Below are 70,854 nucleotides of genomic sequence, written 5' to 3'. Positions count from 1 at the left end.
CTAAGAAACCTCCAAACAGCCCGAAGAAGGCGACCAAGAAAGCGGCCAAAACTAACAAGCTCGCTGCCAACAAAACACACAAAAAGTCCATCAAATCATTTCAAACTCGTCAAAAAGCTCTTTTAAGAGCCACCCACATGTTTCACTCAAGAGCACACTTCCAGCGGATATTCACTCCATACTCTTTCCCCAAAACCATCATCACTACAATCATCATTAGTCATTGTTAACCTGTCATCGCACTCATTCTGTCAGCGCTGGAAAACGCTGCCGCTGGCTCTGCAGGAGGGCAAAGATAAGGAAACATTTACCCCCCCGAAAAAAAGACAAACCCTTATATAATGTGTCGCTGCTGTATGTTTGAAACAATGACAACAAATTTGAAATTATCATGCTACTGGCCATTTATTAGCCAACATATGACTGTGATTCATGCTTAACTTATTCGTTTTACCTAAACAGAAAGGATCTCAGTGATTCTATCAAGTGGCGACAACACCAATTCATGGGTAAGTTCTGAAAATCGGATTCACATGCAATGATTTAAGCTCATTATTTCACAAATCATATCACTAAATGATTGTTTTATTGTCTCCTTTGTTTTCTTTCAATTTTATGTGACCTTCCACTTGAAGTTCCACGATCACCTGATTGCCGAAGCTGCGGGGTTTTTGCAGGGCTCCTGACTGAGCCAGGATCTGTTGTGTCCACTATTTTACACATACCTGCCGAGCTCACCGATCAGAAGCGGCGTGCTGCTCGTGCACAGGTCAGGCTAACGCAATCAGTATCACCTGCTCCGCCTGCTGCCTCATCAGTCAAACGGCTTCAGCTGGACCAGAAGCGGAGTTACGGCGTTGAATCCCTTATCATGCTACTGGCCATTTATTAGCCAACATATGACTGTGATTCATGCTCAGCTTATTCGTTTTACCTAAACAGAAAGGATCTCAGTGATTCGATCAAGTGGCGACAACACCAATTCATGGGTAAGTTCTGAAAATCGGATTCACATGCAATGATTTAAGCTCATTATTTCACAAATCATATCACTAAATGATTGTTTTATTATCTCCTTTGTTGTACTGCAGTCATTGATTATCTGCCTGACACATTTCAGACTGTCAGAACTACGATTCACGTCTGATTCTATTATGAATTAAAGGGACAAACGGGGGTAAACAGATGACACACACACACACACACACACTGTCGCAGGACGTAACTCAGCCGGTGGCCTCCACCAACGTGCGTGTGTTTGTAGATGCCGAAAAAACTGCTGTTGAACGAAAAAATACAGTCAAGAGTTGAATGTTTTTGCACCGTATCTCTGAACAAACCTGTCGTCTCGCTGTCAAAGTCGTTTCATTGGGCTTCTGCTGGATTTTAAAACATTTAGGAGAGAAATCACGGAGAAAAGACACCGAGCGGCGGCAGATGGGAGAGCTTTGAAAGCTTTAAAACAAAATGGAGAAAAATCTTAAGCTTGACATGGATTCCACATGAAGAGAAACTCCTACGCTATCACTTCGATTCGATTTTACGCTTTACTACTTCCACCAAACGTGTATTTTACAGATTTAATGCTACAGAGAAAACACAAGTGGCTCCTGTATTCCTGCAGCAGCAGAGCGCGGCGGGCTGGGTTGAGTCTCCAAGGGTCTCACGGTGGGTATAAATTAATGTCTTAGCAGGGAACTGTGTATCACTCTGATCCGAGTCGTTGACAGGAGCTGTTGGACAACAAGACGGCAGAGGTCGCCCCAGCTGCGCCCGCCGCCACAGCTGCACCCGCCGCTCCAACTGCATCCGCCGCCACAGCCGCCCCAGCCGCACCGGCGAAAGCACCGTAGAAGAAGGCCGCAAAGCCGAGCAACAAATCTGGACCAGACCGCTGCCGCCGCCGCTGTCAAGAAGCCAGCAGCCACCAAGAAGCCCCAAGCAGTCAAGACAACACCGAAGAAAGCTAAGAAACCTCCAAACAGCCCGAAGAAGGCGACCAAGAAAGCGGCCAAAACTAACAAGCTTGCTGCCAACAAAACACACAAAAAGTCCATCAAATCATTTCAAACTCGTCAAAAAGCTCTTTTAAGAGCCACCCACATATTTCACTCAAGAGCACACTTCCAGCGGATATTCACTCCATACTCTTTCCCCAAAACCATCATAACTACAATCATCATTAGTCATTGTTAACCTGTCATCGCACTCATTCTGTCAGCGCTGGAAAACGCAGCCGCTGGCTCTGCAGGAGGGCAAAGATAAGGAAACATTTACCCCCCGAAAAAGACAAACCCTTATATAATGTGTCGCTGCTGTATGTTTGAAACTCTGACAGGAAATTTGAAATTATCATGCTACTGGCCATTTATTAGCCAACATATGACTGTGATTCATGCTCAACTTATTCGTTTTACCTAAACAGAAAGGATCTCAGTGATTCGATCAAGTGGCGACAACACCAATTCATGGGTAAGTTCTGAAAATCGGATTCACATGCAATGATTTAAGCTCATTATTTCACAAATCATATCACTAAATGATTGTTTTATTATCTCCTTTGTTGTACTGCAGTCATTATCTGCCTGACACGTTTCAGACTGTCAGAACTACGGTTCACGTCTGATTCTATTATGAATTAAAGGGGAAAACGGAGGTAAACAGATGACACACACACACACACACACACACACACACACACACACACACACACACACACACACACACTGTCGCAGGACGTAACTCAGCCGGTGGCCTCCACCAACGTGCGTGTGTTTGTAGATGCCGAAAAAACTGCTGTTGAACGAAAAAATACAGTCAAGAGTTGAATGTTTTTGCACCGTATCTCTGAACAAACCTGTCGTCTCGCTGTCAAAGTCGTTTCATTGGGCTTCTGCTGGATTTTAAAACATTTAGGAGAGAAATCACGGAGAAAAGACACCGAGCGGCGGCAGATGGGAGAGCTTTAAACGCTTTAAAACAAAATGGAGAAAAATCTTAAGCTTTACATGGATTCCACATGAAGAGAAACTCCTACGCTATCACTTCGATTCGATTTTACGCTTTACTACTTCCAGCAAACGTGTATTTTACAGATTTAATGCTACAGAGAAAACACAAGTGGCTCCTGTATTCCTGCAGCAGCAGAGCGCGGCGGGCTGGGTTGAGTCTCCAAGGGTCTCACGGTGGGTATAAATTAATGTCTTAGCAGGGAACTGTGTATCATTCTAATCCGAGTCGTTGACAGGAGCTGTTGGACAACAAGACGGCAGAGGTCGCCCCAGCTGCGCCCGCCGCTCCAGCTGCATCCGCCGCCACAGCCGCACCGGCGAAAGCACCGTAGAAGAAGGCCGCAAAGCCGAGCAACAAATCTGGACCAGACCGCTGCCGCCGCCGCTGTCAAGAAGCCAGCAGCCACCAAGAAGCCCCAAGCAGTCAAGGCAACACCGAAGAAAGCTAAGAAACCTCCAAACAGCCCGAAGAAGGCGGCCAAAACTAACAAGCTTGCTGCCAACAAAACACACAAAAAGTCCATCAAATCATTTCAAACTCGTCAAAAAGCTCTTTTAAGAGCCACCCACATGTTTCACTCAAGAGCACACTTCCAGCGGATATTCACTCCATACTCTTTCCCCAAAACCATCATAACTACAATCATCATTAGTCATTGTTAACCTGTCATCGCACTCATTCTGTCAGCGCTGGAAAACGCTGCCGCTGGCTCTGCAGGAGGGCAAAGATAAGGAAACATTTACCCCCCCGAAAAAAAGACAAACCCTTATATAATGTGTCGCTGCTGTATGTTTGAAACAATGACAACAAATTTGAAATTTTCATGCTACTGGCCATTTATTAGCCAACATGTGATTCATGCTCCACTTATTCGTTTTTCCTAAACAGAAAGGATCTCAGTGATTCTATCAACACCAATTCAAAGGTAAGTACTGAAAATCGGATTCACATGCAATAATTTAAGCTCATTATTTCACAAATCATATCACTAAATTATTGTTTTATTGTCTCCTTTGTTTTCTTTCAATTTTATGTGACCTTCCACTTGAAGTTCCACGATCACCTGATTGCCGAAGCTGCGGGGTTTTTGCAGGGCTCCTGACTGAGCCAGGATCTGTTGTGTCCACTATTTTACACATACCTGCCGAGCTCACCGATCAGAAGCGGCGTGCTGCTCGTGCACAGGTCAGGCTAACGCAATCAGTATCACCTGCTCCGCCTGCTGCCTCATCAGTCAAACGGCTTCAGCTGGACCAGAAGCGGAGTTACGGCGTTGAATCCCTTATCATGCTACTGGCCATTTATTAGCCAACATATGACTGTGATTCATGCTCAGCTTATTCGTTTTACCTAAACAGAAAGGATCTCAGTGATTCGATCAAGTGGCGACAACACCAATTCATGGGTAAGTTCTGAAAATCGGATTCACATGCAATGATTTAAGCTCATTATTTCACAAATCATATTACTAAATGATTGTTTTATTATCTCCTTTGTTGTACTGCAGTCATTGATTATCTGCCTGACACATTTCAGACTGTCAGAACTACGGTTCACGTCTGATTCTATTATGAATTAAAGGGAAAAACGAAGGTAAACAGATGACACACACACACACACACACACTGTCGCAGGACGTAACTCAGCCGGTGGCCTCCACCAACATGCGTGTGTTTGTAGATGCCGAAAAAACTGCTGTTGAACGAAAAAATACAGTCAAGAGTTGAATGTTTTTGCACCGTATCTCTGAACAAACCTGTCGTCTCGCTGTCAAAGTCGTTTCATTGGGCTTCTGCTGGATTTTAAAACATTTAGGAGAGAAATCACGGAGAAAAGACACCGAGCGGCGGCAGATGGGAGAGCTTTAAACGCTTTAAAACAAAATGGAGAAAAATCTTAAGCTTTACATGGATTCCACATGAAGAGAAACTCCTACGCTATCACTTCGATTCGATTTTACGCTTTACTACTTCCACCAAACGTGTATTTTACAGATTTAATGCTACAGAGAAAACACAAGTGGCTCCTGTATTCCTGCAGCAGCAGAGCGCGGCGGGCTGGGTTGAGTCTCCAAGGGTCTCACGGTGGGTATAAATTAATGTCTTAGCAGGGAACTGTGTATCACTCTGATCCGAGTCGTTGACAGGAGCTGTTGGACAACAAGACGGCAGAGGTCGCCCCAGCTGCGCCCGCCGCCACAGCTGCACCCGCCGCTCCAGCTGCATCCGCCGCCACAGCCGCCCCAGCCGCACCGGCGAAAGCACCGTAGAAGAAGGCCGCAAAGCCGAGCAACAAATCTGGACCAGACCGCTGCCGCCGCCGCTGTCAGGAAGCCAGCAGCCACCAAGAAGCCCCAAGCAGTCAAGACAACACCGAAGAAAGCTAAGAAACCTCCAAACAGCCCGAAGAAGGCGACCAAGAAAGCGGCCAAAACTAACAAGCTTGCTGCCAACAAAACACACAAAAAGTCCATCAAATCATTTCAAACTCGTCAAAAAGCTCTTTTAAGAGCCACCCACATATTTCACTCAAGAGCACACTTCCAGCGGATATTCACTCCATACTCTTTCCCCAAAACCATCATAACTACAATCATCATTAGTCATTGTTAACCTGTCATCGCACTCATTCTGTCAGCGCTGGAAAACGCTGCCGCTGGCTCTGCAGGAGGGCAAAGATAAGGAAACATTTACCCCCCGAAAAAGACAAACCCTTATATAATGTGTCGCTGCTGTATGTTTGAAACTCTGACAGGAAATTTGAAATTATCATGCTACTGGCCATTTATTAGCCAACATATGACTGTGATTCATGCTCAACTTATTCGTTTTACCTAAACAGAAAGGATCTCAGTGATTCGATCAAGTGGCGACAACACCAATTCATGGGTAAGTTCTGAAAATCGGATTCACATGCAATGATTTAAGCTCATTATTTCACAAATCATATCACTAAATGATTGTTTTATTATCTCCTTTGTTGTACTGCAGTCATTGATTATCTGCCTGACACGTTTCAGACTGTCAGAACTACGGTTCACGTCTGATTCTATTATGAATTAAAGGGGAAAACGGAGGTAAACAGATGACACACACACACACACACACACACACACACACACACACACACACACACACACACACACTGTCGCAGGACGTAACTCAGCCGGTGGCCTCCACCAACGTGCGTGTGTTTGTAGATGCCGAAAAAACTGCTGTTGAACGAAAAAATACAGTCAAGAGTTGAATGTTTTTGCACCGTATCTCTGAACAAACCTGTCGTCTCGCTGTCAAAGTCGTTTCATTGGGCTTCTGCTGGATTTTAAAACATTTAGGAGAGAAATCACGGAGAAAAGACACCGAGCGGCGGCAGATGGGAGAGCTTTAAACGCTTTAAAACAAAATGGAGAAAAATCTTAAGCTTTACATGGATTCCACATGAAGAGAAACTCCTACGCTATCACTTCGATTCGATTTTACGCTTTACTACTTCCAGCAAACGTGTATTTTACAGATTTAATGCTACAGAGAAAACACAAGTGGCTCCTGTATTCCTGCAGCAGCAGAGCGCGGCGGGCTGGGTTGAGTCTCCAAGGGTCTCACGGTGGGTATAAATTAATGTCTTAGCAGGGAACTGTGTATCATTCTAATCCGAGTCGTTGACAGGAGCTGTTGGACAACAAGACGGCAGAGGTCGCCCCAGCTGCGCCCGCCGCTCCAGCTGCATCCGCCGCCACAGCCGCACCGGCGAAAGCACCGTAGAAGAAGGCCGCAAAGCCGAGCAACAAATCTGGACCAGACCGCTGCCGCCGCCGCTGTCAGGAAGCCAGCAGCCACCAAGAAGCCCCAAGCAGTCAAGACGACAGCGAAGAAAGCTAAGAAACCTCCAAACAGCCCGAAGAAGGCGACCAAGAAAGCGGCCAAAACTAACAAGCTCGCTGCCAACAAAACACACAAAAAGTCCATCAAATCATTTCAAACTCGTCAAAAAGCTCTTTTAAGAGCCACCCACATGTTTCACTCAAGAGCACACTTCCAGCGGATATTCACTCCATACTCTTTCCCCAAAACCATCATAACTACAATCATCATTAGTCATTGTTAACCTGTCATCGCACTCATTCTGTCAGCGCTGGAAAACGCTGCCGCTGGCTCTGCAGGAGGGCAAAGATAAGGAAACATTTACCCCCCCGAAAAAAAGACAAACCCTTATATAATGTGTCGCTGCTGTATGTTTGAAACAATGACAACAAATTTGAAATTTTCATGCTACTGGCCATTTATTAGCCAACATGTGATTCATGCTCCACTTATTCGTTTTTCCTAAACAGAAAGGATCTCAGTGATTCTATCAACACCAATTCAAAGGTAAGTACTGAAAATCGGATTCACATGCAATAATTTAAGCTCATTATTTCACAAATCATATCACTAAATTATTGTTTTATTGTCTCCTTTGTTTTCTTTCAATTTTATGTGACCTTCCACTTGAAGTTCCTCGATCACCTGATTGCCGAAGCTGCGGGGTTTTTGCAGGGCTCCTGACTGAGCCAGGATCTGTTGTGTCCACTATTTTACACATACCTGCCGAGCTCACCGATCAGAAGCGGCGTGCTGCTCGTGCACAGGTCAGGCTAACGCAATCAGTATCACCTGCTCCGCCTGCTGCCTCATCAGTCAAACGGCTTCAGCTGGACCAGAAGCGGAGTTACGGCGTTGAATCCCTTATCATGCTACTGGCCATTTATTAGCCAACATATGACTGTGATTCATGCTCAGCTTATTCGTTTTACCTAAACAGAAAGGATCTCAGTGATTCGATCAAGTGGCGACAACACCAATTCATGGGTAAGTTCTGAAAATCGGATTCACATGCAATGATTTAAGCTCATTATTTCACAAATCATATCACTAAATGATTGTTTTATTATCTCCTTTGTTGTACTGCAGTCATTGATTATCTGCCTGACACATTTCAGACTGTCAGAACTACGATTCACGTCTGATTCTATTATGAATTAAAGGGAAAAACGAAGGTAAACAGATGACACACACACACACACACACACACACACACACACACACACACACACACACACACACACTGTCGCAGGAAGTAGCTCAGCCGGTGGCCTCCACCAACATGCGTGTGTTTGTAGATGCCGAAAAAACTGCTGTTGAACGAAAAAATACAGTCAAGAGTTGAATGTTTTTGCACCGTATCTCTGAACAAACCTGTCGTCTCGCTGTCAAAGTCGTTTCATTGGGCTTCTGCTGGATTTTAAAACATTTAGGAGAGAAATCACGGAGAAAAGACACCGAGCGGCGGCAGATGGGAGAGCTTTAAACGCTTTAAAACAAAATGGAGAAAAATCTTAAGCTTTACATGGATTCCACATGAAGAGAAACTCCTACGCTATCACTTCGATTCGATTTTACGCTTTACTACTTCCACCAAACGTGTATTTTACAGATTTAATGCTACAGAGAAAACACAAGTGGCTCCTGTATTCCTGCAGCAGCAGAGCGCGGCGGGCTGGGTTGAGTCTCCGCGGTTCTCACGGTGGGTATAAATTAATGTCTTAGCAGGGAACTGTGTATCATTCTAATCCGAGTCGTTGACAGGAGCTGTTGGACAACAAGACGGCAGAGGTCGCCCCAGCTGCGCCCGCCGCCACAGCTGCGCCCGCCGCCACAGCCGCCCCAGCCGCACCGGCGAAAGCACCGTAGAAGAAGGCCGCAAAGCCGAGCAACAAATCTGGACCAGACCGCTGCCGCCGCCGCTGTCAAGAAGCCAGCAGCCACCAAGAAGCCCCAAGCAGTCAAGGCAACAGCGAAGAAAGCTAAGAAGCCTCCAAACAGCCCGAAGAAGGCGACCAAGAAAGCGGCCAAAACTAACAAGCTTGCTGCCAACAAAACACACAAAAAGTCCATCAAATCATTTCAAACTCGTCAAAAAGCTCTTTTAAGAGCCACCCACATATTTCACTCAAGAGCACACTTCCAGCGGATATTCACTCCATACTCTTTCCCCAAAACCATCATAACTACAATCATCATTAATCATTCTTAACCTGTCATCGCACTCATTCTGTCAGCGCTGGAAAACGCAGCCGCTGGCTCTGCAGGAGGGCAAAGATAAGGAAACATTTACCCCCCGAAAAAGACAAACCCTTATATAATGTGTCGCTGCTGTATGTTTGAAACTCTGACAACAAATTTGAAATTATCATGCTACTGGCCATTTATTAGCCAACATATGACTGTGATTCATGCTTAACTTATTCGTTTTACCTAAACAGAAAGGATCTCAGTGATTCTATCAAGTGGCGACAACACCAATTCAAAGGTAAGTACTGAAAATCGGATTCACATGCAATGATTTAAGCTCATTATTTCACAAATCATATCACTAAATTATTGTTTTATTGTCTCCTTTGTTTTCTTTCAATTTTATGTGACCTTCCACTTGAAGTTCCTCGATCACCTGATTGCCGAAGCTGCGGGGTTTTTGCAGGGCTCCTGACTGAGCCAGGATCTGTTGTGTCCACTATTTTACACATACCTGCCGAGCTCACCGATCAGAAGCGGCGTGCTGCTCGTGCACAGGTCAGGCTAACGCAATCAGTATCACCTGCTCCGCCTGCTGCCTCATCAGTCAAACGGCTTCAGCTGGACCAGAAGCGGAGTTACGGCGTTGAATCCCTTATCATGCTACTGGCCATTTATTAGCCAACATATGACTGTGATTCATGCTCAGCTTATTCGTTTTACCTAAACAGAAAGGATCTCAGTGATTCGATCAAGTGGCGACAACACCAATTCATGGGTAAGTTCTGAAAATCGGATTCACATGCAATGATTTAAGCTCATTATTTCACAAATCATATTACTAAATGATTGTTTTATTATCTCCTTTGTTGTACTGCAGTCATTGATTATCTGCCTGACACATTTCAGACTGTCAGAACTACGATTCACGTCTGATTCTATTATGAATTAAAGGGGAAAACGGAGGTAAACAGATGACACACACACACACACACACACACACACACACACACACACACACACACACACACACACACACACACACACACACACTGTCGCAGGACGTAACTCAGCCGGTGGCCTCCACCAACATGCGTGTGTTTGTAGATGCCGAAAAAACTGCTGTTGAACGAAAAAATACAGTCAAGAGTTGAATGTTTTTGCACCGTATCTCTGAACAAACCTGTCGTCTCGCTGTCAAAGTCGTTTCATTGGGCTTCTGCTGGATTTTAAAACATTTAGGAGAGAAATCACGGAGAAAAGACACCGAGCGGCGGCAGATGGGAGAGCTTTAAACGCTTTAAAACAAAATGGAGAAAAATCTTAAGCTTTACATGGATTCCACATGAAGAGAAACTCCTACGCTATCACTTCGATTCGATTTTACGCTTTACTACTTCCACCAAACGTGTATTTTACAGATTTAATGCTACAGAGAAAACACAAGTGGCTCCTGTATTCCTGCAGCAGCAGAGCGCGGCGGGCTGGGTTGAGTCTCCGCGGTTCTCACGGTGGGTATAAATTAATGTCTTAGCAGGGAACTGTGTATCATTCTAATCCGAGTCGTTGACAGGAGCTGTTGGACAACAAGACGGCAGAGGTCGCCCCAGCTGCGCCCGCCGCCACAGCTGCGCCCGCCGCTCCAGCTGCATCCGCCGCCACAGCCGCCCCAGCCGCACCGGCGAAAGCACCGTAGAAGAAGGCCGCAAAGCCGAGCAACAAATCTGGACCAGACCGCTGCCGCCGCCGCTGTCAAGAAGCCAGCAGCCACCAAGAAGCCCCAAGCAGTCAAGGCAACAGCGAAGAAAGCTAAGAAGCCTCCAAACAGCCCGAAGAAGGCGACCAAGAAAGCGGCCAAAACTAACAAGCTTGCTGCCAACAAAACACACAAAAAGTCCATCAAATCATTTCAAACTCGTCAAAAAGCTCTTTTAAGAGCCACCCACATATTTCACTCAAGAGCACACTTCCAGCGGATATTCACTCCATACTCTTTCCCCAAAACCATCATAACTACAATCATCATTAATCATTGTTAACCTGTCATCGCACTCATTCAGTCAGCGCTGGAAAACGCAGCCGCTGGCTCTGCAGGAGGGCAAAGATAAGGAAACATTTACCCCCCGAAAAAGACAAACCCTTATATAATGTGTCGCTGCTGTATGTTTGAAACTCTGACAACAAATTTGAAATTATCATGCTACTGGCCATTTATTAGCCAACATATGACTGTGATTCATGCTTAACTTATTCGTTTTACCTAAACAGAAAGGATCTCAGTGATTCTATCAAGTGGCGACAACACCAATTCATGGGTAAGTTCTGAAAATCGGATTCACATGCAATGATTTAAGCTCATTATTTCACAAATCATATCACTAAATGATTGTTTTATTGTCTCCTTTGTTTTCTTTCAATTTTATGTGACCTTCCACTTGAAGTTCCACGATCACCTGATTGCCGAAGCTGCGGGGTTTTTGCAGGGCTCCTGACTGAGCCAGGATCTGTTGTGTCCACTATTTTACACATACCTGCCGAGCTCACCGATCAGAAGCGGCGTGCTGCTCGTGCACAGGTCAGGCTAACGCAATCAGTATCACCTGCTCCGCCTGCTGCCTCATCAGTCAAACGGCTTCAGCTGGACCAGAAGCGGAGTTACGGCGTTGAATCCCTTATCATGCTACTGGCCATTTATTAGCCAACATATGACTGTGATTCATGCTCAGCTTATTCGTTTTACCTAAACAGAAAGGATCTCAGTGATTCGATCAAGTGGCGACAACACCAATTCATGGGTAAGTTCTGAAAATCGGATTCACATGCAATGATTTAAGGTCATTATTTCACAAATCATATCACTAAATGATTGTTTTATTATCTCCTTTGTTGTACTGCAGTCATTGATTATCTGCCTGACACATTTCAGACTGTCAGAACTACGATTCACGTCTGATTCTATTATGAATTAAAGGGGAAAACGGAGGTAAACAGATGACACACACACACACACACACACACACACACACACACACACACACACACACACACACACACACTGTCGCAGGACGTAACTCAGCCGGTGGCCTCCACCAACATGCGTGTGTTTGTAGATGCCGAAAAAACTGCTGTTGAACGAAAAAATACAGTCAAGAGTTGAATGTTTTTGCACCGTATCTCTGAACAAACCTGTCGTCTCGCTGTCAAAGTCGTTTCATTGGGCTTCTGCTGGATTTTAAAACATTTAGGAGAGAAATCACGGAGAAAAGACACCGAGCGGCGGCAGATGGGAGAGCTTTAAACGCTTTAAAACAAAATGGAGAAAAATCTTAAGCTTGACATGGATTCCACATGAAGAGAAACTCCTACGCTATCACTTCGATTCGATTTTACGCTTTACTACTTCCACCAAACGTGTATTTTACAGATTTAATGCTACAGAGAAAACACAAGTGGCTCCTGTATTCCTGCAGCAGCAGAGCGCGGCGGGCTGGGTTGAGTCTCCGCGGTTCTCACGGTGGGTATAAATTAATGTCTTAGCAGGGAACTGTGTATCATTCTAATCCGAGTCGTTGACAGGAGCTGTTGGACAACAAGACGGCAGAGGTCGCCCCAGCTGCGCCCGCCGCCACAGCTGCGCCCGCCGCTCCAGCTGCATCCGCCGCCACAGCCGCCCCAGCCGCACCGGCGAAAGCACCGTAGAAGAAGGCCGCAAAGCCGAGCAACAAATCTGGACCAGACCGCTGCCGCCGCCGCTGTCAAGAAGCCAGCAGCCACCAAGAAGCCCCAAGCAGTCAAGGCAACAGCGAAGAAAGCTAAGAAGCCTCCAAACAGCCCGAAGAAGGCGACCAAGAAAGCGGCCAAAACTAACAAGCTTGCTGCCAACAAAACACACAAAAAGTCCATCAAATCATTTCAAACTCGTCAAAAAGCTCTTTTAAGAGCCACCCACATATTTCACTCAAGAGCACACTTCCAGCGGATATTCACTCCATACTCTTTCCCCAAAACCATCATAACTACAATCATCATTAATCATTGTTAACCTGTCATCGCACTCATTCAGTCAGCGCTGGAAAACGCAGCCGCTGGCTCTGCAGGAGGGCAAAGATAAGGAAACATTTACCCCCCGAAAAAGACAAACCCTTATATAATGTGTCGCTGCTGTATGTTTGAAACTCTGACAACAAATTTGAAATTATCATGCTACTGGCCATTTATTAGCCAACATATGACTGTGATTCATGCTTAACTTATTCGTTTTACCTAAACAGAAAGGATCTCAGTGATTCTATCAAGTGGCGACAACACCAATTCATGGGTAAGTTCTGAAAATCGGATTCACATGCAATGATTTAAGCTCATTATTTCACAAATCATATCACTAAATGATTGTTTTATTGTCTCCTTTGTTTTCTTTCAATTTTATGTGACCTTCCACTTGAAGTTCCACGATCACCTGATTGCCGAAGCTGCGGGGTTTTTGCAGGGCTCCTGACTGAGCCAGGATCTGTTGTGTCCACTATTTTACACATACCTGCCGAGCTCACCGATCAGAAGCGGCGTGCTGCTCGTGCACAGGTCAGGCTAACGCAATCAGTATCACCTGCTCCGCCTGCTGCCTCATCAGTCAAACGGCTTCAGCTGGACCAGAAGCGGAGTTACGGCGTTGAATCCCTTATCATGCTACTGGCCATTTATTAGCCAACATATGACTGTGATTCATGCTCAGCTTATTCGTTTTACCTAAACAGAAAGGATCTCAGTGATTCGATCAAGTGGCGACAACACCAATTCATGGGTAAGTTCTGAAAATCGGATTCACATGCAATGATTTAAGGTCATTATTTCACAAATCATATCACTAAATGATTGTTTTATTATCTCCTTTGTTGTACTGCAGTCATTGATTATCTGCCTGACACATTTCAGACTGTCAGAACTACGATTCACGTCTGATTCTATTATGAATTAAAGGGGAAAACGGAGGTAAACAGATGACACACACACACACACACACACTGTCGCAGGACGTAACTCAGCCGGTGGCCTCCACCAACGTGCGTGTGTTTGTAGATGCCGAAAAAACTGCTGTTGAACGAAAAAATACAGTCAAGAGTTGAATGTTTTTGCACCGTATCTCTGAACAAACCTGTCGTCTCGCTGTCAAAGTCGTTTCATTGGGCTTCTGCTGGATTTTAAAACATTTAGGAGAGAAATCACGGAGAAAAGACACCGAGCGGCGGCAGATGGGAGAGCTTTAAACGCTTTAAAACAAAATGGAGAAAAATCTTAAGCTTGACATGGATTCCACATGAAGAGAAACTCCTACGCTATCACTTCGATTCGATTTTACGCTTTACTACTTCCACCAAACGTGTATTTTACAGATTTAATGCTACAGAGAAAACACAAGTGGCTCCTGTATTCCTGCAGCAGCAGAGCGCGGCGGGCTGGGTTGAGTCTCCAAGGGTCTCACGGTGGGTATAAATTAATGTCTTAGCAGGGAACTGTGTATCACTCTGATCCGAGTCGTTGACAGGAGCTGTTGGACAACAAGACGGCAGAGGTCGCCCCAGCTGCGCCCGCCGCCACAGCTGCACCCGCCGCTCCAGCTGCATCCGCCGCCACAGCCGCCCCAGCCGCACCGGCGAAAGCACCGTAGAAGAAGGCCGCAAAGCCGAGCAACAAATCTGGACCAGACCGCTGCCGCCGCCGCTGTCAAGAAGCCAGCAGCCACCAAGAAGCCCCAAGCAGTCAAGACAACACCGAAGAAAGCTAAGAAACCTCCAAACAGCCCGAAGAAGGCGACCAAGAAAGCGGCCAAAACTAACAAGCTTGCTGCCAACAAAACACACAAAAAGTCCATCAAATCATTTCAAACTCGTCAAAAAGCTCTTTTAAGAGCCACCCACATATTTCACTCAAGAGCACACTTCCAGCGGATATTCACTCCATACTCTTTCCCCAAAACCATCATCACTACAATCATCATTAGTCATTGTTAACCTGTCATCGCACTCATTCTGTCAGCGCTGGAAAACGCAGCCGCTGGCTCTGCAGGAGGGCAAAGATAAGGAAACATTTACCCCCCGAAAAAGACAAACCCTTATATAATGTGTCGCTGCTGTATGTTTGAAACTCTGACAGGAAATTTGAAATTATCATGCTACTGGCCATTTATTAGCCAACATATGACTGTGATTCATGCTCAACTTATTCGTTTTACCTAAACAGAAAGGATCTCAGTGATTCGATCAAGTGGCGACAACACCAATTCATGGGTAAGTTCTGAAAATCGGATTCACATGCAATGATTTAAGCTCATTATTTCACAAATCATATCACTAAATGATTGTTTTATTATCTCCTTTGTTGTACTGCAGTCATTATCTGCCTGACACGTTTCAGACTGTCAGAACTACGGTTCACGTCTGATTCTATTATGAATTAAAGGGGAAAACGGAGGTAAACAGATGACACACACACACACACACACACACACACACACACACACACTGTCGCAGGACGTAACTCAGCCGGTGGCCTCCACCAACGTGCGTGTGTTTGTAGATGCCGAAAAAACTGCTGTTGAACGAAAAAATACAGTCAAGAGTTGAATGTTTTTGCACCGTATCTCTGAACAAACCTGTCGTCTCGCTGTCAAAGTCGTTTCATTGGGCTTCTGCTGGATTTTAAAACATTTAGGAGAGAAATCACGGAGAAAAGACACCGAGCGGCGGCAGATGGGAGAGCTTTAAACGCTTTAAAACAAAATGGAGAAAAATCTTAAGCTTTACATGGATTCCACATGAAGAGAAACTCCTACGCTATCACTTCGATTCGATTTTACGCTTTACTACTTCCAGCAAACGTGTATTTTACAGATTTAATGCTACAGAGAAAACACAAGTGGCTCCTGTATTCCTGCAGCAGCAGAGCGCGGCGGGCTGGGTTGAGTCTCCAAGGGTCTCACGGTGGGTATAAATTAATGTCTTAGCAGGGAACTGTGTATCATTCTAATCCGAGTCGTTGACAGGAGCTGTTGGACAACAAGACGGCAGAGGTCGCCCCAGCTGCGCCCGCCGCTCCAGCTGCATCCGCCGCCACAGCCGCACCGGCGAAAGCACCGTAGAAGAAGGCCGCAAAGCCGAGCAACAAATCTGGACCAGACCGCTGCCGCCGCCGCTGTCAGGAAGCCAGCAGCCACCAAGAAGCCCCAAGCAGTCAAGGCAACACCGAAGAAAGCTAAGAAACCTCCAAACAGCCCGAAGAAGGCGACCAAGAAAGCGGCCAAAACTAACAAGCTCGCTGCCAACAAAACACACAAAAAGTCCATCAAATCATTTCAAACTCGTCAAAAAGCTCTTTTAAGAGCCACCCACATGTTTCACTCAAGAGCACACTTCCAGCGGATATTCACTCCATACTCTTTCCCCAAAACCATCATAACTACAATCATCATTAGTCATTGTTAACCTGTCATCGCACTCATTCTGTCAGCGCTGGAAAACGCTGCCGCTGGCTCTGCAGGAGGGCAAAGATAAGGAAACATTTACCCCCCCGAAAAAAAGACAAACCCTTATATAATGTGTCGCTGCTGTATGTTTGAAACTCTGACAACAAATTTGAAATTTTCATGCTACTGGCCATTTATTAGCCAACATGTGATTCATGCTCCACTTATTCGTTTTTCCTAAACAGAAAGGATCTCAGTGATTCTATCAACACCAATTCAAAGGTAAGTACTGAAAATCGGATTCACATGCAATGATTTAAGCTCATTATTTCACAAATCATATCACTAAATTATTGTTTTATTGTCTCCTTTGTTTTCTTTCAATTTTATGTGACCTTCCACTTGAAGTTCCTCGATCACCTGATTGCCGAAGCTGCGGGGTTTTTGCAGGGCTCCTGACTGAGCCAGGATCTGTTGTGTCCACTATTTTACACATACCTGCCGAGCTCACCGATCAGAAGCGGCGTGCTGCTCGTGCACAGGTCAGGCTAACGCAATCAGTATCACCTGCTCCGCCTGCTGCCTCATCAGTCAAACGGCTTCAGCTGGACCAGAAGCGGAGTTACGGCGTTGAATCCCTTATCATGCTACTGGCCATTTATTAGCCAACATATGACTGTGATTCATGCTCAGCTTATTCGTTTTACCTAAACAGAAAGGATCTCAGTGATTCGATCAAGTGGCGACAACACCAATTCATGGGTAAGTTCTGAAAATCGGATTCACATGCAATGATTTAAGCTCATTATTTCACAAATCATATTACTAAATGATTGTTTTATTATCTCCTTTGTTGTACTGCAGTCATTGATTATCTGCCTGACACATTTCAGACTGTCAGAACTACGATTCACGTCTGATTCTATTATGAATTAAAGGGGAAAACGGAGGTAAACAGATGACACACACACACACACACACACACACACACACACACACACACACACACACACACACACACACACACTGTCGCAGGACGTAACTCAGCCGGTGGCCTCCACCAACATGCGTGTGTTTGTAGATGCCGAAAAAACTGCTGTTGAACGAAAAAATACAGTCAAGAGTTGAATGTTTTTGCACCGTATCTCTGAACAAACCTGTCGTCTCGCTGTCAAAGTCGTTTCATTGGGCTTCTGCTGGATTTTAAAACATTTAGGAGAGAAATCACGGAGAAAAGACACCGAGCGGCGGCAGATGGGAGAGCTTTAAACGCTTTAAAACAAAATGGAGAAAAATCTTAAGCTTGACATGGATTCCACATGAAGAGAAACTCCTACGCTATCACTTCGATTCGATTTTACGCTTTACTACTTCCACCAAACGTGTATTTTACAGATTTAATGCTACAGAGAAAACACAAGTGGCTCCTGTATTCCTGCAGCAGCAGAGCGCGGCGGGCTGGGTTGAGTCTCCGCGGTTCTCACGGTGGGTATAAATTAATGTCTTAGCAGGGAACTGTGTATCATTCTAATCCGAGTCGTTGACAGGAGCTGTTGGACAACAAGACGGCAGAGGTCGCCCCAGCTGCGCCCGCCGCCACAGCTGCGCCCGCCGCTCCAGCTGCATCCGCCGCCACAGCCGCCCCAGCCGCACCGGCGAAAGCACCGTAGAAGAAGGCCGCAAAGCCGAGCAACAAATCTGGACCAGACCGCTGCCGCCGCCGCTGTCAAGAAGCCAGCAGCCACCAAGAAGCCCCAAGCAGTCAAGGCAACAGCGAAGAAAGCTAAGAAGCCTCCAAACAGCCCGAAGAAGGCGACCAAGAAAGCGGCCAAAACTAACAAGCTTGCTGCCAACAAAACACACAAAAAGTCCATCAAATCATTTCAAACTCGTCAAAAAGCTCTTTTAAGAGCCACCCACATATTTCACTCAAGAGCACACTTCCAGCGGATATTCACTCCATACTCTTTCCCCAAAACCATCATAACTACAATCATCATTAATCATTGTTAACCTGTCATCGCACTCATTCAGTCAGCGCTGGAAAACGCAGCCGCTGGCTCTGCAGGAGGGCAAAGATAAGGAAACATTTACCCCCCGAAAAAGACAAACCCTTATATAATGTGTCGCTGCTGTATGTTTGAAACTCTGACAACAAATTTGAAATTATCATGCTACTGGCCATTTATTAGCCAACATATGACTGTGATTCATGCTTAACTTATTCGTTTTACCTAAACAGAAAGGATCTCAGTGATTCTATCAAGTGGCGACAACACCAATTCATGGGTAAGTTCTGAAAATCGGATTCACATGCAATGATTTAAGCTCATTATTTCACAAATCATATCACTAAATGATTGTTTTATTGTCTCCTTTGTTTTCTTTCAATTTTATGTGACCTTCCACTTGAAGTTCCACGATCACCTGATTGCCGAAGCTGCGGGGTTTTTGCAGGGCTCCTGACTGAGCCAGGATCTGTTGTGTCCACTATTTTACACATACCTGCCGAGCTCACCGATCAGAAGCGGCGTGCTGCTCGTGCACAGGTCAGGCTAACGCAATCAGTATCACCTGCTCCGCCTGCTGCCTCATCAGTCAAACGGCTTCAGCTGGACCAGAAGCGGAGTTACGGCGTTGAATCCCTTATCATGCTACTGGCCATTTATTAGCCAACATATGACTGTGATTCATGCTCAGCTTATTCGTTTTACCTAAACAGAAAGGATCTCAGTGATTCGATCAAGTGGCGACAACACCAATTCATGGGTAAGTTCTGAAAATCGGATTCACATGCAATGATTTAAGGTCATTATTTCACAAATCATATCACTAAATGATTGTTTTATTATCTCCTTTGTTGTACTGCAGTCATTGATTATCTGCCTGACACATTTCAGACTGTCAGAACTACGATTCACGTCTGATTCTATTATGAATTAAAGGGGAAAACGGAGGTAAACAGATGACACACACACACACACACACACTGTCGCAGGACGTAACTCAGCCGGTGGCCTCCACCAACGTGCGTGTGTTTGTAGATGCCGAAAAAACTGCTGTTGAACGAAAAAATACAGTCAAGAGTTGAATGTTTTTGCACCGTATCTCTGAACAAACCTGTCGTCTCGCTGTCAAAGTCGTTTCATTGGGCTTCTGCTGGATTTTAAAACATTTAGGAGAGAAATCACGGAGAAAAGACACCGAGCGGCGGCAGATGGGAGAGCTTTGAAAGCTTTAAAACAAAATGGAGAAAAATCTTAAGCTTGACATGGATTCCACATGAAGAGAAACTCCTACGCTATCACTTCGATTCGATTTTACGCTTTACTACTTCCACCAAACGTGTATTTTACAGATTTAATGCTACAGAGAAAACACAAGTGGCTCCTGTATTCCTGCAGCAGCAGAGCGCGGCGGGCTGGGTTGAGTCTCCAAGGGTCTCACGGTGGGTATAAATTAATGTCTTAGCAGGGAACTGTGTATCACTCTGATCCGAGTCGTTGACAGGAGCTGTTGGACAACAAGACGGCAGAGGTCGCCCCAGCTGCGCCCGCCGCCACAGCTGCACCCGCCGCTCCAGCTGCATCCGCCGCCACAGCCGCCCCAGCCGCACCGGCGAAAGCACCGTAGAAGAAGGCCGCAAAGCCGAGCAACAAATCTGGACCAGACCGCTGCCGCCGCCGCTGTCAAGAAGCCAGCAGCCACCAAGAAGCCCCAAGCAGTCAAGACAACACCGAAGAAAGCTAAGAAACCTCCAAACAGCCCGAAGAAGGCGACCAAGAAAGCGGCCAAAACTAACAAGCTTGCTGCCAACAAAACACACAAAAAGTCCATCAAATCATTTCAAACGCGTCAAAAAGCTCTTTTAAGAGCCACCCACATATTTCACTCAAGAGCACACTTCCAGCGGATATTCACTCCATACTCTTTCCCCAAAACCATCATAACTACAATCATCATTAATCATTCTTAACCTGTCATCGCACTCATTCTGTCAGCGCTGGAAAACGCAGCCGCTGGCTCTGCAGGAGGGCAAAGATAAGGAAACATTTACCCCCCGAAAAAGACAAACCCTTATATAATGTGTCGCTGCTGTATGTTTGAAACTCTGACAGGAAATTTGAAATTATCATGCTACTGGCCATTTATTAGCCAACATATGACTGTGATTCATGCTCAACTTATTCGTTTTACCTAAACAGAAAGGATCTCAGTGATTCGATCAAGTGGCGACAACACCAATTCATGGGTAAGTTCTGAAAATCGGATTCACATGCAATGATTTAAGCTCATTATTTCACAAATCATATCACTAAATGATTGTTTTATTATCTCCTTTGTTGTACTGCAGTCATTATCTGCCTGACACGTTTCAGACTGTCAGAACTACGGTTCACGTCTGATTCTATTATGAATTAAAGGGGAAAACGGAGGTAAACAGATGACACACACACACACACACACACACACACACACACACACACACACACACACACACACTGTCGCAGGACGTAACTCAGCCGGTGGCCTCCACCAACGTGCGTGTGTTTGTAGATGCCGAAAAAACTGCTGTTGAACGAAAAAATACAGTCAAGAGTTGAATGTTTTTGCACCGTATCTCTGAACAAACCTGTCGTCTCGCTGTCAAAGTCGTTTCATTGGGCTTCTGCTGGATTTTAAAACATTTAGGAGAGAAATCACGGAGAAAAGACACCGAGCGGCGGCAGATGGGAGAGCTTTAAACGCTTTAAAACAAAATGGAGAAAAATCTTAAGCTTTACATGGATTCCACATGAAGAGAAACTCCTACGCTATCACTTCGATTCGATTTTACGCTTTACTACTTCCAGCAAACGTGTATTTTACAGATTTAATGCTACAGAGAAAACACAAGTGGCTCCTGTATTCCTGCAGCAGCAGAGCGCGGCGGGCTGGGTTGAGTCTCCAAGGGTCTCACGGTGGGTATAAATTAATGTCTTAGCAGGGAACTGTGTATCATTCTAATCCGAGTCGTTGACAGGAGCTGTTGGACAACAAGACGGAAGAGGTCGCCCCAGCTGCGCCCGCCGCTCCAGCTGCATCCGCCGCCACAGCCGCACCGGCGAAAGCACCGTAGAAGAAGGCCGCAAAGCCGAGCAACAAATCTGGACCAGACCGCTGCCGCCGCCGCTGTCAGGAAGCCAGCAGCCACCAAGAAGCCCCAAGCAGTCAAGGCAACACCGAAGAAAGCTAAGAAACCTCCAAACAGCCCGAAGAAGGCGACCAAGAAAGCGGCCAAAACTAACAAGCTCGCTGCCAACAAAACACACAAAAAGTCCATCAAATCATTTCAAACTCGTCAAAAAGCTCTTTTAAGAGCCACCCACATGTTTCACTCAAGAGCACACTTCCAGCGGATATTCACTCCATACTCTTTCCCCAAAACCATCATAACTACAATCATCATTAGTCATTGTTAACCTGTCATCGCACTCATTCTGTCAGCGCTGGAAAACGCTGCCGCTGGCTCTGCAGGAGGGCAAAGATAAGGAAACATTTACCCCCCCGAAAAAAAGACAAACCCTTATATAATGTGTCGCTGCTGTATGTTTGAAACTCTGACAACAAATTTGAAATTTTCATGCTACTGGCCATTTATTAGCCAACATGTGATTCATGCTCCACTTATTCGTTTTTCCTAAACAGAAAGGATCTCAGTGATTCTATCAACACCAATTCAAAGGTAAGTACTGAAAATCGGATTCACATGCAATGATTTAAGCTCATTATTTCACAAATCATATCACTAAATTATTGTTTTATTGTCTCCTTTGTTTTCTTTCAATTTTATGTGACCTTCCACTTGAAGTTCCTCGATCACCTGATTGCCGAAGCTGCGGGGTTTTTGCAGGGCTCCTGACTGAGCCAGGATCTGTTGTGTCCACTATTTTACACATACCTGCCGAGCTCACCGATCAGAAGCGGCGTGCTGCTCGTGCACAGGTCAGGCTAACGCAATCAGTATCACCTGCTCCGCCTGCTGCCTCATCAGTCAAACGGCTTCAGCTGGACCAGAAGCGGAGTTACGGCGTTGAATCCCTTATCATGCTACTGGCCATTTATTAGCCAACATATGACTGTGATTCATGCTCAGCTTATTCGTTTTACCTAAACAGAAAGGATCTCAGTGATTCGATCAAGTGGCGACAACACCAATTCATGGGTAAGTTCTGAAAATCGGATTCACATGCAATGATTTAAGCTCATTATTTCACAAATCATATTACTAAATGATTGTTTTATTATCTCCTTTGTTGTACTGCAGTCATTGATTATCTGCCTGACACATTTCAGACTGTCAGAACTACGATTCACGTCTGATTCTATTATGAATTAAAGGGGAAAACGGAGGTAAACAGATGACACACACACACACACACACACACACACACACACACACACACACACACACACACACACACACACACACACACACACTGTCGCAGGACGTAACTCAGCCGGTGGCCTCCACCAACATGCGTGTGTTTGTAGATGCCGAAAAAACTGCTGTTGAACGAAAAAATACAGTCAAGAGTTGAATGTTTTTGCACCGTATCTCTGAACAAACCTGTCGTCTCGCTGTCAAAGTCGTTTCATTGGGCTTCTGCTGGATTTTAAAACATTTAGGAGAGAAATCACGGAGAAAAGACACCGAGCGGCGGCAGATGGGAGAGCTTTAAACGCTTTAAAACAAAATGGAGAAAAATCTTAAGCTTGACATGGATTCCACATGAAGAGAAACTCCTACGCTATCACTTCGATTCGATTTTACGCTTTACTACTTCCACCAAACGTGTATTTTACAGATTTAATGCTACAGAGAAAACACAAGTGGCTCCTGTATTCCTGCAGCAGCAGAGCGCGGCGGGCTGGGTTGAGTCTCCGCGGTTCTCACGGTGGGTATAAATTAATGTCTTAGCAGGGAACTGTGTATCATTCTAATCCGAGTCGTTGACAGGAGCTGTTGGACAACAAGACGGCAGAGGTCGCCCCAGCTGCGCCCGCCGCCACAGCTGCGCCCGCCGCTCCAGCTGCATCCGCCGCCACAGCCGCCCCAGCCGCACCGGCGAAAGCACCGTAGAAGAAGGCCGCAAAGCCGAGCAACAAATCTGGACCAGACCGCTGCCGCCGCCGCTGTCAAGAAGCCAGCAGCCACCAAGAAGCCCCAAGCAGTCAAGGCAACAGCGAAGAAAGCTAAGAAGCCTCCAAACAGCCCGAAGAAGGCGACCAAGAAAGCGGCCAAAACTAACAAGCTTGCTGCCAACAAAACACACAAAAAGTCCATCAAATCATTTCAAACTCGTCAAAAAGCTCTTTTAAGAGCCACCCACATATTTCACTCAAGAGCACACTTCCAGCGGATATTCACTCCATACTCTTTCCCCAAAACCATCATAACTACAATCATCATTAATCATTGTTAACCTGTCATCGCACTCATTCAGTCAGCGCTGGAAAACGCAGCCGCTGGCTCTGCAGGAGGGCAAAGATAAGGAAACATTTACCCCCCGAAAAAGACAAACCCTTATATAATGTGTCGCTGCTGTATGTTTGAAACTCTGACAACAAATTTGAAATTATCATGCTACTGGCCATTTATTAGCCAACATATGACTGTGATTCATGCTTAACTTATTCGTTTTACCTAAACAGAAAGGATCTCAGTGATTCTATCAAGTGGCGACAACACCAATTCATGGGTAAGTTCTGAAAATCGGATTCACATGCAATGATTTAAGCTCATTATTTCACAAATCATATCACTAAATGATTGTTTTATTGTCTCCTTTGTTTTCTTTCAATTTTATGTGACCTTCCACTTGAAGTTCCACGATCACCTGATTGCCGAAGCTGCGGGGTTTTTGCAGGGCTCCTGACTGAGCCAGGATCTGTTGTGTCCACTATTTTACACATACCTGCCGAGCTCACCGATCAGAAGCGGCGTGCTGCTCGTGCACAGGTCAGGCTAACGCAATCAGTATCACCTGCTCCGCCTGCTGCCTCATCAGTCAAACGGCTTCAGCTGGACCAGAAGCGGAGTTACGGCGTTGAATCCCTTATCATGCTACTGGCCATTTATTAGCCAACATATGACTGTGATTCATGCTCAGCTTATTCGTTTTACCTAAACAGAAAGGATCTCAGTGATTCGATCAAGTGGCGACAACACCAATTCATGGGTAAGTTCTTAAAATCGGATTCACATGCAATGATTTAAGCTTATTATTTCACAAATCATATCACTAAATGATTGTTTTATTATCTCCTTTGTTGTACTGCAGTCATTGATTATCTGCCTGACACATTTCAGACTGTCAGAACTACGATTCACGTCTGATTCTATTATGAATTAAAGGGGAAAACGGAGGTAAACAGATGACACACACACACACACACACACACACACACACTGTCGCAGGACGTAACTCAGCCGGTGGCCTCCACCAACGTGCGTGTGTTTGTAGATGCCGAAAAAACTGCTGTTGAACGAAAAAATACAGTCAAGAGTTGAATGTTTTTGCACCGTATCTCTGAACAAACCTGTCGTCTCGCTGTCAAAGTCGTTTCATTGGGCTTCTGCTGGATTTTAAAACATTTAGGAGAGAAATCACGGAGAAAAGACACCGAGCGGCGGCAGATGGGAGAGCTTTGAAAGCTTTAAAACAAAATGGAGAAAAATCTTAAGCTTGACATGGATTCCACATGAAGAGAAACTCCTACGCTATCACTTCGATTCGATTTTACGCTTTACTACTTCCACCAAACGTGTATTTTACAGATTTAATGCTACAGAGAAAACACAAGTGGCTCCTGTATTCCTGCAGCAGCAGAGCGCGGCGGGCTGGGTTGAGTCTCCAAGGGTCTCACGGTGGGTATAAATTAATGTCTTAGCAGGGAACTGTGTATCACTCTGATCCGAGTCGTTGACAGGAGCTGTTGGACAACAAGACGGCAGAGGTCGCCCCAGCTGCGCCCGCCGCCACAGCTGCACCCGCCGCTCCAGCTGCATCCGCCGCCACAGCCGCCCCAGCCGCACCGGCGAAAGCACCGTAGAAGAAGGCCGCAAAGCCGAGCAACAAATCTGGACCAGACCGCTGCCGCCGCCGCTGTCAAGAAGCCAGCAGCCACCAAGAAGCCCCAAGCAGTCAAGACAACACCGAAGAAAGCTAAGAAACCTCCAAACAGCCCGAAGAAGGCGACCAAGAAAGCGGCCAAAACTAACAAGCTTGCTGCCAACAAAACACACAAAAAGTCCATCAAATCATTTCAAACTCGTCAAAAAGCTCTTTTAAGAGCCACCCACATATTTCACTCAAGAGCACACTTCCAGCGGATATTCACTCCATACTCTTTCCCCAAAACCATCATAACTACAATCATCATTAGTCATTGTTAACCTGTCATCGCACTCATTCTGTCAGCGCTGGAAAACGCAGCCGCTGGCTCTGCAGGAGGGCAAAGATAAGGAAACATTTACCCCCCGAAAAAGACAAACCCTTATATAATGTGTCGCTGCTGTATGTTTGAAACTCTGACAGGAAATTTGAAATTATCATGCTACTGGCCATTTATTAGCCAACATATGACTGTGATTCATGCTCAACTTATTCGTTTTACCTAAACAGAAAGGATCTCAGTGATTCGATCAAGTGGCGACAACACCAATTCATGGGTAAGTTCTGAAAATCGGATTCACATGCAATGATTTAAGCTCATTATTTCACAAATCATATCACTAAATGATTGTTTTATTATCTCCTTTGTTGTACTGCAGTCATTATCTGCCTGACACGTTTCAGACTGTCAGAACTACGGTTCACGTCTGATTCTATTATGAATTAAAGGGGAAAACGGAGGTAAACAGATGACACACACACACACACACACACACACACACACACACACACACACACACACACACACACACTGTCGCAGGACGTAACTCAGCCGGTGGCCTCCACCAACGTGCGTGTGTTTGTAGATGCCGAAAAAACTGCTGTTGAACGAAAAAATACAGTCAAGAGTTGAATGTTTTTGCACCGTATCTCTGAACAAACCTGTCGTCTCGCTGTCAAAGTCGTTTCATTGGGCTTCTGCTGGATTTTAAAACATTTAGGAGAGAAATCACGGAGAAAAGACACCGAGCGGCGGCAGATGGGAGAGCTTTAAACGCTTTAAAACAAAATGGAGAAAAATCTTAAGCTTTACATGGATTCCACATGAAGAGAAACTCCTACGCTATCACTTCGATTCGATTTTACGCTTTACTACTTCCAGCAAACGTGTATTTTACAGATTTAATGCTACAGAGAAAACACAAGTGGCTCCTGTATTCCTGCAGCAGCAGAGCGCGGCGGGCTGGGTTGAGTCTCCAAGGGTCTCACGGTGGGTATAAATTAATGTCTTAGCAGGGAACTGTGTATCATTCTAATCCGAGTCGTTGACAGGAGCTGTTGGACAACAAGACGGCAGAGGTCGCCCCAGCTGCGCCCGCCGCTCCAGCTGCATCCGCCGCCACAGCCGCACCGGCGAAAGCACCGTAGAAGAAGGCCGCAAAGCCGAGCAACAAATCTGGACCAGACCGCTGCCGCCGCCGCTGTCAGGAAGCCAGCAGCCACCAAGAAGCCCCAAGCAGTCAAGGCAACACCGAAGAAAGCTAAGAAACCTCCAAACAGCCCGAAGAAGGCGACCAAGAAAGCGGCCAAAACTAACAAGCTCGCTGCCAACAAAACACACAAAAAGTCCATCAAATCATTTCAAACTCGTCAAAAAGCTCTTTTAAGAGCCACCCACATGTTTCACTCAAGAGCACACTTCCAGCGGATATTCACTCCATACTCTTTCCCCAAAACCATCATAACTACAATCATCATTAGTCATTGTTAACCTGTCATCGCACTCATTCTGTCAGCGCTGGAAAACGCTGCCGCTGGCTCTGCAGGAGGGCAAAGATAAGGAAACATTTACCCCCCCGAAAAAAAGACAAACCCTTATATAATGTGTCGCTGCTGTATGTTTGAAACTCTGACAACAAATTTGAAATTTTCATGCTACTGGCCATTTATTAGCCAACATGTGATTCATGCTCCACTTATTCGTTTTTCCTAAACAGAAAGGATCTCAGTGATTCTATCAACACCAATTCAAAGGTAAGTACTGAAAATCGGATTCACATGCAATGATTTAAGCTCATTATTTCACAAATCATATCACTAAATGATTGTTTTATTGTCTCCTTTGTTTTCTTTCAATTTTATGTGACCTTCCACTTGAAGTTCCACGATCACCTGATTGCCGAAGCTGCGGGGTTTTTGCAGGGCTCCTGACTGAGCCAGGATCTGTTGTGTCCACTATTTTACACATACCTGCCGAGCTCACCGATCAGAAGCGGCGTGCTGCTCGTGCACAGGTCAGGCTAACGCAATCAGTATCACCTGCTCCGCCTGCTGCCTCATCAGTCAAACGGCTTCAGCTGGACCAGAAGCGGAGTTACGGCGTTGAATCCCTTATCATGCTACTGGCCATTTATTAGCCAACATATGACTGTGATTCATGCTCAACTTATTCGTTTTACCTAAACAGAAAGGATCTCAGTGATTCGATCAAGTGGCGACAACACCAATTCATGGGTAAGTTCTGAAAATCGGATTCACATGCAATGATTTAAGCTCATTATTTCACAAATCATATCACTAAATGATTGTTTTATTATCTCCTTTGTTGTACTGCAGTCATTGATTATCTGCCTGACACGTTTCAGACTGTCAGAACTACGGTTCACGTCTGATTCTATTATGAATTAAAGGGAAAAACGGAGGTAAACAGATGACACACACACACACACACACACACACACACACACACACACACACACACACACTGTCGCAGGACGTAACTCAGCCGGTGGCCTCCACCAACGTGCGTGTGTTTGTAGATGCCGAAAAAACTGCTGTTGAACGAAAAAATACAGTCAAGAGTTGAATGTTTTTGCACCGTATCTCTGAACAAACCTGTCGTCTCGCTGTCAAAGTCGTTTCATTGGGCTTCTGCTGGATTTTAAAACATTTAGCAGAGAAATCACGGAGAAAAGACACCGAGCGGCGGCAGATGGGAGAGCTTTAAACGCTTTAAAACAAAATGGAGAAAAATCTTAAGCTTTACATGGATTCCACATGAAGAGAAACTCCTACGCTATCACTTCGATTCGATTTTACGCTTTACTACTTCCAGCAAACGTGTATTTTACAGATTTAATGCTACAGAGAAAACACAAGTGGCTCCTGTATTCCTGCAGCAGCAGAGCGCGGCGGGCTGGGTTGAGTCTCCAAGGGTCTCACGGTGGGTATAAATTAATGTCTTAGCAGGGAACTGTGTATCACTCTGATCCGAGTCGTTGACAGGAGCTGTTGGACAACAAGACGGCAGAGGTCGCCCCAGCTGCGCCCGCCGCCACAGCTGCACCCGCCGCTCCAGCTGCATCCGCCGCCACAGCCGCACCGGCGAAAGCACCGTAGAAGAAGGCCGCAAAGCCGAGCAACAAATCTGGACCAGACCGCTGCCGCCGCCGCTGTCAAGAAGCCAGCAGCCACCAAGAAGCCCCAAGCAGTCAAGACAACACCGAAGAAAGCTAAGAAACCTCCAAACAGCCCGAAGAAGGCGACCAAGAAAGCGGCCAAAACTAACAAGCTCGCTGCAAACAAAACACACAAAAAGTCCATCAAATCATTTCAAACTCGTCAAAAAGCTCTTTTAAGAGCCACCCACATGTTTCACTCAAGAGCACACTTCCAGCGGATATTCACTCCATACTCTTTCTCCAAAACCATCATAACTACAATCATCATTAATCATTGTTAACCTGTCATCGCACTCATTCTGTCAGCGCTGGAAAACGCTGCCGCTGGCTCTGCAGGAGGGCAAAGATAAGGAAACATTTACCCCCCCGAAAAAAAGACAAACCCTTATATAATGTGTCGCTGCTGTATGTTTGAAACTCTGACAACAAATTTGAAATTATCATGCTACTGGCCATTTATTAGCCAACATATGACTGTGATTCATGCTCAACTTATTCGTTTAACCTAAACAGAAAGGGTTAGGGTTAGGGGGGAACCCTAAACACCAACTTCAGTTTGACAAAAAGTACCACAAAAAGGGGGGTCCAAACCACTCCTAAGGCTCTGAAACGTGCTCCTAAACACTTTCTGGGGTAACACTTTTGGCATCTGACACTTTTAACCACACCCTGGTTAAAACTCCAAGCCCCTGTAACAACCCTTCCTTCACAAGTTCAGCTTGACAAAAAGTACCACGCACAGGGAGGTCCAATTGACTCAGAATGCTCTGAAACGTGCTCCTAAACACTTTCTCGAGGACACTTTTGGGCTGTGACACAGGCAAATTTTTGATCCCGACTGACTTCTATGGGAGATTTAAAATGGCCATAACTCCGGAACCGAAGGTCCTAGAGACTCGAGGCTGATACCGTTGGAATCAGAGGGCCCACAAATGGGGGTTAGGTCAAGGTCTCATCTCTCTATCTTGCTCCCCTGAAGATCATCACTTTTCAAAGTGGGTCATCACCCTCTTACTCCTTCCCTTCCCTTTTCTTCCTTCCCTTTCCTTCCTTTAATCAATCCTTAGGATGTTTATATCTGATGCTACACAAAAAGGCATCAGTCAATAGTTTGGCTAATCTTTGATATATCGAAGACTGAGAAAAAAAATCCCCCAACCTCTCAACATGTTATAGTAAGAATAATCCCTTTTTGTTTGTTTTCTCTTTCATAAATAACAGTTGCAATATCAATTAATCAAACTGGCATTTAAAGGGTTAAAATCCTCAAAATCATTGAATGTTTGGTAGTTTTGAGCAGGGCTGAAGTTGTTTAAGACATTTATGCAGAAGAAAAGAACAAATGATCTGTAAAGCTTTTTATAGCACTTTGGAAGTGGACATTTTTGTTCTTAATGACTTAAGAGAATAGTAAATTAAACCTAATAGTACCTGTCATATCCAGAAAACTCTGTTATGTTTTTATCTTCTGTCTGTTGTCTTGTGATTTCCATTTTTATTTTGCAACCTGTTCTCCCTTTGTGTTTCAGGTAGCTTGCCCTTGTTCTTGTGTTCCTGCTCGTCTGATTGTTTTCCCCACCCTGATTGTTTCCACCTCTTCCCCATTACCTAGTGTCTATATATTGTCTGCATCTCACTTTGTCCTGTGACAGTTCGTCTTGTCATTTCGTGAGAGAGCCAGCGCCTGTTCCATGTTAAATTCCTTACCAAGTCAAGTCTTGTATTATGTTGATAACTTCTGTTTGGTCTTTGCTATTGTTTATTCAGAATTGTTTTGTTACTTTGTTTAGTCGGTTATTTAGATCTTTGGTTTTTTTCCCCGTAGCAGTGATTTTTTGATTCTCAGTGATTGAAGTTTGCATTTTTCTCTGGGTGATTTTCTTTTGGTACTTTGATAATAAAAGCTATTTATTTATACTTTGCCTGTTGTCATGCATTTGGGTTCGAGTCCTTGTTCGGTCATAACAGTACCAAAAAAAGGTATTTGAATTTTAATTCCTACTTTTTATAGAATATTGATAAATGGTCAAACTCTTTGACACATACTCATGTGCGCCTGTCTTAACAGAATGCACCGTGCATTTTTATTTTTTGTATGCATTTTTCATCTTTAACAATTTGCTAGCATTTATATTTAAGCTCTTAATTTTTGCATCTTATTTAATTGTATATTTTAATTTTACAGTTTTAAATTTTAAGCTCTTATAAAAAGCATTTATTTTATCTTTTAAATGATCTGGCAGATGGATATGAGTATATCAGCACGATGAATCTGCTTTATTTGTTTTAACAACTACTATTTAAATGATGATATAACTGACACAACCTTTTTTAATAGCAGAAGAAAAAAATACAGGGAACACAATAAATTTTAAAGTAAAACTTCCTCTAATTAAACATCCCACCTTGTCAATTGCATGGTTGTCATGACTGGCCCATAAAGGGGGTTGTTTTCTGAACACTTTATGTTTTGAACCCTTTTGTGGACTCTGTGACTCTTGTTTAGGTTGTTAAATTTTGTTAGTAATTCCTGTTTTATTTTGAAACCATGGCCCTTGTGTATCTTGTCTTGTTCTACTTCCTGTCTTTGTCTTGTTTCCCTCCATTTGTGATTGTCTGCCCCGCCTTAATTGGTTTCACCTGTTGCCCCTTGCCTTGTGTATTTAAGTCTTGTCGTTTCCCTGTGTTCTTGTCAGTTCATTTTTGTCTCATTCCCTTGTCTCTTGTCACATGTCTTTCACCCGGTCTCGTATCTCATGTTAGGTTGTGTATTATCATTGTTTCCCTAGTCAGGTTAGGTATTATTTGTTACTTTGTTTCTTGTTTGGTTTTTTCACTCCTCAGGTTCAGTCTTTTTCCTCACTTGAGTGATTTTCTGTTTACGTTTTGTATTTTTGTTTCTGTGCCTTCTTTCCCCTTATGGGTGATTCTTGTTTACTTTGTCCAGCTAGTTTCCCTTCCTCCTTTGTGAGTAATTTTCTGTTGCTACTTTGTTAGAATAAAATTATTATTTTTTGACTACATCTGAGGGGTCGTGCATTTGGGTCCTAGTCCTTGCCTCAAGCTGTGACAGAGGTCCTCTTTTAAATCCCTTCCACAAAGATTTATTATCATTTTTATGGCTTTTACTGTAGTTTTAAAAGCTTTTTATATGATATGAGCTTTTATATGATTATAAACAAGAAAAATTTTAAAGTTTTTAACACAAAATGCCCCCATGCATATAGAGAGCTATGCTTTTAACCCAACCTAACCCTAAAGTCACTGTCAGTTTATAAACATTGTCTTAGCTCCTCCCAGGTACCATTACGTGTGTCTGTGGCTGTGTGTCCTTCACTTCCTGTGACGTTTCTCTCAGAAAGTTATCAGTCTGACTCATTGTACAGAGAAACTTTCATTCAGTGAAGATTTGTGTTTCTACCATCGGGCCCTGTACGTTCCACACGGCTCTGTCCTGCTGGTCTTTCCAGGGAGTGGATTAGTTGCTGCCTTACACATAAAACAGAACATGGACACACGTACAATGATTTGCTTCTATACTGAGGATATTCTTTATTATATGTTCAAATACTTAAAGAAAACATTGTACGCTTTCATGCTGGATATGCACTGGTTTTTGCTCCACTGCTTCTTTTGCCTGGAGCATAGTTATACTCCTCAATTACTTCAGTCATTGCCACTTATGAATCACACACACTCAGGCTTATTAAGGAAATACAATAACAGTGATTAAGATTGAACAGTGATGCTGTGTTTCATTAACACAACAAACTCGAGAGATTGATGTCACACTCAGAAACATTTAAATACATCACAGCACAACAGATTCTGGTCTATTCCACAGCTAAGCAACAACATCTGTACAACACATTAGGTGCAAAAAAGGTGCGTTTTTTTCTTTGTTTTTGTTTTTAGTTGTTTGCTTATTTTCCCTTTACCTACTTCAGTTAGTGCCAACATTTAAATACACTTTAAGTTTTTTTCCTTAAAAAATTGTATTTCTGATCCAGGAAGGGTTGACCACACTATCACATCATGCTTTTTGATTTTCTGCTGACAACAGTACTACTATTTATTACCATGAGTTTTAGGTTCACTACGGTTGACTCTTAACTCACAGATATAGCCTTGTCTTGTCCAGCAAGCGCCTGCAAGATATTATAAGCTTTCCCAGGAGAGGGGTTGGCTACATGCTGAGTTGGTCACCAGTATTTCACATCTGTGATCATTTCACCCACCGGCTGAAGACACATCTTACTCCAGACGCTGGGTGAAGTTTTCAGGGAACAGTCCTTTTTGAGCACCAGCTCCAAGACTTAACCACTCACTCTCTTTGATCCCTGTTAACCATCCGGCGTCCTGCACCAACCACAACCACAAAAACACCATCAGTCTGAGTTGTTATTAAGATTCTGTCAGTTCTTTCATTTACACACCTTTACGTGCCATCTGCTGTTCTCACCTGATCCTCTACTGAAGCTGTTGGAACCACTAACACCACATCACCTCTCTTCAGTTCAAGCTCATCAGAATTTGCAGCTTCGAAGTCGTGCATCGTCTCCACCTAAGTCAACAACAACACCATCACCACGTCTGCTAACATCAGACTGAGCACATCAATCACTTCTATGAAAAATAACACACCGCAAGTAACCATGGAACCATGTGAACGAAATCCCACCTTATAAAGAAAATCATCAGGGAGTCCTGACACGCCACCAAATGCACTCATCTGTTTGATGCTCTGGTTTTGAGCCGTCACACCATTGTCACTGATGGCGGTGGGTGAGATGATGTCAGCATCACGGTCATCATCACCTTCGTTACTGGATGCAGGCTCAATCACCACCGAGGGGATCGGCATGTTTTCCTACAGCAAGCAAACAGCATTAATCTCTGGTTAATAACGTCTTCATTTCTCCAGAAATCCTTCTACACAGATATGTAAAAACATTTTCATTTTAGAAGAGATTTTTAAACTTACATCTGTTTTTCAGCTTTTATTTTCTCAATCGCTTCTTCAGCAGTTAAACATTTTACATTTTTTACAAGATAGAAAGATGGAGACAAATGCTTTGGTCATAAAATAAAATGTGGGTGTGTAAAATAAAGCTAATTCCCTAAATTAGCTTTGGAATAAGATTTGTATCCAGTACACTGACTTTATGTTTGCAGTATTCCCTGTGTACATGCACAGAAACTACTTCAAATAAGTAACTGACTAAAAATAAAACTGCTGTTTTGTAAAAGAAAACCAAGCAGTGACCGATAAAAAAATATATTAAGTGCAGAATATATGTATGTATTTGTGTGTGTGTGTGTGTGTGTGTACACTGCTGTCCATAAAGTTGGAATAATTTTGTTTTCAGACACTTTCCTCTTTTTAGTCCTGTTTATAAGCATCAGTAATCACATTAGAAGAGATTGATCAATAAAGTTTTGAAAAGATATTCACTTCGTCACACTCATTTCACGAGAGAACGTAAAATATATTTTATTCCAACTTTATGGAAAACAGTGTTCATAGCGCCACTGAGTAAAGTTTGAAAAGTAAAGATTGAGATCGATATGAGACACGAGCAAAGGCATTGCTGATCCTGAGTCCAAATCTGCTGCCAAACTTTCAAGAACCTTATTCCAACGTTTTCACATTTGCTGATGATGATTTTGTATTTTGTTGCATAATCTCTTTTAAATTCAACAAAAACATGTTTTAGACTCTGATTACTGTATTTATGGTCATCATCTATATGCACTGATTGATTATTGGTTACAGGATGTGCTGATAAACTTTATACTTTTGATCTGATTTTCTGTTTCTCTGCTGCTCAGGAAAATTTAATTGATAAACAACTTTTTGGATTTTTTGATGAAACCAGGAGACAATTCTAATAATTTATAAAAATCATAATTATAACAAAATGATGAATAACTTTTATGCTCATGATGCACAGGTCTGACTCAAATACTGCTGTATGAATAGTGTGACAGCTGACTGATAGTTACCGATGGAGCTGCTTCACCTGGGGGCGTTTTAGCTTCTTCAGCCGGAGGAATCTGTGTTCGGACAGAAATGATTTCATTTTACAGAAACTGTGAAATCCACAGAATTACCTGTAGGTTAGATTTCAATAATTCATATTTGTGATCACTACAGAAAACATCACTGGAGTTTCTGCCTTCAAATTAAATGCTTATAAATCTTATAAAACCTAATTCCCATATTTTGATGAAACAGCACAAGCTTCTACTTCCAGGATTAAAAATGAACCTTTGAGCAGAATCCACAACGTTTTGTGTTGGATTTAGACATGTGCAGTGACGGATGATAGTAATCCATAACTACTACTGTTTAAATACTTTGTGGATCATGTATATGTAAATTATCATCTGCATTTTTAATGTACAACTGTGTCATCACAAGTACACAAATAAAGATCAAAATTGTTTGTAAACAACAAAATTAAATGAAAAGCTGACAAAAACCAAAAACCAGAGCTACATACCTCACAAAGTTCTGCTTTTTCAGAACTGGGAGATCCAATCGTCGACTTTGGAGAGAAAATCTCATTTAGGCCACAAACACAAGTATGAAATCACAAATGAAGGGTTATGGTTGAGCCCAGCTGCTGTGAGCACTGGCCCAAAAAGGGACAAAACTCAACTTGTGCATTCAAACCAAACACAAAGCAAATTTCTCACATTACTCACTGGACTCTTTCTGCAATGTTTCACAAGCTGCAGTATTTGCCTTTAACAGCCAATGGGAGTACTTCTTCCATAAAGGAGGAGGGACTTGCCTCCCTAGATACCACATACCTTAGTAATTTATTAATAGTTATTTCTACTATCAACCATGACGAGAATAAACATTAGCCATGCTAATGTTTGTGCTAACTACTGAAGGCAGCTAATGCTAATGTTAGCCTGGCTCATAGTAAAGTAGAACAGATACAATCAAGTATCTTTTTGATTTTTCTCTCCTTTTTTCTGTCTCTATAAATTTCAGAGGTTTTCTTGAGCACAGTCTCGATAAGTTTATCTTCCATCTCTGATTATTGGTGACGTCAGAAGAATCTCAACGCTGAAAATATTTCCAGCTCCTGCAGACACGTATTCGAGTTTACTCTCGTCTTTGCATTGACTGTGTATGTCATCACACCGCGGGAAAAATTTGCTTAGCGTTTAGTGTGAATACAAAGTAAAGCACCACTGGAGGTGATTAACTTTGTCATCGAACAGGTGAAATTCAGACAAGCGACAAATTAAAGGAATAAACATTGAGTCTTAATCAGGTGTCGAGCCACCGTGTTCCACCACCACAGCTCCAGTGTGGTCTTAGCAATGATTCTCCAAGTTTCTGGACTGAAGGGTGAAATCCAGTCTTCATAAAGATATTTCCTTATGATGTAAAGAACTGATCAGCATGTCAGTCCAGAATTTCCCATAGAAGTTCAACTGGATGTTGATCTGGAGGCTGTGAAAGCCACAGCATAAGATTCACACCATTTTCAAATGCTTCAAATCACTCTGTGCCCCCTCTTGTAGACGGGGGTATTTTTCCTTTAATCTGTCACTTGTCTGCAGGTGAGTTAAAGCTATGACCACAGGAATGAACAAACATGCATCTTTGGATTGTGTGCTACTGCGCTTACTGCACCGAAGAAACAAAAAGGAAAACAAGGAGATGCAATTTGTGATTCTTAGATTGCTCATGAAGGAAAGACTGAGGTTTTCTGTCAGAGCTTTGTGGAACTGGTTTTGAACCAAGACAAACAGCGTTGGCTTTCTCTTGGCGTTTCATGCTAAAGCGGCGCTGACTGCGACGCTCAGTTCACACTTGCATTTCATTGTCACACACTCTTCTGTGTTTGTGGCCGTAATCACATTATTCTGTAAAAATAATGATCTGAAATTACAGATTCCACAATGAACATTCAAACATGTAACTCCATGATGTGGATTACATGATGAAGATGACAGTGATGATGATGACGGTGGTGATGATGATGGTGAAAATGATGACAATGATGATGATGATCAGGTGATCACAAAAGGATGCAGTGTCATTTATGAATTATTGGGATCAACACGTCCACTCACAGCAGGTTTCTCCTCCTTTGGACTGCCACAGCTTTCTGCTGTATCCACCTCACCAGCAGGGGGAGCTGCAGGTTCTGCCTCCTCACCAGCAGGGGGAGCTGCAGGTTCCTCCACCTCACCAGCAGGGGGAGCTGCAGGTTCCGCCTCCTCACCAGCAGGGGGAGCTGCAGGTTCCGCCTCCTCACCAGCAGGGGGAGCTGCAGGTTCCGCCTCCTCACCAGCAGGGGGAGCTAGATGTTCATCCACCCTTTCTCCAGGAGGGGGGGCTGCAGGTTTTTCTTGTTTCTCAGCAGCTTCTGTCTCTGAGGCTTCAGGAGCCTCCGTTGATTCAGTGCTAACTTCGTTCTTTTGCAAAGGAAGATGGCGATCAGCCCTCAGACAGTTCGACACTGCGCACTGACATTTTCCATGAAATTCCAAAACAGGCTCAGACTTCTTAACAAACCTTCTTAACCAGTACATTCAGAAACCATTCAGAAAAACAAATCCAGCATTTGTGTCAGCTCGTTTTCTTCATGTCTTTCTTCACAAAATGTTTGAATAATTGTTATTTGCCTTCTGAAAAAAGGTAATCTGAACATTTTATTTTAAAAAAGCAGTGATCATATAGAAAGAAAAAATAAAATTGTTGCAGATGTTTATAAAAAATACACAAAAAAATTATTGGATAAAACTGCAAAACATAATAAATCAAAGAATAAATACACCGTCCCATTTCACACACATACGTTACCTTCAATAAAATAATTCACATAAATTAAAACTTACCATTTTGTCAAAATCAGCAAAAAACGATGGAGCTGAAACATCCTTCAGAGGCATGTGTCAAAAACGGAGAAGAGAAGAATCAACTGAAGATTGAGACGCACAAACACACAATGATTTCATACAGAAGAACATTAAAATCAGGGACACTGGAATACATGACAGGAGATGGGACATTAAAAGAACAGAAGGGACACTGGGACACAAGGACAAAGGAGATAGAGAGAAGACAGTACATTAAGAGACAGGATATAAAGAGATGAGACATTAAAAGATGGAGCAGTAAAGGACAAATTATTAGGTGAGGGAACATTCGGAGATGAAACATTCAGGGAACACAGCAAACAATGAGTCACATTTAACTACATAAAGACATTGGAGACAAACTCCCTGTGGACACTGTCCCCAGAACACCTGAATTCATCTCTGTAAACTGTAAATTTCAATGTTTCATCTGGACAATGTTAAGAGACAGGACATTAGGAGACAGGACGTTAAAAGAACAGACATCACTGGGGAAAAGGCTTCACATAGTTTGGATCAGTGTCTATTTAAATGTCCCATAGAAGTCACATGGGATATCTGCAGTGACCTCTGACCTTTATCCTGATACGAAGAACTCACTGCCACTTTCTCTAATGCTGGTGGTGTAATTGTCTCATATTTGTCCAAACTGTGGTGAAACACGTGTCATTTAGCTGCTTTTTGTGTCTTTATTTAATTTTTGTTGTGCTCCAGAATTCTTTGTAAAAAGGGGACAGATCGGACCACATCGGGTCGGAGCCGCGGGGCCGAGCCCTGACCTTCACCTTCAGTGAAAGGAACAGCAAACAATAACAAGCACACTGAATTGGATAAAAGCATTTGTGACTATGTGAACTGAACTAGATCTGACACCAACGCTGTTCTCAGAACAGCTGAACTCATCAGTTTTGATGTAAACTCTGGACAATGTGTGAAAAGTTAAGTTTATTTTGGAAAATTACCTGCGAAAATCCATTAAATGAATTGGTCCCCTGAATTAAAGATGTTAGAGACACACGTTAGTATCAGAAGCCTTTCGGTAAGACGGCTCAAATGATTTGGACAGAAAGATGAAAGCATGGAATGAACAAGCAGACGGAGACAGAGGAGACGCAGGAGGAGCTCAGGGTGGGTTTTACTCTGTCAGTTTGTGGGAGGGTAGAAGGCGGGAATAGGTTCAACTGATTTCTAATCTACTCTGTGCTAATCTACCACACTGAAGAGGGGAGCAAGTCAAGTACCTCTTCCTTTTCTGTATCTAGCTCTTGGTACAACTTTCCAAATCTCCGGTTTGCGGCCTCATCTTCGGACATGTCTGAATTTTCTGGGTCTTTGTGAATTCTGGGAACGTTTACGTCTTTAATTCCTTCTGCTGCTGAGCCGCAGACGGACGCAGAGTTTTGTTGAGTGACAGAAGAACGGAAGCCACTGCTGTCACTAACTTCCTGCCAAGACGTGGTGTCGGAGGCAGGACCCACTGTCCCCGAAGAGGCTGCTGGGAAACTGTCGGCAAAAGGGTCTGCATCCCACCCACTCCCATCCCCTGTGATCATAACCCCACCTTCACCTGAGCTCTCAGCAAACGGATCAAATTCAAATCCACCCCCTTTGTTTTCACACTTTGTTTTAACAAATGATACGGAATCAAACATACCTCCTCCCTGCGTTTCATTTGAGGGACCTGAATCAAACACACCTCCTCCCTGCGTTTCATTTGAGGGACCTGAATCAAACGCACCTCCTCCCTGCGTTTCAGCAAAGGGGTCAGAATCAAACGCCCCTCCTCCCTGCATTTCATTTGAGGGACCTGAATCAAACGCACCTCCTCCCTGCGTTTCATTTGAGGGACCTGAATCAAATGCACCTCCTCCCTGCGTTTCAGCAAAGGGGTCAGAATCAAATGCACCTCCTCCCTGCGTTTCAGCAAAGGGGTCAGAATCAAACGCACCTCCTCCCTGCGTTTCAGCAAAGGGATCAGAATCAAACGCACCTCCTCCCTGCGTTTCGGCAAAGGGATCAGAATCAAACGCCCCTCCTCCCTGCATTTCATTTGAGGGACCTGAATCAAACGCACCTCCACCCTGCGTTTTAGCAAAGGGATCAGAATCAACCGCACCTCCTCCCTGCGTTTCGGCAAAGGGATCAGAATCAAACGCCCCTCCTCCCTGCATTTCATTTGAGGGACCTGAATCAAACGCACCTCCACCCTGCGTTTTAGCAAAGGGATCAGAATCAACCGCACCTCCTCCCTGCGTTTCGGCAAAGGGATCAGAATCAAACGCCCCTCCTCCCTGCATTTCATTTGAGGGACCTGAATCAACCGCACCTCCTCCCTGCATTTTAGCAAAGGGATCAGAATCGAACGCACCTCCTCCCTGCGTTTCAGCAAAGGGGTCAGAATCAAACGCACCTCTTCCCTGCGTTTCAGCAAAGGGGTCAGAATCAAATGCCCCTCCTCCCTGCGTTTCATTTGAGGGACCTGAATCAAACGCACCTCCTCCCTGTGTTTCAGCAAAGGGGTCAGAATCAAACGCACCTCCTCCCTGTATTTCCTTTGAGGGACCTGAATCAAATGCACCTCCTCCCTGCGATTCATTTGAGGGACCTGAATCAAACGCACCTCCTCCCTGTGTTTCAGCAAAGGGGTCAGAATCAAATGCCCCTCCTCCCTGCGTTTCATTTGAGGGACCTGAATCAAACGCACCTCTTCCCTGCGTTTCAGCAAAGGGGTCAGAATCAAATGCCCCTCCTCCCTGCGTTTCATTTGAGGGACCTGAATCAAATGCACCTCCTCCCTGCGATTCATTTGAGGGACCTGAATCAAACGCACCTCTTCCCTGCGTTTCAGCAAAGGGGTCAGAATCAAATGCCCCTCCTCCCTGCGTTTCATTTGAGGGACCTGAATCAAACGCACCTCCTCCCTGTGTTTCAGCAAAGGGGTCAGAATCAAACGCACCTCCTCCCTGTATTTCCTTTGAGGGACCTGAATCAAATGCACCTCCTCCCTGCGATTCATTTGAGGGATCGGAATCAAATGCACCCTTTCCTGAGTTTCTCTCTGGTGGAGCTTCGTCTGCTGTTGGAGGCCAATCTCCTGCTACAATATCAGCTCCACCCCCCCACCCCTCTTTGGTGCTCACTGGGGGATGATCTTCACATGAAATTTCATCATCAGCACTGGCCCAGCCTCCCCCCTGACCTCCATCACCCCACTCCTCAGCAGTCTCATATTCAGACCCAGAACCATCTGGAGATCTGGACCACTTTTCTCCCCTGTCCTCTGTGCTGTCCCCAATCTCTTCACCGTACTCATTGGTGAATTTAAGTCCTGGGGTGGACTTCCTGCGGCCTTCCTGCCCTGCTATGACCCCCTCTGATTCTGCCCACCCTGTCTCATCTTTATCACCTCTGACTACACTGGGATGAAGGTTGGGGTTAGTTTGAGAGTCCCACTTGCTAACCTCAGATTCAGCTGCTGTGGCTGCCTCACTGTCCTGAGGAGGTGTAGCTGTGTGTCCACCTGGCTGCCAGCCATCTGCCTGGAGCCAGCCCTGAGCCCCACCCTGTGCCCCGCCCTGCACCCCCTCCAGCTCTACAGTAGGGGCCCCAGGGGCCGTGGCACTTGAAGAGGCATCTCCATTTGTTGACATTGAGCCAAAGTCTGCAGACCAGTTGGCGACGAAGCCCGCGTCTCCAGCCTGCTTGGGAAAGGCAGGGAGTGAAGGGTTAAAGTTTGCCCTACCTGCTCTGAACCCACAGAGTGTGATTGGAAGGTCCGTGCATGGACATACAGAGTGGCTGCTTTCAACACAAAGACGTGCAGCTGGATGATGTGAGACTCTGGAGAGTGGTTGCACAAAGACAGACTGATCATAGCTTCTCAACTTTCTGCTTCATAATCTGAGTTTGTGGCTTCGCTCAGACACTGATTTCCGTGAGTTCCAGATAAATTAAGTTAAAATGTGGCAGATCTCGTCACACCAGCTGTAAACCAGGTGAATATTTTAGCAACAAAATAATTCAACTGCATTAAAGACTTTAAAAGATGTTTGGAAAACCAACAAAGCAAATGTAGAGAATCAACGAAAAGAAACAGCAGCACAGGAAAAAGTTCACTGATCATTTTATCTTTGTGGAAACAAAACCAGCTGAACAAAAGTCACATGAAGTGGATGAGTCTGTGAACACACTGACGTGCAACGCTGAACGTTATCTCTAAAATCAATAGGTGATTTATCAGGTTTCATACTTACAGGCTGAGCTGTTTGGGCGTTTGCCTTTAAAAAGAAAAGAGTAAGTGATGAAGAAACATCAACACTGATCTGATGAATTTCATCATTTATGCTTAGAAAACATTTTCATTTGTACGTCACCAACTTCACTTTTTCAAAGTTTGACTATAAAAACAACATGAGAGTAAATTTAGAGGACTCACCGACCACATGTCCCAGGGCACCGCTGTCTGAAAGGAGCAGAGCACATGTTGTTCATGTGTTTACACAGATTAGCATCACTAACACTTTACTGTTTATTTGAAGCAGCTCTTCATGAATCCTGAAGTTTTTTATGCTTTCGCGCCAGCAAGAGCCAAAGGTCGGAGGCATTATGTTTACGGGTTGTCCCTCAGTCCGTCCAAAGGTCAAAGGGCAAAGTCACTATGACCATATTTATGTTTTGCATGGTAACGCGATATTGTAAGAACCGTTTGAGGGATGGCTTTCAAACAAACGTTGATTGTGACTAAAAGATGAACTGATTAGATCGTGAAGGTCAGAGGTCAAAGGTCCGCTGTGACCTTAATGCAATGTTGTGCTTCAGAATGTGTTATGGCAACATGGCGCCCTCCGTGGCGAGCGGATGTCGCTCGTTCTGCACAGATGCCACACACAGCGAACATACAACAGACACTGCTGGATATCGCCAACTCACACAACCCCGCGAGCGAGCTGACCCCAGGAGAGCGCGTCGCAAACATAGACGTGAGCGAGGCAAGAGGGGAGGGCTCCATGCTAGGCTAACAGCCCGCGCCAGCAGACCACCGCTGCCTAGCCTCTTGCTAGCTAACATGCAGTTCCTGGAAAACAAACTGGACGAGCTGAGAGCCAGGATCACAACACAACAGGAAACTAGAGAGTGCTGCGCTCTAACTTTCAGACAAAGTCCCAGAACCAGCCGCTCAGTTACAGACTTATTCCGTACACCGAGGACACCGGCCAAAGGTGGAGGTGTGTGCGTTTATTAACAACTCATGGGGTGGAGACATACGGACTGTCATAAGCATTGCTGTCCAGATGTGGAGTTTTTACTGCTGAAATGTCGTCCCTGCTATCTGCTGAGGGAATGTTCTGTTGTGTGTTTGGCTGCTGTTTACATCCCTGAGCAAGTCAACTGCACGGCGTCATCAGCGCGTTACAGGCGGCTCATCCTGACGCTGCTTTTAACACCACTGGCAACTTTAACAGAATCAGAATCAGAATCAGATTTATTGGCCAAGTTTGTACATACAAACAAGGAATCTGACTCCGGTTTTTCTTGCTCTCATGCAGTACAACAAAAACAACAACAACAACACACAGCCAACGGAACAACAACTTTTTTTTTTTTTCCAGTTACTAACGATGCAATGGGTCAGTCTGAATGTGGGTAGTGCAAAAAGATAACTATATAACTATTTACATATATATTAATATATATAATATATAATATATATATATTCAGACTATTGAGAAAAATAGTGCAGGTTATAGTGCAAACATAAAAAGAGGCAGTGAAATGAGGTAATGGAAAATATTGTGCAAACCAAAGATGCTGAAGGAGGTAGTGGGAAAAAAAGAGTCACACATTCATCAGAGCCACAGCCTGGGGAAAGAACGCAACCAACCAACGCAATCTAAGGGCTGTGAAAGAAACACGCTGGATCACGTCTACAGCAACATACGCGGTGCATACAGGGCTGAACCCCGCTCCCACTTTCACACTCAGGCCACATCTCACTGTCCCTGTACCCGGCCTACAGACAGAGACTGAAACAAACAAACCCTGTCACCAAACCAGTGAAACTCTGGAGCCCAGAGACTGAGAGCACCCTGCAGGACGGCTTCGCTCAGACACACTGGGAGGTGTTTAAAGCTGCAGCCACTCCTCCATCAGCGACAGGATTATGCTGAGTGTGTGACCTGGTACCAGTCAGGTACGCCACATGCTGCGTGCTCGGTCCATTGCATTTAGATCAGGCGATGAGACGGAGTCCAAAGCTGCGAAGTCTGGACTGAGGAAAACCATTACAGCAGCCAGGAGGCAGGTTAGAGAGAAACAGGACGGCTTCGACTCTACTGCTCTCTACTGCTGACTCCAGGCGGACGTGGCAACGTCTTTGAGTGATGTTCTTCAAACTTTGCACATATTATCACTGCTGGTCAGAGATGGAGTCAATATGTATGAAGTCAGAGGTCAAAGGTCAAGGCCACTGTGATCTTGTGTAAGTTTTGCTTGTGAACACCAACACTAACCTTCCCAAACATTATCACTACAACACACCCATAACCTCTGCACCTGCCACAAACAGGCACCGACCGTGCGGTACTCCAAGTTTGTTTTTGTGATGATCGGCTTCAGTCTGTTCGTCACCAGTAAGTCCACCATCCCTCCTGATAAAATTTTGTTTTCCAACTCTCATTTCAATAAGACCACTGAACTGGTGCAGCATGTTCAGATGGTTCAACCTGCTGCAGGTGAACCGTGGATGTGGTGTCAGTTAATGCAGAGAACCTGTGGTATCGGCGAAACACTTTCTTCTGGCTGAAAAGCATCAAAGTCCAGGTCAAGAAGAGATTCTCCTGGTCGTTCATTGGGCTGTGGACAACAACAAAACAGGTTAACAGGTGTTTACAACATTAGGAACAGTAAATGGACAGAGACAGTCGGTGTGGTCCCCACAGACCTGTGATGGTGATGGTGCTGGTAAAAATTCTCCTCCAAACAGATCGATGATCTGCTCCTCTGCCACCTCCTTTGTGGGTGTGACCTTTGGTGGTGGAGGCACCGGTGGTCCCTTTTTAAACTGAAAACATGAGAAACTGTCAACCAATCAGCTCTGAGCAACATTTCTTTACTTTTCTCATTCATTTCACTCTAATGTTCAAAATCTGTGGATGGTGCAGAAACACCAGCACAGTTAGTCGCTGTTATTACAGCACACACATCACTGCATATTATCATAACTGAGTGGGGATGGGTTGGTGGGGGTGGGGGGTGGTGGGCGTGTTCCTTAAGTGTTTTTGCCTCAGGTGGTTTTTCTCTTTTCAGAGAATCAGAACAGTTGAGAATCAAAACACTTCAGTGCTCAGTGTTGGCTCTAACCCTTGGTGCTGCCACCGTGTCAGTGTTGGTATCAGCGTACTCGCTCTGTTCTCTGACTTGCAGAAAAACGCCCTTTTATCATTAACCTTAAATCCTGGTCAAATCCCATTTCAAAATATTATAACAGCATAAGACTGAGTGACGTATCAGCAGATATGAGAGGAAAGCTGGATCTGCTGTTTAAATACAAAAGGTTTACGCTCTGGATCAGCCTTCACCACAGCCTCCCACAGGAAGCCGCCAACAACAAACGCGAGTGTGATCAGATTTCAGAGCAAAGAAAAAACCCTGCACTTAGGACATGTAGACTGATTATCCTGATTCTGACCCAGTGTTGAACTACGCAGCCAATCACAGTACAGCACAAATCATTTCAAAAACAATCACAGCAACAGGTCGTGTCAGTAAATCAGTAACAATAAATACGTTTCACTCTGTGTGTGAAGCCCGGACGACTTCTGCTTCTCTGTGACTACAAACCACCTTGTTTACTTCCTGTCTTTGTTGCCTGTCTGAGCCACTGTACGGTTTTACCCCTGCGTCTCTGTCCATTGATCTGTTGTCTTCTGTTGGTCTGTCCCTCCTGTGTTCCTGTCTGAGTCTGTCCCTGTGCCCAGTAAGAATCCTTAGTCCTCTGTCAGACTGACTCAGATAACCGCCCTATAACTGTGCTGAGCAGAGAAGCTCCTCAGAGTGAACATGTCCAACGCTGAGGACGGACTGCACCAGCAGAGACCACGTCAGGGTCCAGACCTGTCAGCCAAGGCCAGAGACCTGACTCAAGGACACAGTTCTTCCAGCAGGACAAGTCTCCGGCTCACAAAGCTAAACTTTGTCTTAAGATTTAAACAAAGACGACACCAGCAGCTCAGAGAGGATGCTCTGATCAAACTCTACAGAGGGTTACTACACAACTGAATGTGATATATTTAATTTAATACATGAACAGGATGGAGACACATGAACACATAAACAGGACGGAAACATGTTCAGGTCAGTGAGACAAAAGATGAAGCATCGCTACTCTTCTACTGTTTCTATTCTACGACTCTGCTGCTGGATGATGGATTTAAACACTGGTTCCCAACACGAAGTCCAGCTGTAACCATGTATGAGCCCAAACATCTGGGGGGGCACCACCCCCCTCACAGCCACACTGCTCAGCCCACTGTTTAGGTAAGTGAGGAACATACAGGTGACAGCAGCACCTGGCAGAAACACAGGAAGCTGCTTCCTGCTGTCACCTGCTGAGCTGTCACGTGTCCAAATGCACATTAATGGTCTTGATAGAATGGGGTCAGAGGTCAGACTCAGGCTCAGGGGTCAGGGGTCAGGCTCAGGGTCAGGGCTCAGGGGTTAGGGGTCCAGACGCTTTGACTCAGCTTTCAGACGCTGAGAGGAATCGATTGATTTTTGTTTTGGTGATGTTGCAGTTCTGTCTCACCACTGTCCATAATCTGAGGACATTTTTCCAACTGTAAGCAGCTTCATAGATTCTGCTGCAGTGTTGCATCATGGGAAAACAGATCCAATCATGTAGGGATTTTAGTTTGCAGCCAGAACTTTGTGACTGTTGTCTGATTGTTTTTACAGTGTGAACCATGGACTGTTACAGAGAAGACTGGGAACCAGTGTTCAAGAAACACACCACACATACATCACATACATCACATACATCACATACGTCACATACATACACGTTTGTCCAAATACATTTGACAAACATGTAAAAACGATCAAAGCCTGGCAGCGAAAGTTGGATCTCATGACCTGAACAGTCCACAGAGCGACGGCTGGATTCTACGTTCAGGGATCGACTCTATACAACAACATCTGTGTTACACATTCACCAAACGCACAAAGATAAATACACAAAAGACAAAACACCTGAGGTCACATGTTCACTCACCAATTAACAGACAAAAGTGTGCAGCAAAAACAAAAGTCACAGAAAGTCTGAGCATCAGAAACATTCAGATTAATAAACTTTACTAATATATAAATACTGAACGCTGTGTTAATTATCATTTTACTGTCAGTGTCACATCACCTGTCAATCACTATCATCTCTACAGAAATCAGTGCTGTGTGAATCCTGCAGTGCTGTGTGTTTCCTGCAGTGCTGTGTGAATCCTGCAGTGCTGTGTGTTTCCTGCAGTGATGTGTGTTTCCTACAGTGCTGTGTGAATCCTACAGTGCTGTGTGAATCCTGCAGTGCTGTGTGAATACTGCAGTGCTGTGTGAATCCTGCAGTGATGTGTGTTTCCTGCAGTGCTGTGTGAATACTGCAGTGCTGTGTGAATACTGCAGTGCTGTGTGTTTCCTGCAGTGATGTGTAAATCCTGCAGTGCTGTGTGAATCCTACAGTGCTGTGTGAATCCTGCAGTGATGTGTGAATCCTGCAGTGATGTGTGTTTCCTACAGTGCTGTGTGAATCCTACAGTGCTGTGTGAATCCTGCAGTGCTGTGTGAATACTGCAGTGCTGTGTGAATCCTGCAGTGATGTGTGTTTCCTGCAGTGCTGTGTGAATACTGCAGTGCTGTGTGAATACTGCAGTGATGTGTGTTTCCTGCAGTGCTGTGTGAATCCTGCAGTGCTGTGTGAATACTGCAGTGCTGTGTGTTTCCTGCAGTGATGTGTGTTTCCTGTAGTGGTGTGTGAATCCTGTAGTGATGTGTGAATCCTGCAGTTTGGATTAAATCTACCTGTGTGGGAGATTTGGGTCGAGGTGGTCCAGGTGAGACAGGACGGAGCATGTGATTGGAGCTGGCGTCTGGACTCTCAGGTGGACTCTCGTCTTCTGGTGGTGAGGGGGTTCTCGCAAGTCGAAGAGGTCCTGAGTCACTGAAACCACATGATCACATGACGTAAAAGTCTTGTGATTGGCTGCCCAGTGTCACATGCTCCTGTGAAAACGCTGCAGATTTTAAGTTTGACGGATCGGCAGGGTGAAAACTGGCACTGACCTCGGTGCTCCCTGGATGGTGAACATTTTGTCTGAGTGCTGTTCGCCCAGCTTGGTCATCACTTCATACAGCTGCCTGCACACCTGGACAGGTAGAGTCACTCACATGTTACTTTTCTGTTCTTCTGTAATGAGGCTATAATATGGTTATAATGTCCAACAGTCAGTCACCTCTGTCCACAGGTAAGACATGATGTCACACAGGGCCTGAACCGTACTGGTCACAGAGCTGGTCCGTCTGTCTGACTCTCCTTTGTTTAACATTCACAGCTGATCTAACATCATTTCACTGCTTCATATTAATGTTGTAAAAACAAAGCCGGGACTCAAACCCAGGAAAAACTCACCAGAGAGATCTCCCGGTGAAACTTTGCCTCCAGGTTGGTCACACTCTTGTAGGTGCTGATGTAGAAACCGACCCGGCTGCACAGCAGGAGGACAAACGTCAGAGCTGGTGACTGTTGCTGATTCTGTCTCATTATTTTTCTCCAAATTATTAAAACGTGATTTAATAAACATTTCTGCTCCTGGGCCTTTTCTCTGTGTGTCACCACATTTTTCACCAGAACACAATTTAAATCCTGCTCCTCGTCTACAAAGCTCTCAGTGATCCGACACCATCAGATCTGAAGGAGCTCAGAGTTCCCTGTTACCCCCAAAACACTGAGCTCCCAGGACTCAGCCTGACTGTGGTTCCTGGAGTCAGTCCCTCTCAGACCCCCTCAGTGCCCCTCGGTCCCCCACAGTCCCCCTCAGTGCCCCTCAGTCCCCCTCAGTCCCTCTCAGACCCCCTCGGTCCCCCTTAGTCCCTCTCAGACCCCCTCAGTGCCCCTCAGTCCCTCTCAGTCCCCCTCAGACCCCCTCGGTCCCCCTCAGTCCCTCTCAGTCCCCCTCAGTGCCCCTCAGTCCCTCTCAGTCCCCCTCAGGTTCTGTTCCAGGTTTCTACCTGTTGCAGGGAGCGTTTCCTCTGCTCTGCTCTCTGTGGATCATATCACACAGAGTTCAGTCTGAACCTGCTCTGTATGAAAAGTGACCTGAGGTAACCTCTGTTAGGATTTGATGGTGTATGAATAAAACTGAACTGACACTGAACAGATGAGGCGTCAGCTGGTTCGTCTGTGAAAAGTCAGTCAGCTCGGAAACGTTTGATGTGTCTAAACTGACGAGAACAAACATCAGGACAGAAAACGTGTCTGCAGCCTCTGCAGGTTCACACCTGGCTGCTTCACCTGTTCCTGTCCGTGTGTGAATCAGTCACATTTTGTGAAAGTCGTTCAGCCTCTGCACAAAGACGACTCAGCCCAGGCTCCTTCAAACACTGCATTCAAGCACTGACTTCATCATCAGAGGAAGAGGAGGAGGAGGACGCAGCTGGGTTTAAAGAACAGTGACACGACTGCAGCGTCTTTCAGTCCTTCAGGACTTCACAGCGCACCTGAGACCATGATGTGTCTCACCTGTCCCAGAGAGTCGGCAGTTCATCCTGCAGACCAACGTTCAGCTCATCAAACACTTTCTGAGCCTTTTTCAGTTCTTCTTCTGCCTACAAGCAAAAAGTGTTTCACTTCATACAACATGTGGACAGGTAACATGTATGACTGTATCGTTATGTGTCATCAACACGTCTGAAGCCTTCATCATGGTTAGTCACAGCTGAGCGGACTCACCTTCATCACCTTGCGGTCGTTCTTAATCCCAGACACCTGCAGTGTTTCGACGTGGTGACGAGCGCTGTCGTAGTCTATGAGTTTCCGACTTCTCTTGGCCACACGAGTCTGAAACGACGCAGCGTTTCAGGTTTGGATCAAAGTTTCAGATTTTATTTGTGAAAAAGTTTTTGTTACCTTAAGGTCTGGGAACTGCTGCAGGTATCCGTCCAGGTTCAGCAGCGTCGAGTCCACCAGTTTATTATGGAAGTCTTCCCACAATGCATCGCAGTCCTGCAAGAAACATAAAACAACTTATGTTGTCATGGTGACACAACTCAAGCTAAAATGATTCTGTACAATCCAAGACACCAGGGGACAGCGTGTCCAGCTGTGACCACAGCCCGTCCCTGCAGCCCATAGGGTGCTGGATGGACACCTGTGTCTCACACCTGAACACCGCTGTAACTAAAATGAATGAGCTGTAATTAAACGTCTTGTTAAAACACAGAGCAGCATCGAACCTTTGTCTCTGAGATCCACTCAGCTGTGAGACGTTCTGCAGATCAGTCACGTCAATGAAGGACAGCACAGAGACAGCACACGGAAAAACTCTTTCGTTGAATTTATTCAATTTCAGTATTGACAGTTGTGTTGTACACACATTCATGCTGGACATATTTTTAAAGTTGACTTCTTGTAATTTTCAGGTCCATTTGGTTAAATAGGGAAGTTCACAGAGGAAGAAACCAAGTGTGGTAGAGTGGGAGGGGTGTTTTGCCTTTTGTGGTGAAATGACCTGTATAAGTATCTTGTTTAAAAAGAAATATGTTTTTACAGTGAGTTTAACTGAACTTCTGTTTGATGATATGTTATTTAATATTAGGATTATTGTAACTGGGGTGGCACGGTGGTGCAGTGGTTAGCACTGTCGCCTCACAGCAAGAGGGTGTGGTCCTTCTGTGTGGAGTTTGCATGTTCTCCCTGTGCCTGCGTGGGTTCTCTCCGGGTACTCCGGCTTCCTCACACAATACCAAAAACATGCATGGGATAGGTTAATTGGCTACTCTAAATTGCCCCTGTGTGCGTGTGTGGTTGTCTGTCTTTGTGTGTCAGCCCTGCGATTGACTGGCGACCAGTCCAGGGTGTACCCCGCCTCTCGCCCATAAGCAGCTGGGATAGGCTCCAGTTCCCCCGCGACCCTGATAGAGGATTAAGCGGTAGAAAATGAAATGAAATGAAATTATTGTAACTGAGCTAGAAGAGCCGACCCACCGCGGCCGCGGACGTGGGCCCAAACTTTAAGGGTAAATCCAGAGAGGCAGTTTAGAGCAAATTCTTCTGTTGTGTATTATTTTGATTCTTCTTGAGAAAATTTTCCCTCTTTTTTTTCAGACTTTTGTCTTTCTGGCTGCATAATGTGCATTTTTACTGTGAAGTCTTTGAACAAGACTCTAACTTTGTCAGATAAAATGGAATCACTCTGCCAGGTTTCTCGGCCACCCCCACGTCTACATGTGCATTTTGTTTTAAATACAACTGTGAAATAACAGATTTTACATATGTAGAATAAAACAATTTAATTTAAAGCGACCTGCACTGTGCTGTGTTCTCTCTCTGTCAGTCCAACTAGTGTTAACAGGCGTCAGTGTCTCGTAGTGAAGTACTGCCCTGTCATGCATGGGTGATGCGTTCAGGTGTCATCTCGTCATGTGGGTGTTTTTAAAAAGCTGACCTTCCCGATGGTCATGACATCATCTTTTCCGTGCCAGTCTGGTTCGTAGACTTCATGCAGGGACTGGGTCAGGTTGATGGAGGCCTGCTGCATCCCTGCAGGAACAAAAAGACAGTCGGCTGCTACACGTTGTCATGGTGATTCAAGTTTGTCGACTCTATTTAAAGGAAGAGGGGCAAACTTGAAAATGTCCATCTACGTTCCACCACACAATGTATGATATTCAGTGTGTTAGATCATATGTTTGTTTCATGTCCAGAGCTCTGTCAGAGTCTGAGGCATCATCAGTCGCATCAGGACCAACCTGAAGACAAAGATCGTCTCACCTTTGATAGCAGACATGTAGGCCCTCATCTCCCTCTGCAGCCGTGAGCCTTCAGACTAACACACACACACACACACACACACACACACACAGTACTGGTTAATAACACACTCTTTGTGTTTCTGAGTCAGCGAGTCGACACTGGACCAAATGTTTCTTTTTTAACTGAAAGTCGCTGCAGATTTAAAACCAGTGAGCTGCGTCGTCTCGCTCACGGAGCAACATCTGGACACGCGTGGACGTCTCTACACTGTTTTGTCCTGATTTGTTATTTCTTATTTTCAGTCACGCAAACATCTGTACTCGGTGGACGCTAATGTCCATCAGTCAGTCCACAACTTTGGTCCAGATAAATGTCTCTAAAATTGTTGGATGATTCATGACGTTTAATTTTCCCCTCAGGATGAACTGTGATAACCTGCACCATCATCAGGTCAATGTCCTGCTGGAGACAAACTAAAGCTGAGACGTGTCTCACCTCCTGTCGCCTGAAGTTAATGACCATTTGTTCAAACTGCTCATCTTTGGTCTCATCTGCTTTTCCCAGCTTCTGCAGCACCTGAGAAAAAATGGCGGGGGGACAGGGGGACAGGGGGACAGGGGGACAGAACACGTGTTAAAACCAACAAACTGAGCTGTGAAGCATCTGAACTCAGCGACTCCACGTCTTTACTATTTAATGAGCTGAGTCGAGTTTCTGGATGAAACCTGCAACACCTGAGATCAACCTGCTGACGCGACTTTAACCGGATTAACGTTCCAGCTGAGACAGACGTTCCTGTGGACTGTCCATGATCAGGACACACTGTGTGTGTGAGACAGTCCGGACCATCAGACCCAGGTCCAAACGCAGATCCGACGTCAGAATGTACGTCATCGCGCCGCGGACCGAGCGGCGCGCCCCCCCCCCCCCCCCCCCCCGCCCCTCCTGTAAGTTACAACAGAAGATTCATGCATGACATGTTTCGCCGCATCTGTGACGTCATCACGAGGCGTTCCGGCCAGTGTTAATCCGCCGTCAGCTCCAGCCAATCACCGCGCTCTCCGTCTGTTTGTGATGATTTTGCTGTTTTTATGAGCTAATTTGATCCGACACGTCATGACGTCAGCGTCTCACTGCGGATCAATCATCTGATTAATAAGAATAATGATAATTATGATAATAAATTACAGCAATGTTGAGAATAAAAGCGAGAGGCGCCGCTCGGGCCTGCAGCCCGCAGCCAGCTCCGCATCCACTGCTCCTGTCCTCCTCCATCCGTCCTCCACCCGCCGCCTTCCTCCCTCCTCCTCCTCCTCCCTCCTCCTCCTGTGCTCCTCCTGTGCTCCTACCTTCTCCTGCGCCCTGTTCAGCCGCTTCTGGACGTTTTTAGCGAAGATTCCGGTTTTGATTTCAGCCATGATGAAGGCAGAGAGAGCGCGAGGCGGATTAACACCGAGAGAGAGAGGCAGACGGGGGGAGGGGTGTGTGTGTGTGTGTGTATGTGTGTGTGTGTGCAGAGGGCGGGGCTTACAGCAACAGTCAGCTGATTGGATTGCTTCTGTTCACCTCCTGTTTTCCTGTTTTCTTGTTTTAATTGAACAGAAAATCAAACGTTTCGGTTCATTTCAGTCTAAGGAAATAAAACACGTCGTACACGTGCAGTGAGATTCAGTTTAAATGATCCAGGTAAAGTCCCCTGTAACCTGTCACCCTGTAACCATGGTAACACACAACCTACAACAACGATTTAAACACACACAGGTTAAGAAACAAATTCAGACTCACCTGTTTGTGCAGGTGAAGAAGAGACGACAAGAAGCACAAACAGAATCCAAAACATCTGCCGCCATGAAAACATCTGGCTCCACAGTCAGCGTGGAACTGGTCTGACACTTTCATCTTCTGCACGAATGGCAGAGCGTGACACTGATGAAGTTTTTATGTTGTTCTGTGTCGTGAACTCGATCATGAGATGAGAAACGACCTGATTGGTGCAGAGGTTAGAGTGGCTCAGTCAGCTGTGTGCTCCCACACTGCCACACTGGCACCAGCAACATTCACATGCTTGAAGAATAAAGCTGCTGGGCAGTTGGAAGGCTTCCTGTTTAAATTCATCCTGTGTGCCCTAATCAAACATTCAGAGGTTTGGCCCCGGGGGGCCCCAGGCCCCTGCTGTCTGACTGCATCAGAAGAACCAGTTCTTCTTACTGGTTACCAGTTCACAACAGTCAAGGAGACAAAAGGTGAATCAGAGGACACGACTCAGGTGAGGAGGCTGTAACACCTGACTCCCACCACCAGAGGGCGGACTGATGTCATCGTGTGTGTGATGGTGTGTTCTGAGCGCGCTCCATCTGCTCGGCGCTGGACTCTGATTATGACAACAAACAGTCTAAAAATTAATTTCACACCGACGGAGTTTCTCCTCCACGTGAGGCGATAATGATCCTGCGCTGAGTCATCTGCGTTTGCGTGTGTACGTGCGTGTGTGTTTGTGTGTGTGTGGTATGAATGAATCAGGGACACTCTTCCTCCTCTTCCCTCCTTCCTCCTCCTCTTCTGTCGTGACGTTCGTTCAGGAGGAAACACCACAAACAGTCCTGAGATATTCTGAGAGAATTTACTCACTGTGTGTGTGTGTGTGTGTGTGTGTGTGTGTGTGTGTGTGTGTGTGCGCGTGTGTGTGCGTGTGTGTGTGTGTGTGACTCACAGGGAAATACCTCTGTGCATGGAGGGAGGGATCTAACAGGCAGAGAGGTATAATTACAGTAACTGAGCAGAGAGGGAAAGTAGAGTGACCCTGCACACAGTCAGACAGTCGGCTCACAGCGCAGGAGCAGAGAGGACCAGGAGCAGAGAGGACCAGGAGCAGAGAGGACCAGGACCAGAGAGGACCAGGACTGACTGAGAACTACAGGTCCAGCTTCAGACCTGCAGGATTCAGTCGACCAGGATCAGACAGAGCACCAGCAGACGAACCTGAGGACCGGAGCCGCAGCCTGCTCTGTGAACTCTGCCGACAGAGGAGTTGTAACTCGGCCGTTTGCTGCTCAGATCTTTGTGTGTCTGTTGTCTGTCCTCACTTCCTCAAACATCAGTGAGACTCAGACTCTGCTGAGTCTGTGAGGATCTGATCTGAAGGATCCTGAACTGTTTCTGTATCAGGACCAGCTGAAAGTGCTCCTACACGCCTGCAGAGACAGACTCTGTGTCCTCTGTCAGTGTCAGGCAGAGTCCATCATGTCTTCTCTGTTCGTGGTGTTCTTCCTCGTGGCCGTCAACCGTCTCGTCAACGCTTCTCCGGCGGTCTCTCCGGCTCCTGAAGTTGCCGTGGCGTCTCAGCTCCAGCTGGGGGCGTCGTCCTCCGACTGTCCATCCTGCTCTCTGTCTCAGGTGAGGAGGAACTCGTCTTTGTCGGGAGGACAGAGCGACATGGTGGAGGCGGTGAAGCGTCACATTCTCAACATGCTGCACCTGAGCGCCCGGCCCAACCTGACACAGCCGGTCCCCCGAGCCGCGCTGCTCAACGCTATCAAGAAGCTGCACGTCGGCCACGTGGCCGAAGACGGCAGCGTGGAGATCCAGGAGGAGGGCTGGGGCCCCGGGGCCCACACACCACCTGAACCACCCTCTGAAATCATCACCTTTGCAGAACCAGGTGAGTCTGACAACCCACCAGAGCTTCAGCTTTACTCTGCAGCACAGTTACTAGTTACAGTTACACAGTTACAGTTACACAGTTACAGTTACACACTCAGTTATAGTTTTACACAGTTACATACTGTGCTTATATAGGACTACAGGCCACATTCTGCTGGTGCTACACACTCTGACACACTCACACTGGGGGCAGGAGAAATTTGGGACTCAGTGTCTCACCCAAGGACACGTCAACAGGTGGACTGAAGGAGCTGAGGATCAAACCATCATTCTACAACTGTGAATCACTGGAGCCACAGTCGCCCTGAAGTTACAGTTTCTCAGTTACTCAGTTACAGTTACTTAGTTTCACACACAGTTTTTCACCTTCTTGCTGACAGGGAGACGTTGACTCTGTGTAACATTGTGAGGACAGTGTGTGAGAAAAGCTCTGACACTGATTCAGAACTGAGCAGAAAAAACATGACAAACTGTCTCTGAGCTGTTTATTCACAGACTGAATGAAGCGTCCACACGTCCACAGACCGTGCTGCAGTGTTGGACCCTGCCTGCGTGGTCTGATCACCTTTAACTGCTGGTTTCATTCTGCTTCTTTAACCAAACTCAAGTTTCTTGAAGCTTCCTGTTAGCACGCAGACACAGGGACGTGTGAGCTGTCTCTCAGGTGTCCACCTGTACTGAGCTAATCAGGCACAGACTCTACTGCAGGTTACTGACCATCAGCTCCAGCCCCCGCCCTCCGTTTTCTGTCATTATCTCATTCACAAAAATCCAAAAAGTTCAAAGTTTGTTTACAGATTTCCTCAGACGCCATCGATTCACTGTCTCACACCGAACTCGCTTTTCTAACTCTATTCTGTGTGTGTGTGTGTGTGTGTGTGTGTGTGTGTGTGTGTGTGTGTGTGTGTGTGTGTGTGTGTGTGTGTGTGTGTGTTACAGCAGGTTATAAAGTTGTTGTGAATTCATCATCGTGATTTGATCTCAGGGTATTTTCAGAATAAGAATCTGTCACTAACCCTCTGAAGTTTGACAAAGACACGTCCAAGTTTGAAAGTTTGAAAGTGAACGTGAAGCAGCTGGTTGACAGTCACGTCCTGTCACTTCTTTCTAACAGAAATGTACATTATGGCTTTGTGCTATAAATAGTTCTCTTTAATTAAAAAGGCCTGAAAGGCTCGCTGAAATTAGAGGACAGTAACAAGGGGGGGCGGGTGGACACATACCAAGTGGTCTCAGGCCGTGAATAATGTCCTCATTCAGACAAATCTGGGCCTCAGTAATTATTCTGTAGCAGGAGACAAAGACAGAACAGGACAGGACGGAACAGGACAGGACAGGGTTGAAATCAGGCCTTTTCTTTTTTTAGTGTCTCTGCTCATTCTGAGTATATTTAGAGGCAGAGGCTCCGTTCAGCCTGTCGCTGCTAACAACATTTTCTTTGTTCATTCATTCAAATGACAGGAAAACAAAAAGCATCCGACGTCAGGGTCACAGGAGTTTCTGTGCAGCTTCGAACAAACTCAGAGGACACGGCTCGTCTTCATGTTTATGTTTACACGTTTGTCTTGTATTTACTTTTAATCCATCGTGAGTAAAAATAGGAACAGACTCAGACTCTGGTTCGGTATCAAGCAGCAGGTGGAGCAGACATTATTGTCCAGGTAACAGGTAACAAGGAGACACAGGCACGTGAACAGGCAGCAGTGGAACCCAAGACAGGAAAGACATCCAGGGACGTCTGGTAGAAGAAAGCAGGGGCGAAAGACAGGAGGCCAGAGGCAGGAAGCGAGAGACAGGAAGCGAGGGACGTGTGGCGAGAGACAGGAGGCGAGAGACAGGAGGCGAGAGACAGGAGGCGAGGGACAGGAAGCGAGGGACAGGTGGCGAGAGACAGGAGGCGAGAGACAGGAAGCGAGGGACGTGTGGCGAGAGACAGGAGGCGAGAGACAGGAGGCGAGAGACAGGAGGCAAGAGACAGGAGGCGAGAGACAGGAAGCGAGGGACGGGTGGCGAGAGACAGGAGGCGAGAGACAGGAGGCAAGGGACAGGAAGCGAGGGCAGCTGGGAGTATGAAGAGAACTGTGAACTTCCTGATTTATCCAGATGTTTAAAGATCTAAACCATCAGGCTGAGGTCAGAGGTCAAAGTGAAACTGACATTATGTCTGATGGAAAAAGGTTCCTTCCTGCCAAAATGCTAACATGCTAACTCTGCCCTCTTCAGGTGACTCTCCAAACGTAGTGACCTTTGACATTTCAAAGGAGGGCGGTGGCTCCTCAGTGGTGGAGCAGGCGAATGTCTGGATCTTTCTGAAGATGTCGAAGGGAAACCGAGCGAAGGGCAAAGTGACACTGCGGCTGCTGCAGCTTCATCATGACGCTGATGAGGAGGAGTGTGTTTCAGAGAAGATGGTGGACACTCGTCGCAGTGGCTGGCATACCCTCGCCGTCCCTCGCACCGTTCAGACTTTGCTGGACGGCGGCGGCAGCGTGCTCAGCCTGCGGGTTTCCTGTCTGCTGTGTGCGGAGACCGGAGCCCTGCCCGTCCTGGAGCCTGCCAACGGCGAGCGGGGCGCAAGCCGAGATCAGTCTCACCGGCCGTTCCTGATGGTGGCACTGCAAGCTCGAGAGGAGGCGACGCAGCGAAGAGTCAAACGAGGTCTGGAGTGCGATGGGAAAATACGCGTCTGCTGCAAACGGCAGTTTTACGTGAACTTTAAAGACATCGGCTGGAACGACTGGATTATCGCTCCGTCGGGTTACCACGCCAACTACTGTGAGGGCGACTGTCCAAACCACATGGCGAGCCTCAGCGGCTCGTCCCTCTCCTTCCATTCAACTGTCATCAATCATTATCGTATGAGGGGCTACAGCCCGTTTCAGAACATCAAGTCGTGCTGCGTGCCAACGAGGCTGCGCGCCATGTCGATGCTTTACTACAACGAAGAACAGAAGATCATCAAGAAAGATATTCAGAACATGATAGTGGAGGAGTGCAGCTGCTCGTAAACACTGACAAAGACTTGAAACTGTTTGAAAAACATCAGACCAGAACTTTCCCAGATCAAGTATTTATGTTTAGTGTCAAAGCGACAAAGCTTCGTGTTTCTTACTGGGAGAGACTCTTTTCCACATTGGAACAATCTGAGAATACTATGCAACAGATCCTTCACATGTCGACATACACACACGTTACTGTTCTCTGTTGTGTGTCTGTTGTTTTCTACTGTTATCGAAAACACCTGAGAATCATTTTGATGTTTTACTGAAGGTTCAACTTGTGTAAGTGACTTGTGTCTCTGATGTTGAGATACTTGAAAGAAATTTGTTCAAACAGCTGCTTGAGCCAAACGTGAATATTATTATTACTATGGTCATAATAGTGATAATAATATTATTATTATTGTTGTTGTTGTTATTGTCATATTATTATTGAATTAAATGAATTTCAGTATTTGCACAGTAAAGAAAATTCCTGTTCCAGTTTTGCCTCAGATTCAAAGTTTGAGCCAAAGACACTGAAGACGCTTCGTTTGATGAAACATCAGCTGAGACTAAACGAACTAAACTGCTAACGAGCTGAGAGCTAATTAAAAACAGATGATGTCATTAACGAGGTGAGAGCAGATTAATTGTAACGTGAGTGAATTAAAGTAAACAACACTCTGTCAACAAGCAGCGAGTCACTGAGATCAACATGGCTGACGTTCACTATCTGCTGAAAACATTTTCCATCAGCTCGTGTGTTGATGCAACTTCATATAATTTATTTCCCTTTTTTTCTTCTTGTTTTGTTTCTTCATTAAACAAAGAGTCAGTTTCACCATTTCTTCTCAGTGTTTCGCTTCAGTGCAGCTGCAGATGCATGAACATCTGGGCCTTTAATCCACTGCAGGTTCAATAAGACAACAAGGCGCTTGTGATTAAGAACCAACAGAGTCACAAAAAAATCTTTATGAATCATGTGTCGTTCACCATCAGCAGCAATAAATGGCTCACACTCTGCTTGTGCCTGATTGGGTTAATTTATTTAGAGACGCGCCCCAAACTCTCCACACAGGGAAAACCAGCAGGCGTTAAACGGCTCTGGTGGCTGTTCCTAACAAAAGGAGCAGTGATGGAATCCAAGCTCTGCAGGAACTTATGGCTCCATTTCTACCTCAGAGAGCCGTCACTCTGCCGCCGACACTCTGCCAAGACAAACAGACTCAGGAGTAAATAATCAGGCTGGTTTGATGATGCTGGACAGAAGCCGCTGTCGGGCCACAGCCACTGGGCTCAGAATCAAGATGTCAAGCCGAGATGCTGCCTGAGCTCAGGTGAGAAGGGAAATGGCGACGTACATAATTCAGTCTGAGTTTTACACAAACTTTAGACGGGTTCGTGGAGTCAGGGAAACGTTTGTCTCGTTTTCCAAATACGGTTAATTTCACGCCTGCAGTGCATGTTGAGGCTACAGCTGTCGCCATCTTTGTGTCCAGTTGCCATGGTAACAGGTGTCAACCACAAACCCAGAACAGCTGAGAGGCGCCAGCATCAACAGGCCGGACAGGAAGCAGAACCTGCTGAACCTGCTGAGCCTGCTGAACCTGCTGAGCCTGATGAACCTGCTGAGCCTGCTGAGCCTGAGCTCGGTGACTGGCTGTCGGCAGAGGCCAAACTCCAAACTGCAGCAAATAAAAAATGAAATGAAACTCAGTTCATTTCTGTATCTGAGTTCAAATTTTGTTCTTTTTTGCTCATGAAATGATTGTAGAAGTGTGTCGGGGTTAGGGGGCGGGGTTAGCAGCAGGAGGCGTGTCATGGAGACAGACACACACAGGGTCCTATAACACACTCTGCAGTGTCACAGGACTCGTCAGTCAGAGTGTGAGGACATGTCGTCTCCTGCAGTTACACTCAAGCTTTAGTTACAATAACTGGATGATGTTTGAGACAGCGAGCCGTCCCATCATGCCGTGTGCCACCTGGTCAGCTGATCAGGACTCAGCAGCTTTAAAGCTTGTTACAGACCAGCTGTGCATTCAGTCTGTGGTTCCTGGTATGAAATCCTTCAGTGCAGCTGGTGATGCACTTCCTCCTGAGTGAAGCATCACTCAGCTCAGATCCCAGAAAACCCAGAACCAGCGCTGGGATGGAGCGGGTGGAGAGAGTCCGCCCTGTCTCCATCATCTTTCCTTCAGAACTAACTTTACCTTCTCAGCTCCGACTGTTCACACTAAGACCTTCGGCCTGTAGGAGGCGCCGTCAGGACAGTGTAAAAGCAGACGAGTCGTTTTCTCTCTGGTGCTTTTTGTTCTCAGAGATCAGGATCAGCTCTGAGCTCCGCTCTGCTTTCACACGTCCACAAAAGCAGCCGGAAACCCGACACTCGCATCTTTGTCTGCAGGTAAAACCTGGAGCGACGGCTGACAGACCGAGAGGCTCCTCCACTTCCTCTTCTGTGCGGCTCTGCCCTGTGATTGGCTGCCGGAGCTGGTGATTTTGGTAAAGTTAAACCGTCACAGGTTGAGGAGAAGTGGAGCAGCCGGAGCCGACCGGCACAGCGACGCTCTGTTTGTTCGGTGACCTACAAACTCGCCGCTGAGTCGACAAGTTGATTTAAGAAACACAAAGATGACCGCTGAGGCGACACAAAGCACTCTGGGTACTGGAGCACATCGTGTCCACAGAGACAGAAGTGCATGTCAAACTGATCTCAGAGCAGCAGTCGAGCCCAGGACGCAGCGTAAATCTGTCTCTGAGACTCTGACACCAGAGACAGTCACTGTCCCTCTAATATCTGTACAAACAGGTCTAATCACAGACCCACAAACCAACACAGTCACTTCCTGAGGGAGGTTTTCTGTGTCCGTTCTGCTGTGGACAGTCTTGGATCAGGTCTCTGACTGGTTTACCCATCATGCACTGAGGCTGTTAATAATGACCCAATACTTCGTACACGTCCGTGTTGTTTTCTGTTTTCATCAGTACTGATTAGTTTTCATGTTTCATCGGCTCACTGGAGAAAAATAAAGTTATTGAATTGAAACAGCGAAGACCATCAATCATTGCTGTCTCTGTCTCTGTCTCCGACTCCAACTTTGACTCTGACTCTGATATGTCCATCTGTCCATCTGTGTATCTGTGAGTGAACGGAGGTGAACCTGACCACAGATCAGATTCACAAACACACAGAGTTCACTGCAGGTCTGAGTTACAGCAGATCAGTGTGTTCAGAGGACAGAGACAGTGTCCCACTGATAATCAGAGAGGAAGAGACTGAGCAAACAGTCAGAGTTCGTTCACCTGCACTGCAACCGGAAACATTCCGAGACACTGAGGCAACGTTTGTCCAGTGATCTGGTTTCACTGGTTTAAAGACAGACTGAGGGACTGGTCCCATAGCTTTACACTGCAGCACTTCTATCAGTCTGAGCCAAGTACTCCCAGTAAACCATCGATCTGTGCCCAGTGAACCCTCTCACAAAACCATTAGCTACAAGACAGATGAAGTCCAAAACTCGTCGATGGTCGTAGGACTGATGAATGTAAGGGACATGAGGACGCAGTGACGAGTATGCAGCGACGAGGACAAGCTGAAACCCAGGCAGTGTTCATGTTTGCACACCTGAATCAATGTGACTGGACGTTACTAGCTACACTGCGAAGGAGCCAATCACTGTGAAGCATGGTGCAGACAGCTGGAGTCAATCAGCCAATACGAGCAGGACTTCACTGCTCTGCCTGTCTCAGTGTGAATGAATCGTCCACTGAAACGCTGTGACTCTGTGAAACTGTCCTTTTAAGTGGTTCATCCACAGAACCAATCAGAAGCCTCCGTCTCCTGGGACATCACTGCGAAGAACAGGTTTATTTTTACAGGTGAGGTGTTTTTGATGGAACATCTGAAGCGCTGACGAAGGCTGCGATGGTGTGAACGTGCAGACGGACTGCGAGGAGGGAAGATGTCCAGAGAAACGTGACGAGAGGTGGACGATCGTCGTGTGAGTCAAAGTGAAGGGTTTATTTTTTGTGTGTGGGCTGCGGGACACGTCAGCGCTGTTCGCTGAGGGGAGGCCTGATAACCTCGGCACCACCTCCACCACAAACTGCTACTCCATCACTGAGCACAGACTCACTGCTGCTATTCAAAGACATTCACCCCCACAGCTTCACTCACACTCTGCTGCTGCTAAATCCGTTCAGTCGTCAACACACCGGAGGACGAACTGAGGTGACAACGTTAAAGACACGAACACTCGGGAAAAAAACCTCTAAATCCATTTGAAGTGATTCAGTTCAGACTGTTTCCTCTGGTTTCTCATGAAAATCACTTTATTTTACTTCTTTTAAAAACAGTCAAAGAAACATGAACATTTAACTGAATTTTTAACTAAATCTCAACAAACAGCGACAAAAGTAATTTTGTGGATTTCACTCGTTAAAACAACAAAATGCTTCAGTAACTCCACAGGTGATGACTCGACAGGTGATGACTCGACAGGTGATGACTCAGTGAAACAAATCTGTTTAATGTAACAAACTATAATCAGTCAACTTGATTGATTAGTCTTTCTGAGATCTCATCCTGTCACAGGGCCACAGAGGCCTGGAGAACGACTGCAGAGGTCGAAGCAACAGTTTGAGTTGACGTCCTGTGAATCACTGACGTCTCCATCAGACAGGAAGTGACCAGAGCTCAGTCATTTTGCAGCCTCAGTCCATAAATGCAGCTCCTGCAGCTGGACCTCGGTTCCTCCAGCTCTGACTGAGTGGCGTTGAGGCGTTTACTTTCTTTTGGGGTCGTCAGCGCCTCGTTAACACACCTGCCTGACAGGTGGAGTCATGGACCGGCTTGTCTGTTTGGTGATGGATAGGAAGGAGTAACACTGTTGTTCCATGAAGCGTCTGAATGACTGAGCGTTCGTCTGCTGCCACGGCTCCTTTTTCATTGTTGTGTTTTTAACACGAAACTTTCCGACGGCCGTCCACAGGCCGCCGCCGCCGTGAAGCTTAACGTTAACTTTCCCTCCATCTGCCACTGGTTCAGATACAGAAGATGATGATTTACAGTAACAAAGTCAGGAGAGAAGGAAAAGGCCAGTTCAGCCGCTCTCAGTAACTACAGTCAGCTGTGTTAGCGTGTGATGTCTGACGTGGACGTGATGTCTGAAGACGCCATAAGTGAAGTCATTAATAGAATGAAGTCTCCTGCTTGCATCCTGGACCCCGTCCTCAGCGAGATGTTCAGGTCCAGGTCACAGCTTCGATGATAAACTCAGCAGTTACAGGTTCGTCTTCCTGTCTCCACTCTGGTTATGGAGTGAACCTCAGCACTGAGAGGACAGACTGACCCACAGGTCACTGTGGACGCAGCTGTCCCACCTCTGTCAGAGCTCAGTGCAGAGTGATGGACGCGTCTCTCTGACCGGGGACAGGCCTGGTTTCAGCAGCAGATACAGAGGACGCTTTTTCCTCTTCAGAATTTTTTCATTCAGATGGTCAAGATCCTTTTTCTCACTTTATTTTGGCTTCAGCAGCAAGTCAGTTTGTTCAGACGCCCACAGAGCAGAGTGACAGATGACTCATCTTCATCAGGAGGAGGAGGAGGAGAGGAGCAGCCTGATTCAGTTCATGGTTTAATTCAGCAGAATGCTCCTTTAATCAGCTATGGGAGGAGCCGACGACCTGAAAACACAAACCGCACAACAACAACACTGGACCCCACAAGTCTGAGTTTTAGAGCTCAGGTTCAAGGTTCCAGTGAGGAACCGAGGAGCCGAGGAGGAACCGTCGTATCACTGATGGATCCCCACAGATACAGTAAGACAAGGACATCTGTGTGTGTGAGTGAGTGTGTGTGTGTGTGTGTGTGTGTGTGTGTGTGTGTGTGTGTGTGTGTGTGTGTGTGTGTGTGTGTGTGAGTGAGTATAGCAGTGTGCAGAGGTGTGTTTGCAGTTTATGAATGAAGTGTCTGTTATCAAACAGCAGCAGCGCCTCCCACAGGACAAACCGCCGCAGTACAGACACTGTTCTGTCTGAGACGCAGCTGCTCAGCGTCCGCGTGCGCAGCTTCTTTAAATCACATCGTTTTCTTAGAAAGTCAAAAATAAAACAATCATTGATCCTCTCCCGCCGCTGTGCGGCGCTGCAGTCTGCGGGACCGCGTGAACTGTGTGTGATTCCGGTTCCGGTTCCGGTTCAGTGGCGTGTTTTGTTGTCGCGGTGCCTCTCAGGAAGCAGAATCCTCCGGATCTCCGCATCGTTTTTAGCCGCTCAGATGTACCGAGCCCCGCTCAGACCTCAGCGGAGTCCCGGAGCTCCGAGGCCGACTGGAAGGTTTCCCTCCCCGGTTTCCTGCTGGGGTTTCCCCGGCGCGCGTTCCCCGTACGGAGGCTCCGGATATCGCGGAGGTTCTCCCCGGGGCTGCCCCGCTTACTCTCCGCGTTCTAACCGAGGATACTGGGACGGGTCTCCGGCCGGGTTCGGCAGCGGTTCGCGGGGCTTCGGAGGACAGATGCGGCACAGAGGGGGCGGTTTCCGGCGGCCTCAGTCCTTCAGTCCCGGCTCAGCTCAGAAGGTGAAGATCCAGATGTTTAACTGAACTGAAACAGCTGATGTGATCAGGACCTGATCCGAGTCTGCACCACGTGGTCAGCTGTTTACAGTTTAAACTGAACGGTGAACCCGCCGCGTGCGTGCGTGTGTGTGCGCGCGCGCGTGTGAAGACGTTTGTGCTGTTTCTGATCTCAGATCAGTTTTTACAGAAAATGTTTGAGCTGTGCAGAGCAGGAAGTGTTTTCTTTGTTTCCTGTTGTTTACTGATAAAAACAGTTCATGTGTCTGTGGCTTGTTTGTTTGTTTGTTTGTTGGTTTGTTTGTTTGTTTGTTGGTTTGTTTGTTGGTTTGTTTGTTGGTTTGTTTGACCTTCAGTCATCAGAATAAACGTCTGTGTGTTTTCAGGCTTCAGACGCTTCAGTGGAGAAATATTTCAGCCCGTCGATGCTGCAGGACCCGTGGGCAGCTCTGCAGCCGCAGGCAGACACGCAACATGACGGCAAACAGGAAGCAACAACAGACGCAGGCAGACACACAACATGACGGCAAACAGGAAGCAACAACAGACGCAGGCAGACACACAACATGACGGCAAACAGGAAGCAACAACAGACGCAGAGACAGCTGCCATAAATCAACAAACAACACAACATCAGCAGTAAACAAAGAACCAAACACACGTCCGGACAGGACACAGCATCAGCAGTAAACAGACCTGAGGTCTGTGAGCGTCCTCCGTCACCAGCAGGCCGCGTTCGTCGGCAGCTTCAGGATCAGATTTCTCTGATGTCAGGGATCAATCACACTGATTTGAACTGATGATGATTCACACGTGATCCGGTTTTAACCAAATGTTTTATAAGTTTTTAAACTAAATCTGATTCTTCTTCACGTTTTATTCAGAGTAAAAAAAGTTCCGTTTGTTTTAAAATAAAAATTTACATCTTAGTTTGGAACCGTTGTTTGTTCCTTCATCTCCTGAGTTTTACTTTAAAAGGAAGAAGAAAAGGTCATCATCTTCATCATCTTCAACCAAAAACAAACTGCAAATTCCCAGAGATCTTTCATCTGTCCTTTACTTTGAAACACTTAATTTGAAAAGGCCTTAATGAAGCAGTGAAGTAGGTTTGATGCTTCCTGTCTTCCTCCTTCGTTTCCACGGTGACAGGACGAGCTGTGGTTCAGGTGAAGGCTTTGGCTGATGAAATATTTTCAGCTGATAATTAATGAGATTTTATCTTTTTATTCTCTGTTCAGGTGTTAAACAGGTTCAGGTGTGATTTTAACTGGTGTGTAGTTGCACAGTGTGAGCTGTGTGTGTCTGTGTGTGTGTGTGTGTGACGTGTTCAGCTGAAACTTTTCAGAGGAGGAAGTTACATCAGACATTAGTATGAAGCTGTTAAATAGAGCAGAAACGTCAGCTGACTCACACACACACACACACACTCACACACACACACACACACACACACACACACACACACACACTCTGTTTCCACACAAACAGTCTAATTAACCCTGAAAACACTTAAACTCCTGACAACACATCTGTGGTCAGAGAGAGAGTGTTATTAACATGGAGAGGACAGAGGGGACAGAGGGGGACTGAGAGGGTCTGAGGGGGACTGAGGGGGTCTGAGGGGGACTGAGGGGGACTGAGGAGGACTGAGAGGGTCTGAGGGGGATTGAGGGGGTCTGAGGAGGACTGAGGGGGTCTGAGGGGGACTGAGGGGGTCTGAGGAGGACTGAGGGGGACTGAGGAGGACTGAGAGGGTCTGAGGAGGACTGAGGGGGACTGAGGAGGACTGAGGAGGACTGAGAGGGTCTGAGGAGGACTGAGGAGGACTGAGGGGGTCTGAGGGGGACTGAGGGGGACTGAGGAGGACTGAGAGGGTCTGAGGGGGATTGAAGGGGTCTGAGGGGGACTGAGGGGGTCTGAGGAGGACTGAGGGGGACTGAGGAGGACTGAGAGGGTCTGAGGGGGATTGAGGGGGTCTGAGGAGGACTGAGGGGGTCTGAGGGGGACTGAGGAGGACTGAGAGGGTCTGAGGGGGATTGAGGGGGTCTGAGGAGGACTGAGGAGGACTGAGAGGGTCTGAGGGGGTCTGAGGGGGACTGAGGAGGACTGAGAGGGTCTGAGGGGGACTGAGGGGGTCTGAGGGGGACTGAGGAGGACTGAGAGGGTCTGAGGGGGTCTGAGGAGGACTGAGGGGGACTGAGAGGGTCTGAGGGGGACTGAGGAGGACTGAGAGGGTCTGAGGGGGACTGAGGAGGACTGAGGGGGACTGAGGAGGACTGAGGGGGACTGAGAGGGTCTGAGGAGGCCTGACGGGGTCTGAGGAGGACTGAGGGGGACTGAGAGGGACTGAGGAGGACTGAGGGGGACTGAGAGGGACTGAGGAGGACTGACGGGGTCTGAGGAGGACTGAGGGGGACTGAGAGGGACTGAGGAGGACTGAGGGGGACTGAGAGGGACTGAGGAGGACTGACGGGGTCTGCCTGCCAGACTGGTAGCTGGTTCCACAGCAGAGGAGGCTGAGAGCTGAAGGATCCGAGTCCAGGAGACACAGTCAGGCCGAGTTCTTGGAGCAGATCTCAAATGTGTCCTCGGTGTATTCAGCCCTGCACTTAGAGCTGTCCACCTGTGACTGAATCACCTGGGATGCAGGTAAATCCTCTCCTCTGTCCTCTCACCTGGTGTTGGGGTTTGTGTGTTTCTGTCTCTGTGTGTTTTTGCTGGACTCCACAGTTTGTTTCAGGGTTCAGACCTGGTTTAGAGAACGTATGACATCATTGAGTGTCCTCACAGAGATATGAATACTACTGTGTGTGTGTGTGTGTGTGTGTGTGTGTTGCCTGCAGCAGTAGATGATTCACTTCCTGTGAACACCTGAGATCAGATCAGCTGCAGGCTGTCAGAGTCCAGACCACCTGAGACACTGATCTCTGGGGGGGGGGGGGGGCTGCCCACCTACACACCTGACCTCAATAAACAGTCAGGGTCGTCTCTCGGGGTTTGTTTGTGTCTCTCGGGGTTTGTTTGTGTCTCTCTGGGTTTGTTCGCGTCTCTCGGGGTTTGTTCGCGTCTCTCGGGGTTTGTTCGTGTCTCTCAGGGTTTGTTCGTGTCTCTCTGGGTTTGTTCGCGTCTCTTGGGGTTTGTTTGTGTCTCTCTGGGTTTGTTCGTGTCTCTCTGGGTTTGTTCGCGTCTCTCGGGGTTTGTTCGCGTCTCTCTGGGTTTGTTCTAGTCTCTCTGGGTTTGTTCGCGTCTCTCGGGGTTTGTTCGCGTCTCTCTGAGTTTGGTCGCGTCTCTCGGGTAGTCTCACAGCTCAGTCAGGACCACTGTCCTGTGATGAGTCTGGTGGTTGAGGTCCTATATCAAGGGACTTCGTGAACTGCCGCCATCTGCGGGTGTGGACCGTGAAGAGACCGCCATCAGCTGACAAGACATCAGGACACTCCTGCGTCCTGTAGCCACAGTGACCTCACAGACGGGGGCGACGGTCAGAGAACATCAACCACTGTCCTCAGATGAACTTGGACTAAAGACCTGGTAATGTCCAGGACGTTAAATGGACACGTGACTCCTGGTTGAATATGTCCATTAAAAGCTCAGTGACAATCAGACCAAGACAAGACAGGAAGAGACACAGACAAAGAGAGACAGAGTTGTTGAGACATCAGGGGGACAGACAAGAGGAGGACAAACTCAGGATGTCATGTTAGGTTTCTGGAGTGTGCAGAGTCTGAACGTCCTCATGTCAACAGACAGCCAGCGTCCATCGGTGTCATCAGCTGCAGATCAAACTGAAGTAGGAAACACGTGTTAGAGATGAGCTGAGACGGAGCAAATACTCAGAGGACGGATGTGTCTTCATTCTTAAAGACATTTAATCCTTGTCAGTATCACGTGAAGCTCTTTGGATTGGAGACATTGGACTGGTTTCTCTGTCCCTGAACCTCCTGCAGCTCTTCTGGTATTTGTCCATCCATCCTGCTGTCTGATGTAAAGGTTGAGGATGTCTCCTGACACTGTCCTGCTGAGTCCTGTCCTCCTTTAGTCCTCCCTCATGGAACTGAATGAAGAACACCATCAGCTGCTTTGTCTCACAGACCTGTGTTGGACTGTGCAGGTGTCCCTCAGGATGTGGACACTGAGTCCAGGTTCACAGACACTGACTGTTTGAGTGTGTGTGTGTTTCTTTGTCATTTGACAACATGAGTTTAACATGAGGAAAATAGCACACACACACACACACACACACACACACACACACCTGCAGGAGGTGGTGTCCTCCTCAGGTTTGACCTTTAGTTTGAAGACAACCGTCAGACTAAGCTTCTGATTGGTTCTCAGCCTCCTAAGCTTTTCACTCCATATTAGGAGACTTCACATTGAAACACACACACACCTGCACACACACACACACACGTACACACACACACTCACACACGTACACACACACCCTGAGCTCCTCTGTGTGGAGGCGAGTGGACGCCAACAGTTTGATGAACCACAACTCAGCATCGGTGAGCCTGAAACACTGAGACAAGACCTGGACCAGGACCTGAAGACGCTTCACCAGGACACCACAGCCATGGACTGAGGACGCCTGTGGTCCTACACGTCACGTGTGTGTGTGTGTGTGTGTGTGTGTGTGTGTGTGTGTGTGTGTGTGTGTGTGTGTGTGTGTGTGTGTGTGTGTGTGTGTGTGTGTGTGTGTGGAGCTCAGATGCAGCTCAGACTCCTGAGGGAAACTTCAGGAATCACTGATGTGGAAACACAAACCTGAAGCTGTTGTTAATAATCCTGATGTTTCATCTGACTCCTCCCTCCCACTCTGCCCCACCCCCACCCCCACCCCCACCCCCACCCCCCCGTCTTTGTATTAGACGGACGAGCGAACGGAGAACACAGTGAGAGAGCGAGCGAGGCGGCAGGATGTTTCTCCTTCTCTGCTCACAGTTTGTCCATCGATCCGTCTGATTACTGATCAGTGATCAGTCACAGGTGAGGACTCAGACCAGCAGCTGGACGGTAAGTCCTCAGGTTTCCATCAGCAGATGTGAATATTTGATGAACTGAAACTTTGTTCCACAGATGAACAGCCAGTCCATCCATGCTGCTCTGTGCGACACTGAGGGGACACTGAGGGGACACTGATGGAAGCCTCATTTTAATATTGATCCAGAGAGATGATCTGCTCAGGACGGTTCTCCTGCTGTGTGTTCATGTTGTGATGACTCAAAAGTCAAAAAATGTCTCCTCATTGGACAGTTTGACATCTCTTCCTTGGACAGTTTGACGTGTCTTCGTTGGACATTTCAGAAGCCATCTGTTTCTTCAAAGATGGAATGTCTCTGTGTTCTGAGCATGCTCTGTGCGTTTGTCCTGTTGCTATGGGAGGAGTCGGGCTGCGAGGCGATGACCCTGAACTCCGTCCTCCTCCCTCAGGCGACAGGAGGCGTCCTCTCACAGCAGAGGAGGAAGAGGAGCTGGGTGTGGAACCGGTTCTTCGTCCTAGAGGAGTACGCCGGAGACGAGCCGCTGTATGTTGGGAAGGTACGAACGCTGGTTTATGTCTCATTAGAATCACTGATGAGGGAGTAGTCTT

At 46.2% G+C, this 70,854-nt stretch overlaps 4 protein-coding genes across 13 annotated transcripts; 2 read left to right on the top strand and 2 right to left on the bottom strand.

Annotated features, from left to right (window-relative positions):
- Positions 1-32,677: 32,677 nt before the first annotated feature.
- Positions 32,678-53,513, bottom strand: LOC121193574 (amphiphysin-like). 8 transcript variants are annotated; one of them, XM_041055945.1, is made up of 22 exons: positions 53,393-53,513; positions 52,539-52,619; positions 52,062-52,116; positions 51,736-51,830; positions 50,199-50,294; positions 50,022-50,129; positions 49,812-49,897; positions 48,702-48,777; positions 48,356-48,438; positions 48,095-48,233; positions 44,970-45,089; positions 44,798-44,881; positions 42,465-42,491; positions 42,283-42,306; positions 41,491-41,730; positions 38,992-39,021; positions 38,009-38,050; positions 35,644-35,688; positions 35,144-35,194; positions 33,819-34,007; positions 33,600-33,701; positions 32,678-33,496 (listed from the first exon to the last, which is right to left on the bottom strand). In XM_041055945.1, the coding sequence occupies exons 1-22, from the start codon at positions 53,459-53,461 to the stop codon at positions 33,392-33,394; spliced, it is 1,947 nt and encodes a 648-aa protein (XP_040911879.1). In that variant the 5' UTR covers positions 53,462-53,513; the 3' UTR covers positions 32,678-33,391. The 8 variants fall into 8 exon arrangements, with proteins under 8 accessions (XP_040911879.1, XP_040911874.1, XP_040911875.1 ...); XM_041055940.1 differs by lacking the exon at positions 38,992-39,021 and adding an exon at positions 37,241-37,585; XM_041055941.1 differs by lacking the exon at positions 38,992-39,021 and adding an exon at positions 37,241-37,585 and having other exon boundaries at positions 41,491-41,727.
- LOC121193575 (keratin, type I cytoskeletal 9-like) lies at positions 38,111-40,659 on the bottom strand. 2 transcript variants are annotated; one of them, XM_041055949.1, is made up of 2 exons: positions 40,608-40,659; positions 38,111-40,565 (listed from the first exon to the last, which is right to left on the bottom strand). In XM_041055949.1, the coding sequence occupies exon 2, from the start codon at positions 40,366-40,368 to the stop codon at positions 39,238-39,240; it is 1,131 nt and encodes a 376-aa protein (XP_040911883.1). In that variant the 5' UTR covers positions 40,369-40,565; positions 40,608-40,659; the 3' UTR covers positions 38,111-39,237. The 2 variants fall into 2 exon arrangements, with proteins under 2 accessions (XP_040911883.1, XP_040911884.1); XM_041055950.1 differs by having other exon boundaries at positions 38,111-39,851; positions 39,936-40,652.
- Positions 53,514-54,928: 1,415 nt separating the features above from the next.
- Positions 54,929-58,986, top strand: inhbab (inhibin subunit beta Ab). The gene is made up of 2 exons (XM_041055424.1): positions 54,929-55,701; positions 57,927-58,986. Exons 1-2 carry the CDS (start codon positions 55,284-55,286, stop codon positions 58,709-58,711), a joined length of 1,203 nt encoding a protein of 400 aa, XP_040911358.1. The 5' UTR covers positions 54,929-55,283; the 3' UTR covers positions 58,712-58,986.
- A 5,876-nt stretch (positions 58,987-64,862) lies between these two features.
- Positions 64,863-65,841, top strand: LOC121192789 (M-phase specific PLK1 interacting protein). 2 transcript variants are annotated; one of them, XM_041054673.1, is made up of 3 exons: positions 64,863-65,264; positions 65,648-65,722; positions 65,769-65,841. In XM_041054673.1, the coding sequence occupies exons 1-3, from the start codon at positions 64,965-64,967 to the stop codon at positions 65,829-65,831; spliced, it is 438 nt and encodes a 145-aa protein (XP_040910607.1). In that variant the 5' UTR covers positions 64,863-64,964; the 3' UTR covers positions 65,832-65,841. The 2 variants fall into 2 exon arrangements, with proteins under 2 accessions (XP_040910607.1, XP_040910606.1); XM_041054672.1 differs by having other exon boundaries at positions 64,867-65,264; positions 65,648-65,841.
- The last annotated feature ends 5,013 nt before the right edge of the window (positions 65,842-70,854 follow it).

This window comes from Toxotes jaculatrix, chromosome 14 (assembly GCF_017976425.1).
Source record: "Toxotes jaculatrix isolate fToxJac2 chromosome 14, fToxJac2.pri, whole genome shotgun sequence".
In the NCBI taxonomy this organism is placed as follows: domain Eukaryota; kingdom Metazoa; phylum Chordata; class Actinopteri; family Toxotidae; genus Toxotes; species Toxotes jaculatrix.
This window is presented reverse-complemented; position numbering and strand designations above follow the sequence as displayed.

What these genes read in the sequence shown, in the direction of transcription:
- LOC121193574 (XM_041055940.1), bottom strand. Translation starts at nt 53,461, where the DNA reads ATGGCTGAAATCAAAACCGGAATCTTCGCTAAAAACGTCCAGAAGCGG. An exon ending in AGCAGTTCCCAGACCTTAAG is followed by an intron (nt 50,130 to 50,198) that starts GTAACAAAAACT and finishes GCGTCGTTTCAG; the next exon opens with ACTCGTGTGGCCAAGAGAAG. An exon ending in CAGGTGAAGCAGCTCCATCG is followed by an intron (nt 34,008 to 35,143) that starts GTAACTATCAGT and finishes TGCTTGCTGTAG; the next exon opens with GAAAACATGCCGATCCCCTC.
- LOC121193575 (XM_041055949.1), bottom strand. Translation starts at nt 40,368, where the DNA reads ATGCAGGGAGGAGGTGCGGTTGATTCAGGTCCCTCAAATGAAATGCAG.
- inhbab (XM_041055424.1), top strand. Translation starts at nt 55,284, where the DNA reads ATGTCTTCTCTGTTCGTGGTGTTCTTCCTCGTGGCCGTCAACCGTCTC. An exon ending in CATCACCTTTGCAGAACCAG is followed by an intron (nt 55,702 to 57,926) that starts GTGAGTCTGACA and finishes TGCCCTCTTCAG; the next exon opens with GTGACTCTCCAAACGTAGTG.
- LOC121192789 (XM_041054673.1), top strand. Translation starts at nt 64,965, where the DNA reads ATGTACCGAGCCCCGCTCAGACCTCAGCGGAGTCCCGGAGCTCCGAGG. An exon ending in GTCCCGGCTCAGCTCAGAAG is followed by an intron (nt 65,265 to 65,647) that starts GTGAAGATCCAG and finishes GTGTGTTTTCAG; the next exon opens with GCTTCAGACGCTTCAGTGGA. An exon ending in GGGCAGCTCTGCAGCCGCAG is followed by an intron (nt 65,723 to 65,768) that starts GCAGACACGCAA and finishes CAACAGACGCAG; the next exon opens with GCAGACACACAACATGACGG.